The sequence below is a fragment of the Triturus cristatus genome, chromosome 2_1 (assembly GCF_964204655.1).
Source record: "Triturus cristatus chromosome 2_1, aTriCri1.1, whole genome shotgun sequence".
Lineage (NCBI taxonomy): Eukaryota > Metazoa > Chordata > Amphibia > Caudata > Salamandridae > Triturus > Triturus cristatus.
The window spans coordinates 78,915,127-78,987,215 of record NC_140581.1 but is presented as its reverse complement, the minus strand read 5'-3'; positions in this window follow the sequence as shown (position 1 = coordinate 78,987,215).

The window sequence follows — 72,089 nt, the reverse complement described above, 5'->3', positions numbered from 1 at the left end:
TGGAGTTGGAATAGTAATTTTTACCCCTACGCTATCCAACACTTTCCCTACTGTTGCACTCTCTGGAATTGGAATAGTAATTTTAACCCCTACGCTATCCAACACTTTCCGTACTGTTGCACTCTCTGGAGTTGGAATAGTAATTTTTACCCCTACGCTATCCAACACTTTCCCTACTGTTGCACTCTCTGGGGTTGGAATAGTAATTTTAATCCCTACGCTATCCAACACTTTCCCTTCTGTTGCACTCTCCGGAGTTGGAATAGTCATTTTAACCTCTATGCTATCCAACACTTTCCCACTGTTGCAATCTCTGGAGTTGGAATAGTAATTTTAACCCCTATGCTATCCAACACTTTCCCTACTTTTGCACTCTCTGGAGTTAGAATAGTAATTTTGACACCTACGCTATCCAACACTTTCCCTACTGTTGCACTCTCTGGAGTTGGAATAGTATTTTTTACCCGTACGCTATCCAACACTTTCCCTACTTTTGCACTCTCTGGAGAGGGAATAGTAAATTTTACCCCTACGCTATCCAATATTTACTGTTTTAGTTAATGTAATGTATAATTTATTTAATTTCTTTTTTACAATTTATTTATATTTTTATTTATATCATTGTTGTATGTTTATTTATGTATTTATAATTTATAAAATGTTTTTTAACAATGTATAAGTTATTATAATAATTAATTGTAAAGTTTATTAAGTAAGTATATATATAATATTTTATATGTATATGTTTATTAATATTTTTACATTATGGGGCCGATTCCGATCCTGTAAAAAGGCAGTACGAATAGTCGTACGGAGCGTTTTTTCCGTACGACTCGTACCAGGTAAACTCATCTTACAACCTAGGAAGCATGATTCGTACAGAAAGCCTTTTTCTGTATGAATCGTACAAAAGACCATACAGCTAAAAAAAAACAACAATTCTGATCCGGAACTGCTTGTACGCGACGTCCGCTCGTATGTAAGCAGCGTTTTCCAGCCCAGCAAGTACGATTCGTCCCGACGTCACTACGTACCACGCTTTGATTACGGGAGCGAAAAACTGGCGGGAAAGCAGAATCCTACGCCACGGAGCCCCGGTACGAGACATACAGCCATGAACCCCATCGTACGTGTCATCCCGGTCCTCTTGGCCTACGACCTGGTGCACCGCACCCGAGGCACACGCCGCAGAAGGTGAAAACAACACCCAGGGGCCAGGGTGGGGGTGAGGGGCAGGAAACATACCCCATACTCAAACCCAAACCTGTAATATGGAGGCCATACATTACCACCTGGGACTGGTCACTTGGGGGGCATGTCCAGCAACCCCTGCGTGCCGCAACAACGGAAGTGGACGTGTACGGTGCGTACCACACGTACCCCTACGGCACCATGACAACTCAGGTATGCACCGTACCCACGCATACATGTGTGGGTACGGTGCGTACCCCTACGGCACCATGACAAGTTAGGTACGGACCGTAACCACGCATGTATGCGTGGGTACGGTGCGTACCTCTACGGCACCATGACAACTCAGGTACGCACCGTACCCATGCATGTATGCGTGGGTATGGTGCGTACCCCTACGGCACCATGACAACTTAGGTACGGACCGTACCCACGCATGTATGCGTGGGTACGGTGCGTACCCCTACGGCTCCATGACAACTCAGGTACGCACCATACCCACGCACACATGTGTGGGTACGGTGCATACCCCTACGGCACCATGACAACTCAGGTACGCACCGTACCCATGCATGTATGCGTGGGTATGGTGCGTACCCCTACGGCACCATGACAACTTAGGTACGGACCGTACCCACGCATGTATGCGTGGGTACGGTGCGTACCCCTACGGCTCCATGACAACTCAGGTACGCACCATACCCACGCACACATGTGTGGGTACGGTGCATACCCCTACGGCACCATGACAACTCAGGTACGGACCGTACCCACGCATTCATGCGTGGGTACGGTGCGTACCCCTACAGCACCATGACAACTCAGGTACGGACCGTACCCACGCATGAATGCATGGGTAGGGTGCGTACCACACGTACCCCATTACGGCAGCAGTAAATTTAGGATACGAGGCGTACACATGCAAGGAATGTGGGCCTAGAGGACTGGCCCAGCATGTTACCTTCATACTGGTGTGTGTGTAGGTCCTGGCCAGCAGTGTACAGCTCCAAGGGGGTGCGTGGGTGGGTGCATATGACTCCCAGTAGTGGACAGAGATATGGGGGTGGGTACATATCACTACCAGCAGTGTCCAGACATATGAGGGGTGTGTGCATATCACTACCAGCAGTGTCCAGACATATGAGGGGTGGGTGCAGAGGACTCCCAGAAGTGGGCAGAGATATGGGGGGGTGTGCATATCACTACCAGCAGTGTCCAGACATATGAGGGGTGGGTGCATATCACTACCAGCAGTGTCCAGACATATGAGGGGTGGGTGCAGAGGACTCCCAGCAGTGGGCAGAGATATGGGGGTATGTGCCTATCACTACCAGCAGTGTCCAGACATATAAGGGGTGGGTGCATATCACTACCAGCAGTGTCCAGACATATGAGGGGTAGGTGCATATGACTCCCAGCAGTGTCCAGACATATGAGGGGTGGGTGAAGAGGACTCCCAGCAGTGGGCAGAGATATGGGGGGTGCATATCACTACCAGCAGTGTCCAGACATATGAGGGGTGGGTGCAGAGGACTCCCAGCAGTGGGCAGACATATGAGGGGTGGGTGCATATGACTCCCAGCAGTGTCCAGACATATGAGGGGTGGGTGCAGAGGACTCCCAGCAGTGGGCAGAGATATGGGGGTGTGTGCCTATCACTACCAGCAGTGTTCAGACATATGAGGGGTAGGTGCAGAGGACTCCCAGCAGTGTCCAGGCATATGAGGGGTGGGTGCATATCACTACCAGCAGTGTCCAGACATATGAGGGGTGAGTGCAGAGGACTCCCAGCAGTGGGCAGAGATATGGGGATGTGTGCATTTCACTACCAGTAGTGTCCAGACATATGAGGGGTGGGTGCAGAGGACTCCCAGCAGTGGACAGGCATATGAGGGGTTGGTTCAGAGGACTCCCAGCAGTTTCCAGACATATGAGGGTTGGGTGCAGAGGACTCCCAGCAGTGTCCAGGCATATGAGGGGTGTGTGCATATCACTACCAGCAGTGCCAAGACATATCCTCATATGTCTGGACACTGCTGGGAGTCCTCTGCACCTACCCCTCATTGGGTGCAGAGGACTCCCAGCAGTGGGCAGAGATATGGGGGTATGTGCATATCACTACCAGCAGTGTCCAGACATATGAGGGATGGGTGCAGAGGACTCCCAGTAGTGTCCAGACATATGAGGGTTGGGTGCAGAGGACTCCCAGCAGTGGGCAGAGATATGGGGGTGTGTGCATATCACTACCAGCAGTGTCCAGACATATGAGGGGTGGGTGCAGAGGACTCCCAGCAGTGGGCAGAGATATGGGGGTATGTGCCTATCACTACCAGCAGTGTCCAGACATATAAGGGGTGGGTGCATATCACTACCAGCAGTGTCCAGACATATGAGGGGTAGGTGCATATGACTCCCAGCAGTGTCCAGACATATGTGGGGTGGGTGAAGAGGACTCCCAGCAGTGGGCAGAGATATGGGGGTGTATATCACTACCAGCAGTGTCCAGACATATGAGGGGTGGGTGCAGAGGACTCCCAGCAGTGGGCAGACATATGAGGGGTGGGTGCATATGACTTCCAGCAGTGTCCAGACATATGAGGGGTGGGTGCAGAGGACTCCCAGCAGTGGGCAGAGATATGGGGGTGAGTGCCTATCACTACCAGCAGTGTTCAGACATATGAGGGGTAGGTGCAGAGGACTCCCAGCAGTGTCCAGGCATATGAGGGGTGGGTGCATATCACTACCAGCAGTGTCCAGACATATGAGGGGTGGGTGCAGAGGACTCCCAGCAGTGGGCAGAGATATGGGGATGTGTGCATATCACTACCAGTAGTGTCCAGACATATGAGGGGTGGGTGCAGAGGACTCCCAGCAGTGGACAGGCATATGAGGGGTTGGTTCAGAGGACTCCCAGCAGTGTCCAGACATATGAGGGTTGGGTGCAGAGGACTCCCAGCAGTGTCCAGGCATATGAGGGGTGTGTGCATATCACTACCAGCAGTGCCAAGACATATCCTCATATGTCTGGACACTGCTGGGAGTCCTCTGCACCTACCCCTCATTGGGTGCAGAGGACTCCCAGCAGTGGGCAGAGATATGGGGGTATGTGCATATCACTACCAGCAGTGTCCAGACATATGAGGGATGGGTGCAGAGGACTCCCAGTAGTGTCCAGACATATGAGGGTTGGGTGCAGAGGACTCCCAGCAGTGGGCAGAGATATGGGTGTGTGTGCATATCACTACCAGCAGTGTCCAGACATATGAGGGGTGGGTGCAGAGGACTCCCAGCAGTGTTCAGACATATGAGGGGCGGGTGCAGAGGACTCCCAGCAGTGTCCAGGCATATGAGTGGTGTGTGCATATCACTACCAGCAGTGTCCAGACATATGAGGGGTGGGTGCAGAGGACACCCAGCAGTGGGCAGAGATATGGGGGTGTGTGCATATCACTACCAGCAGTGTCCAGACATATGAGGGGTGGGTGCAGAGGACTCCCAGCAGTGTCCCACTCCCAGGAGGATGGATGACTTTCACACACTGCATGACACACCACATGTGGGTGTGAGGACATATAACTCATGCATACCCACCCATGGCAGATGCAGCACAATACACACCCTGATGTCACGCCAACAGACTGTATAGTCATGTAACTGCATTCAAAACTAAGATAGCCAAAGGGAACACACACTGTCACGCACATCCCAGGAGTGATAGGAATGTTCAGGTGCTGGTCCAGCCACCAAGATGTTGTTTCTCATGGAAGGAATCGGGTTCAATGCCACTAGATACAATGCCCACAATTGTGAGTCAGGTGCCCAAATACCCTGCAGAACAAGTACCATTTGTGTGGTAGTCCGTGATTACACACATGCATAGTGCTGAAAAGGGCCAATTGTTCCCTGATGCCATTCCTACATACCCAAAACACAAGTGACTAGCAAGGATGGCACAGACGATTCAGCAGGAGACATCGGTGAGCAGGCATACCCATTGTTGAAGGGATCCATCACCAACAAAGGAAATGTTGACACAGGTCAGCACAACAATTGTGCAACTGTTTGCAGGGACGATGTCAGGTGCCACAGAGGAAGGAACACTCCTTGGGACAATGTCTCCAAACCAAATGAACACACACTACCAATGATTATTTGCACAGACATTGTGATGGCACACAGATACCATGGTCGTAGGGGACCGCGCCCACCCCTACCTTGCCTGCACAAAGGAACCTCAAGGTTTGTCGACCGGGGGGGGCATCATCTGTGGGAGTACCAGGCACCGCAGGGACAGGAGGGGGTTGGGTAGGTGTGGTGGGTGCTGGGCTGGACGTCTCCACCACAGGGTGGACACTGCTGCCAGGGCGTCCAGAGTAACCCCTGCACCTGAATATACCCCAGGGCCAACGGAGGGTGTGGTGGCCGAGGTATGGGGTGCAGTGCTCTTGGGGGAGGGGGTGGACATGGGGGGACTCAACTCCCCTGCCCGGGGACTTCCTCACCCGCTTGTGGAGTGGTGTCACAGTGGGGGTGAGGGCCAGCTCACACATGTAGGCCTCTTTGGGTGACAGTTTGGCAGGGGAGCTAAGGGGAGTGGTTTTGGAGGAACTGGGTTGTGAGGACTGCGGACTCTGACTGTGGCTGTGTGTCTGTCATTTGCCCCCAGACCCTGTGGGTGTGCCTACATCCCCCTGAGTGTGCGTGCCAGGATGTGTGTGCTGTGCCATACTTGGGGGTGTGCTGGATGTGTCTGTTGGGGTGCGTGTCTGTGACTGTCTGGGTGTGCATTGGGCAGGCATGGGAGAGGGCAGTGTGGATGGGTTCGGGGTTGGGGGGGACGGAGCACTGCAGGACAGTAACTGTTGCCGTCAGTGAAGAGTCCATGGACCGCAAAATCCTGTGTAGATCAGTCATCGTTGCTGACATGCCCTCCATGAACGACACCACCTGTGTCAGCAGTCTAGTGTGGTCATGGAGGACATTCAGCACCGATGCCTGCCCAACCTACAACTGCCGCAGTATGTCCACAGTCTCTTCACTGAGGGCAGCAGGGGTGACAGGGGCAGGGGGTGCGGTGCCTGGCATGAAGGAGACATGGTGGTACGCTGCATGGACAGGAGGGACGGGTGCAATTGGGAGGGCGGAGATGGGAATGGAGGAGGCGGGGACAGATGTGGGGATGCTGCCAGTTGTTGTTGCAGCCTCCGCCTCCTCAGGGATGTCAGCCTCTGACCCGTCGGCGTCGTAGATGCTCTCGCCTCCAGACAGGTTCTCCGACTGACTCCCCTCACCCTCTGTGCCACTGGCTCCTGCTGACACTACAGCACTGGTGGCACTGTCGCTGGGTCCCTCCTCCAGGTCCATGCTGTTGTCTCCCTCGGTTTCGGTTGATGATGCTGTGGGCAAGGAGAAGAAACCGAAATGCATCAGTCACCTGTATACATCTGACACATGAGCACAAAACAATTGGTCACAGTGCATATCTGGCAATGCATCATGAGTAACAGCTAGATCTCTCTGCACATATGTAAGCCCTGTACTGCCCAGTTGGTAGACCCACAATGCCACTTGGACACCAGGAAAAAAAGAACACACCAGGCCACAACTTGGATGAGAAATACACTGAGAAGCTAGTGGCTGTGAACCGGTGAGCACAGCAATACAATGAAGTCATGCCACCTCTTGTTTACCCTGAAAGTAACAGTAGTGGTGCACCCAAGGTAAACTAACACACCTCAATATTCAAGGTGTCACCACATTCAGAGACCTGTAAGTACTTTGGAACACAAAACCAGAAAATGTTGCTACCTTGGGACTCACAATACTTTACACAATCGACATGTTTTGAATGTTCCAATTCGCCATCTCGTGAAAAGAACACTCATGTGCCTGGATGAAATATGTCGCACAAGGCAGTGCACACAAAAGTACATTTACCCTGTCATTGAAGAAGCTGGCACCTTTTCTAAGAAGCCACTGTTGGAAATAAATGGAGTTGCAGAAAGTACATATACATGTGCATACGGAGGTCTTGATGCCTTGAGACTCTTTAGTTCGTATCACCAACAACAAAGGAGTCTCACAAAATCAAGACCACTGTGGGAAAATGTATATGGAGGATCTGCAACACCAATTAATTCAAACAGTGGCTCCTTTGAAAAGGTGCCAGTGTGTTCAATGAAAGTGGAAATGCCGTTTGGTGTGCACTTCCTTTGGAGATATCTTTCAGGCAGGCACATCAGTGTTCTTAACACAAATCATCAAATTACTACATTTAAAACATGAAGAACTGTTGACAAGTGCTGTGAGTGCCAAGGTACAATTTCTTAGAGTAACAACTTGAATAATGTCATTTGTCACATGGCTATCCTTCACCTGATTACACAGTTGGCTACACATATGACCTACTGCCTGTCATCTGGAGTGGCACACATGTCCACACCCAGTACAATGCATAAGCTAATGGGCCTGCAATTGGTTTGAAAAAAAGCCTCGCTGTACTGTGGGGACACCCTCATGGCAAGCCAGAATGTACCCACAGATGTCAGCACACAAAGTCACAACTGCATAGCATCTGAACCACACACAGGTGCAAAACATGTATGAGCAGGATACATGTTTGTCAAAAACTGACACAGGCTGCAAAGCACGGACATTAAGCATTGGCCACCATCACGTGGGGCACTGCACGGTGATTTTCTGTACAGTGAATTCTCACACACAAGTCAGACCTGGCAATGAAAAATCTGGGCTGTACATGTATACCCCTCCCGCACACCCCCCCATACCTGAGTCAATGTGACTGATACCGATAAAGAAGTGACACCTCTTATTCAGGGTTACAATAACTGTGCTTGAAAACTTGCTTCATTTACACAACATCACCTCTTGGGGCTGGCAACACATATTTGTGACAAACAACCATCAACAGATTGTTGTGAATAGCCACACAGGCACTGCCCAGTGTGAGTATGCACAATCAAAATGGTGTATCCCTGTCCAGTGGACACATGTAGCACACATTTGAAATATACAAACTAGGCCAGGGAACAATGCCACAGAGGAAGACCTCTGCTGAACCCACAGTGAATGTGCACAGTGTTGGATGACACACATGATTAGGAGGCCAGGGTGTCTCAGGGGACTGTAGTGGGCACACTGCTCCGTGGTCCTGGAATGAGCTGACTGCACCATGTTCAACCGTCATGGCACTATGCATATCTCCCACTCATGCACATCATGTCTGAGGCCACAACACTGGTCATGCATGCTGCAAGGGTGTTCATTTGAAAGCTCACACTCCTATGTTGAGAATCATCATTAGTGACAACAAATATGGACCACCAACATAGTGAACAGGTCATGGCAAAGGCAAGGTACCAACACAAGTCACAGACCACCCTCCCACATGATGCAGAAAGCAATGTGCACTGAGATTTACTGGCACCCTAGATGAACATGTGCAAATGTAATTACACACAGACCAGGGGACACATTTCAAGGAGGGGAAGGGATGAAAAAGAGCCCCAGTTGACCTTGGGGAACAGAAGATGCACTGCACATATAAACTCTGGGAGTGTATTCATGCAAAATAGCACTTCCTAAAGCTGGCGACACATAACATGACAAAAAGCCATGTACCTACCCCCTCCTTGCTGCAGTCTCTCCTGTAACTGCCTATCGAGGTCAGGGAAGACCACCGCCAGGACACGTTTCATGTGGGGTGTCAGGCGTCGGCGGCCGCCGTGGGGGCGAGGAGGGACGAGCCCCAGCTGGACCTGGGCGATCCGCCGGGTCCAGCACCGGATGTCCTGCCACCTCTTGCGGACCTGTGGCAGCTGCCGACTATGCTCCCCCGCAGCTCTCACGGCCCTGACGACGTTGGTCCAGATCTCCCCCTTCTCGTATGCAGTTACCTGTCATGATGACAGAGTGACACAACATCAATACACCTGCTCCATGTCCCAGAGACACACATTTGAACATCATTGAAATGTTGAACAGGGCATAGGATGCTGACATGAATAGCCTCATTCACAACAAGAAATTGGCCTGTGTGCAAGCGCCAATGCAGTACATGGCATTGAAAGTCAACAGGTGGCATGAGGGGTGCAACACACTCACTGATCATGCCACACACTGTGCAGAACATGCAACAGCAGGCTGATGGCCAGCACGTGCCAAGCAGTCACATGTCCCACTCCACTGACGCACCCTCAGCAGACTAGACAGACACACCCAGGCACAGATCACTCGCCTGTCATTGACAACAGCGGATACAACCCTCACTCTGCACATGTGCCATTTGCCAGTGCAGAGTCACAGGTGTCGTGCTAGCTCTGCAAGTCAGACACAAAGCACGGCTCACTTGTCACATCAGAAGGGTAGATCTGTTGCCTCCACCATGCAGCTGTGGTGCAACACTTCACATAGACACTCACCCACATGACAAGGAGCATTCACACACATCAATGTCCATGAGGTCGTGCACATCATTTGGACACTCTCACCACAGGTCCACTCAACTCATACACATCTATGGGTACAGTCACCTGTCACACCGGGGGGACAACTGAATCACCTCAGGACAACAGGAAAAAAAGCCACCAAGGATTTGCCAGGCTGAATGTGTCATGCACTATGCAGTGAAAGTCACTGTAAGCACTATGCAAGTGAGGAGTGCACACAGGAACTACAGAATGCTCTGCATGAGAACCATAAGCATGACCCCACCCCCCGGGACACACTCTAAACAACATTGCATGTGTGTCCCACCTGGACACAATATTGACAGTCACACAACAGGTGCATAGGCAAAGCTAGTGGACTCAGCACTCACCTGCTCCCCTGGTCTCCCATACAGGCTGGCGTACTTTGGGAGGAGGGCGTCCAGCAAGGCTTCATTCTCCTCCTGGGTGAATGGCTGGGCCCTCTCCACAGTACGTGACATGGTCCAGAGGAAGCAGAGACAGCAGCAATGTTGTCGACTGGAAAGTTGTGCAGGCAAGTGCCCTCTCATGGGTTGTGGCTACCTTATATCTGTCTTGCTGAGGGGCATTCATTTTGAGGAGTACATAGTGAATGGTCTGAATCATTCACATCGTACGTTTACTCCAATCCCTTTAAACATGCACCAGTGACAGCATTTGCATCGTTCAAATTTTGAGCATCATGTCAAGTCAACAACCACTTTGCAACATTGTATTTTGTGGCCAACTGACTTTTCCAGGACACCTGATGGACAAATTTGAACTGAAAACTCTGTCTCCATGACAACCAGCATGCATTTAGGGCCTAATACTTGTCCCTTATGTGTCCCCTATTTAATTTTGAAATCCACACACAGGTATGGTGCGTTTCACATGTACCCCTACGGCACCAGTTGTACAGTGCGTTTGACACGTACGTGTATGCACTAGTAGTACACGTACGTGTACTACTAGTGCGTACACGTAAGGGGATCGCACTAGTAGTAAACGTACGTGTACTACTATTGCGATCCCCTTACGGGTACGCACTAGTAGTACACGTATGTGTACTACTAGTACGTACAAGTAAGGGGATTGCACTAGTACTACACGTACCTGTACATGTACTACTAGTGCGATCCCCTTACGGTTACGCACTAGTAGTACACGTACGGGTACGTGTACTACTAGTGCGATCCCCTTACGAGTACGCACAAGTAGTACACGTATGGGTACTACTAGTGCGTACCCGTAAGGGGATCGCACTAGTAGTACACGTACATGTACGTGTACTACTAGTGCGTACATGTACGTGTACTACCTTAGTACACATACGTGTACGCACTAGTAGTACACGTACGGGTACGTGTACTACTAGTGCTATCCCCTTATGGGTACGCACTAGTAGATCACGTACGTGTACTGACATGTACGCTCTACTAGTACAAGTACGTGATCTACTAGTACGTATCCGTAAGGGGATCGCACTAGTAGTACACGTACCCGTACGTGTACTACTAGTGCGTACATGTATGTGTACTAAGGTAGTACACGTACGTGTACGCACTAGTACTATACGTACACGTACATGTACTACTAGTGCGATCCCCTTACGGGTACGCACTAGTAGTACCCGTACCTGTACTACTAGTGCGTACACGTAAGGGGATCGCACTAGTAGTACACGTACCCGTATGTGTACTACTAGTGCGCACACGTACGTGTACTACCTTAGTACACGTACATGTACGCACTAGTAGTACACATACGGGTACGTGTACTACTAGTGCGATCCCATTATGGGTTCGCACTAGTAGTACACATACGTGTACTACTAGTGCGTACACATACATGTACTACTAATGCATACACGTATGTGTACTACCTTAGCACACGGCCGCGTACTACTAGTGCGTACACGTACGTGTACTACCTTAGTACACGTACGTGTACGCACTAGTAGTACACGTATGGGTACTTGTACTACTAGTGCGTTCACGTACGTGTACTACCTTAGCACACGGACGTGTACTACTAGTGCGTACACGTACGTTTACTACCTTAGTACACATACGTGTACGCACTAGTAGTACATGTATGGGTACGTGTACTACTAGTGCAATCCCCTTACGGGTACGCACTAGTAGTACTCGTACGTGTACTACTAGTACATACACGTACGTGTATTACCTTAGTACATGCACGGGTACGCACTAGTAGTACACATACGGGTACTACTAGTGTGTACACGTACGGGTACGCATTTCACACGCTTACAATGGTAATACAGGCGTACACATGCCAGGAATGGAGGGCTACGAGTCGAGTCGCACATGGATGTCCATCAAGTACTTGTCAATGCATACTTTCATGTGCAGGCCCTAGGTGTGTTAGCCTGTGATATTCCACAGGTCATCTCATCTAGTTGCACAATGGATGTGTTATGACCTCTGGACACATGTCATGTGTGATGGGGCACTATGTGGCACACATCACCTTGACACTTGCCACATGTGTGTCTGTAGTCCGACTGTGTCATGCACATCAGCAGTGGGTGGCACAGTCATCAACACCCGCACCTGTCTCCTGATGCCAGGGAAAGGGACACTCTATCAACTGACCTGTCACAATCAGCGTGCCCCTTTGGGACTATGTCAGGTGTGTGTCATGTGTTCCCATGAGCTTGATGTCAGTGTCCCATCAACTGCATCTGCTGTTGGTGCATCCAACAGGGGTCTGTGTGGAGATGGGCATGGAACACATCGACGCACACCATGCCACATGTGGATTCCCACGGCTGTAGGGTCTGTGTGCATCGGACATCATATTTTTCCAGTCATACATGTGTTTGTTGCATCAATGGCTATGTCTTTGTGTTGTAACGTGTACCCCTTCATCGCACTGTGTTTGATATGTACATTTGACATTCCATGTGACCTGTGCGTGTGCCTTGCAGTCAGCTGTCTGGATGAGATGACATCCTTCCAATGCAGCTATGTGGTTGTGTGTCACTCCGGTGATATCTGTGGCTCTTCACTCAGACTGGCCCCCAAATCATTTCAGGGCATGTCATGTAGACTTGACAATCAACAGGTGTATCAGGCTTTTTGTAAGAGTGCCAGCAAGCTGGCATATGTGTCCTGGATGTATTGCACACACCCGACTCCATAGTTACCTGATGTGTATTAGCAGTGTAGCATGTGCTATGTTCATTGACATTGATGTTGGCCGACTCTCAATCTTCATTCTTCCAAACTATGTCTTGCAGGGCACCACCTATCCCAAGACTAATGCCAGACTTGGGTGCCATGAGGGAACGTGCCTGCATCCGCCGTTACAGATTCACTCGGCAGTTGATTGAGGACTTGACAGACAAGCTGGCACCACACCTCCAACCGCAACACAGGTATCCTACTGCGATGACCCCCAAGATGAAGGTGATGGCAGCCTTACATTTTTTTGCCACAGGTACGTTTCAATTGACCATAGCTGATGTGGGTGGGATGTCACAGACTATGTTCAGCCGTGTCCTGCGTGATGTTTTAGCAGCCATATTGGAGCACCTTGATGAATTCATCAAATGTCCTACTCCAGAGAAGTTGACAGATGTCAAGGGTGATTTCTATGCCCTGGGTGGGATGCCCATGTAATTGGGTCCATTGATGGTACACATGTGGCTTTGGTACCACCACAGGCACAGGAACAAGCCTATCACAACCGCAAACATTACCACTCAGTAAATGCCCTTGTGGTGTGTCTTGCTAACATGCTGATTTCCCATGTCTGTGCACGTTTTCCAGGATCAGCACACGATGCCTACATCATGAGGCTTAGCAGGGTGCCACAAATGATTCTGCGGCTGCACAACGAATGAGCATGTCTTGTTGGTGGGTATACTCTTTTTGCCCTATTTGTTGTGGTATCTTTGTCTCTTACGGCATCTCCTGACCCACTTATTTACATGATGTTTCCATGTAGGGGACTCTGGCTATCCCAACATGCCATGGCTGATAACACCTCTCCGCAACCCAAGAAGAGCTGCAGATCACCGGTACAACAATGCACACGGGCAGTCCAGGCGAGTGATTGAGAGGACGTTTGGCCTCCTGAAGAGCCGATTCTGGTGCCTGGACAAGACAGGCGGGTCCCTCCCTTATGCTCCGGAGAAGGTCTGCCAAATCCTCCTCGTGTGCTGCATGCTGCACAACATGGCAGTTGAGAAGGCAGTGCCACTCATCCTGGATCCGGATGAGCAGGAACATCCACCTCTGGAGGATCAAGGGCTTGCTAAAGAGGCTAGAGATGAGGAGGAGGAGGGGGATGATATCCGGAGTCAGCTCATACGCAACTTCTTCTCATAATGGTGAGTCACTGGGTATGAGTGTGCAAGCTTGTAGCATTGAGTGGCATGTGTTGCAATGTGTGTGTCCAGCTGACTGAATGCAAAGTGACTTGGATGTGTGTTCTGATGTGTCACTCGAGTGATGATGTCATGCAACACAGTTTTGCGTAGAGACTTTCTTTGCAATTTACATGTGTCCATTATTGTTCATGTTTTGTAAATGTCCATGTGTGCGGTGAGAATTGTTTTAGGTGACTTCTCGTGTGTGTCTGTCATTCCCAGGTATTTTGCGCCTGTTGTCTGCTCGTGTCATCGTTGTCCTCCTGCTATTCCTCGTGAGGATTGCAACGTGTGCTGAATCAGCGTTCCATGCACAGACATGTGGAAATGTCAGTTTAGGTAAGGATTGCAGCAAGGCTTTTTGGTGGTGGTACGGGTTGGGAATGTGTGGTGACTGCTTCTGTGCATGTTGTGGTACCATGCATACATGTCTTCTCACCATGGAGCATATAACATGTAGCATCACTCCCATGACATGATAGTCACCCTTCTTGACAGTCATCTGTAGTGGAGTGTGGCGTCTGATGAAGGTATCAATGTGTGTAAACCTTGCCTCTGAAACATTGCAGATGCTACGGGTGGACATAGTGGGGGACATCACAACAACAGGCTCCATGGGGAATTGCAGCCTCTCCGTGTACAGCAGGATGGGTTTGGCTCATCCCCTTAACTTGTGTGCCAGTTCATTGGGATTTACATCATCCGTGTTGTGAAGGGGGTGTCCAGCGTATGTCCCACATGTTCTCTTAACTGAGCTGTGAGTCTGTTAATATGGATGCATATCTCTTTGTGTGTGTATGTGGAATAAAGGTGTTCAGCACAATCCAAAGTGCCTCATCTCTGTCACTGCAGCTCTCTTGCCAGTTTGCATGCGTCATCTATGGCATAATTGTCAAAGAATGAGCATCTGTGTGTATGTGTACTTTGGCAACATGCATGCAGTGCTTTATGGCTAATGATCTATATTGTGCATGAAGTACCTGGTTGTGTATGTATTTGTGCAGGTTGCTCCCCACAACGGGACGTGAACGCCTGCTTATGGTATGTCTCTGTTAGACCTGGCACCTTGGCGTGAGTCTCCCTTCCACTTTTTGTCACTGTTCCTCATGTGTTTTTATGGTGTTGGCCGCTCAGAGCACTGTGCCACTGCCAACCAGTGCCACAGTGCAAGTGCTCCCTACGTAAAATGTATATGTTGGTTGGATTACATGATTGGCTTATTTGGTTTACTGTCAGACCCCTGTATAGTTCACCAGGAGTGCCCAGGGCTTGTAAATACAAATGCTGCTGGTGGGCTTGCAGCACTGGTTGTGCCACCCACAGAAGCAGCCATTTTAAAATGTACCTACGGTCTGCCATTGCAGAACCTGCGTGCAGTCTGGTACTGTCATGCTGACTGGGCAAGTGCACCCACTTCCTAGTCCCTAAACCTTCCCTTAACTTCATATTAGTCACCCCTATGGTAGGCCCAAGGGCAGGGTGCATTGTAAGCATAAGGTAGGACAAGCCCTGATGTGTGTGGCCTGTCCTAATAGTGAATTACATCCATTTTCGTTTTTCACTATTGTAAGGCTACCTGTTCTCCGTAGGCCAGAATGGGCTGTTAGAATTGTTACATCCTATGATCCTAACAGACCCAGAGAACATGGTAGAAAATCGAGTTTAGTATGCCTGAACTCAGAATAATAAAATTCATCTTTTAGTAAAGTTTATTTTAATATTCTGTGTTTGCAAATACCACTTTTAGAAAGTTGGTATTTGCTTGCCTAACCATTTCAGCCCGCCTCTGCTATGATGTGTATCTGCCTGTCTGGTTTGTGTGAGTGACAGGGCTGGGGAAACCCAGAGGGGCAGGGCTAGGTAGCCTGGTGGTGAATAGAGAGATTGACATCCAGATGGGTGGGAGGAGTGCACCTGGATTCTGAATAGGGCTGTGCTCTGCCACCACAATGCTGGCTCCACCTCCTGTGGAGCGGCTGATGTCTCTGCCCTGCACCCTGAATTAAAAGGTAGAGTCATGTCAACAAAGTGCTCAAGAACTGGTTTGGACTGGGCAAAGGCCCCTCTACCCCAGAGGAACAAAGGAATTAGGGGTATAAGTATTGGGACCCTGCTCCCAAGAAATTAGATCCTGCTTGACAAGAAGAACCTCTGCCTGAGGAGAAGGAACTGGGAAAGCTGTAAGGAGGAGTACTGTCCCTGACCTGGGGGATTGGCCTGCAGTGGTTGCCTTGCTGCTGAAAGGAGAGGAGAAAAGACTGCAAAGACTTTAATTCAACTTGTGCTTAAAAGATCTCCAAGGGCTTGTGCTGAGCGTGCCCCCTGAACGAAGTCCCAGGACCAGTGGACTTCACCCCCAGCTCCCCAGAGTCTTTTGGAAGTGCCTGCTGCTGTTGTTGGGCCTTCTGAGGGACTGCGTGTCGCAAGGAGCTGGAAGCGCGACTCGAGAAGGAGAAGCGTGCCGCCGTCGGAGCTGTTGCCGTCGCATCTCGCAAAGGGTGTCGCCGCTGCAGCATCGCATCGAGCGGAAGCGTCTCGCATCATTCCGGAAGTGTCTCGCAACGCCGAAGAAGCATGTCGCCATCGCAGCCATCGTAGCTGACGCATTGCACCGCATCAAGAGAAGAGTCTCGCATCGAGGAAGAAGCGTGTCGCCATCGCAGCCATCGTAGTTGTGGCATTGCACCGCATCAAGAAAAGCGCCTCGCATCCACGGAGAAGCGTGCCGCCGTCGGAGCTGCTGTCGTCGCATCGCGTAAAGGGGTGACGCCGCTGCAGCATCGCATCGAGCGGAAGCTTCTCGCAAACGTCAGAGAAGAGTGCCGCTGCCAAGGCCGCTGTCGTCGCATCGCGTAAAGGGGTGACGCCGCTGTAGCTGATGCATCAAGTCGAGTCTTCTCTCAACATCGGAGAAGCGTAACGCATCTGGAAGATCTTCACGTCTTTATTTCTTTGCACCAAAAACTTCATCGCATCAGCATCGTTGCAACACTTTTGTTGCCCTGCGTGTCGCATCTAAGGTACATTGACTTAAAGTGTCGCATTTAAGAACTTAAGAGAACTAAGCAAACTTCTACCATCTAAGTAACAGTATTGTGTATTTTTGTCGTTTAATGGTCTTGTGGTAACTCTATATAAAGAATCCTTATTTTTAATATAAATACCTGTGTGGTGTCCATTTGTAGTGGTGTCACTTGGTTACTGTATGTGTTCACAAATGCTTAACCTATAACGCTCTGAGATAAGCCTTGTCTGCTCGCGCCAAGCTAACTAGAGGGTGAGCAGGGGTTATTTTAGGAGTGTAACCCCTTACCCTGACTAGAGGAAAGGTTCCCTGCTTGTCACAAGTACCTACCTGTGCCAACCAGAGAACCCAGATTCTAACATTGGTGGGCAGCGGTGAGGATTCTGGACTTGCATTTGTGACTCATGTACAGTAATTGGTGAACACTACTTAGTGAGTGCAGACCTTAAACGCAACCAATACTTGTTGGTAGATTTCTTTTGGGACTGTCTATTTTTGAGCACTGCCAAGCTTAACCATGGTGGAGAAAGCAGCAGCCATAGTCTCTGTTAATACTGAATTTGAATGGAAAGAAGAGAAATTGGATAGCTACACTGCCAAGCAGCTGAAATTCTTCTGCAAGAAATTTAATGTTTCTACATCTGGATAAAAACAAGGCAGAGTTCTACAAGGCGCTGAGGGCCTGGGTAGAAGCAAGGAATGCCACTGATGATGATAATGCAGATGAGCAGCTGGATGGGCCAGTAGGTTCAAGAGGAAGGAGAACCCCTTCCCCTGCAGGTAGCAGTGTTTCTAGCAAAAGGTAATCTCCAGAGGAGTTGGCAGACAGGAAGGAAGACAGAGCTCATGAAATAGAGATGGCCAAACTAAATGGACAACTGGCAATGGAACAAAAAAGTCTGGAAATGGAAGAGAAAAAATCCAAATGGAGCATGACATGAAAATGAGGGAGCTGGAGTTGAAAGCCCAGGGCTTGGGAAGCACTCCCTCTGGAGGCAGCACACCCCCAGTGCAGGTAGAGTCCAGAGTGTACATACCCAAAGATGTAGTGAAAGAATTTTTTTTAAATGATGACATAGGGCAGTGGTTCAAAGCCTACGAAGTAGCCATGTCCTCCCACCGGGTCCCTGAGAAGGATTGGGGAGCGGGGTTTTGGGGGCAGTTCTTGAGTGAAGGGCGGGACACACTGCTAGATTTGCCCTCAGAAGTGTATAACTCTTACCCCCATATGAAGGAAGCTTTAATGGCTAGGTATGGGTTAACCCCTGAAATGTATAGACAGAGGTTCAGGGGTTGCACTAAGATTCCCAATAGTACGTATGTGGAGTATGTGACTTTTTTTTGTAGAGCACTGGATGGTTGGGTGAAGGGTAGCAAAGTTGATAATTTTCAAGGGCTTCTTGATTTAATGGCATGGGAGCACTTGTCCAGTAATTGTTTTCCTGAGCTACGCCAGCACCTGATTGATAGTAGCCTGACTAACCCTAGGAAGCTTGCTGAGGAGGCGGACCGCTGGGTCAGTACCAGGGTCCACAAGGGTCCCGTGGGAGACTCTGCCAAAGGTGGGCAGGGTCCCCAGCAGAAGAGCAGGGGGGACAAGGGTAAACAGAGGGAGTTCCAGAGGAGGCCCCAAAGTAATCCCCAAGGGAACCAAGGGAAAGGTTCTCAGCCTCCCCCACCCCAGAAACCGACTGGGGCCCCGACAGGTACCCCTGTTCAAAGAGGGTCCCAAACCTGTTACAGATGTGGTGAGCTGGGTCATTTTGCCAATGATCCCAAGTGTCGCCAGTTTGGTAAACCAGCACCCCCTGGTGCAACCCCCCGGCAGACGGCTAGTGTAGCCCTGGGTGGAGAGATGGGTGTCCAAGGTGGGTGGGGTTCAGTAGAAATGTCCCTGGTCTCATTAGGAGACCTGGTCTCATTAGGAGACCGTGAAGTGGTCCCCAATACCCAGCTGCCTGAGAACACTAAAAAATACAGGCAGTGGGTGACCATAAATAGCCATAGGGTGGACGCTCTCAGAGACACAGGAGCCAGTGTGACGGCTGTCAAGCGCCACCTGGTGTCTCAGGAGCAGGTTGTCCCAGGAGCATTCTATCCGGTTGTTGCCGCCGACAACACCGAGAGTCACTGCCCGGTGGCTCAGGTTCCCTTTAAGTGGGGGGGGGGGGTCTCTGGTACTCTTCAGGTAGCTGTGAGGCCCGCCATGCCTATAGGCTGTCTGTTAGGGAACGATCTGGAGAGCTCACCCAGGGCTGAGGTGGAGCGGAGTGCTCACCTGGAGATTCTGGGTATGCCAGATTGGGCGTGTGTCACCACACGGTCCATGACAGCGAGTAGAGGTGCTCAAGAGGACCTGGAGCCTGAGAGGGAGGCCCAGGAACCGGCCTTAGGGAGAAGAGGCAGGGGGCGTGGGAAACTGGCCCCCAAAGTTCCCACGGTCCAGGAGGAAGCAGACCTTGAGGGGGATGCCCTGGAACCTACAGGGGAACAGGTAGCTGAAATGGGGGACCTGCCTGAGCTGACCCATTGGCAGCAAGAAGGAGGACCCTCCAGGGAGGAATTCTGCAGGGAGCAGAAAGAGTGCCCTTCTCTCGTGGGTATGCGGCAGCTGGCTGCAAACCAGGCCAATGGTGATCAGTCTGGAACACATTTCATTTACTGGGAGAACGACCACCTGTATTCTGAGCCTAAGGTTGCTGAGCCTGGGTCAGCCCATGTGCTGGTGGCACCCCAGCGCTTCAGAGCCTTCCTACTGGGGCTGGCTCATGATGTGCCATTAGCAGGACATTTGGGGCAGGACAAGACCTTTGAAAGGCTTGTCACCCACTTCTTTTGGCCCCAAATGCGCAGTAGTTCAGACACTCACTGCAGGACCTGCCAGACTTGCCAGGCAAGTGGGAAGAGTGGAAGGAAGCAGAAGGCTCCACTCCAGCCATTCCCTGTGGTCGGTACCCCATTCCAGCGAGTGGGGATTGACATTGTAGGGCCACTGGACCCCAGGACAGCGATGGGCAATAGGTTCATCCTGGTCCTGGTGGACCATGCCACCCGGTACCCGGAAGCCATCCCTCTGAGGACAGTGACGGCCCCCGTGGTGGGACATGCGCTGATGGGAATTTTCTCCTGAGTGGGGTTCCCTCTAGAGGTGGTGTCTGACCGAGATACCAATTTAATATCTAAATATATGAAATCTCTTTGGCAAGAGTGTGGTGTAACCTACAAGTTCACCACACCTTACCACCCCCAAGGAAACAGGTTGGTTGAGAGATTCAACCGAACCCTAAAAGGCATGATAATGGGTCTTGAGGAACCCATGAGGCGTAAGTGGGACGTCCTCTTACCATGCCTTCTCTTTGCTTACAGAGAGGTACCACAGAAGTCTCTAGGGTTCAGTCCCTTTGAGCTCCTGTACGGACACCCAGTGAGAGGACCTCTTAGTCTGGTCAAGGAAGGCTGGGAGCAATCTCCCAGGAAACCTCCCCAGAATGTATATAGCTACATGCTGGCCTTCAGGAACCAGACTAGGCGTTTCAGGGAACTTGCTGAGGCAAACCTGGAAGCCAGCCAGGAGGAGATGAAGCCGTGGTACGACCAGAATGCCACTCTGGTAGAGCTTCAGCCTGGACAGAAGGTATGGGTTTTGGCCCCAGTGGAGCCCTGTGCGCTCCAGGATAAGTGGACCGGTCCCTTTGAGGTTGTGGAGCGCAAGAACCCTGTCACCTATTTGGTGAACTTGCGGTCTCCAAGGAACCCCTTGAGGGTCCTTTATGTCAACCACCTCAAGCCCCACTTGGAGAGGTCCCAAGTGGGCATGCTCTTAGCGACAGATGCTGGGATGGAGGAGGAGACCGAGCCTCTTCCTGATCTCCTGTCAGCCAAGGGGCAAGATGGGTCAGTGGATGGTGTCATCCTCTCTTCCACCCTGAACCCTGAGCAACAGAACAATTGTCGCCAGTTACTGGGACAATTCTCTGACCTGTTTTCCCTGATTCCCGGTGTCAATGATTGGTGTGTCCATGATGTGGACACTGGGGATAGTACACCTGTGCGGCACAAGGCCTACAGGGTGACTGACAGGGTAAGGGCCTGCATCAAGGAGGAGGTCTCCAAGATGTTTGCCCTTGGGGTAATTGAGTCCTCAAGCAGTCCTTGGGCCAGCCCAGTGGTCTTGGTCCCAAAGGCGGCAGCGCCGGGAGCCACACCCGAACTCCGGTTCTGTGGGGACTACAGAGGGCTTAATTCAGTCACCAGGACTGACGCACACCCCATCCCCAGAGCTGATGAGCTCATAGATCGGCTAGGGGCTGCCAACTACCTCAGCACGTTTGATTTAACGTCTGGGTATTGGCAGATCGCCTTGACCGATGGGGACAAAGAGAGGTCAGCATTTTCCACCCCTGATGGGCATTACCAGTTCCGAGTTATGCCCTTTGGGATGAAAAATGCCCCTGCCACCTTCCAGAGGTTGGTCAACCAGGTGTTGGTTGGGCTGGATTTGTTCAGTGCAGCCTACCTGGATGACATCGCAGTGTTCAGCTCCACGTGGGAGGAACACCTGCGCCACCTCTGTGAAGTGTTGATGGCGCTGCGGAGGGCAGGCCTCACGATCAAGGCGAGTAAGTGCCAGATCGGGCAGGGTTCAGTGGTGTACTTGGGGCACCAAGTCGGGAGTGGCCAGGTGGCACCCCTTCAACCCAAGATAGAAACCATCCTGAATTGGGAGTCGCCCAAAACCCAGACAGAGGTGAGAGCCTTACTAGGTCTCACCAGGTACTACAGGAGGATTGTCAAGGGGTATGGCAACATTGTTGCCCCCTTGACAGCGCTGAGTTCAAGGAAGCAGCCCAGGAAAGTGATTTGGACTGACGCCTGTCAAAAATCTTTTGAGGCCCTGAAAGCTGCTATGTGCACGGCGCCCGTGCTTTTGGCTCCCAACTTCTCCAAAGATTTTATCGTACAGACAGACGCTTCAGAGCATGGTGTGGGGGCTGTTCTTTCACAGATTAATGAAGAGGGCCTAGATCAACCTGTAGCCTTTATTAGCAGGAGGTTACTACCACGGGAACAGAGATAGAGTGTTATTGAGCGTGAGGCATTTGCTGTGGTCTGTGCGCTGAAGAAGCTAAGACCCTACCTGTTTGGGTCGCACTTCCGGGTTCAGACAGACCACAGGCCCCTCAGATGGTTGATGCATATGAGGGGTGAGAATCCAAAGCTGTTGAGGTGGTCCATTTCCCTACAGGGTATGGATTTCACGGTGGAACATCGCCCTGGTACAGATCACGCCAATGCTGACGGTCTGTCCAGATTTTTCCACCTCCTGTGGAGCGGCTGATGTCTCTGCCCTGCACTATGAATAGAAAGGCAGAGTCATGTCAACAAAGTGCTCAAGAACTGGTTTGGACTGGGCAAAGGCCCCTCTACCCCAGAGGAACAAAGGAATTAGGGGTATAAGTATTGGGACCCTGCTCCCAAGAAATTAGATCCTGCTTGACAAGAAGAACCTCTGCCTGAGGAGAAGGAAGTGGGAAAGCTGTAAGGAGGAGTACTGTCCCTGACCTGGGGGATTGGCCTGCAGTGGTTGCCTTGCTGCTGAAAGGAGAGGAGAAAAGACTACAAAGACTTTAATTCAACTTGTGCTTAAAAGATCTCCAAGGGCTTGTGCTGAGCTTGCCCCCTGAACGAAGTCCCAGGACCAGTGGGCTTCACCCCCAGCTAGCCAGAGTCTTTTGGAAGTGCCTGCTGCTGTTGTTGGGCCTTCTGAGGGACTGCGTGTCGCAAGGAGCTGGAAGCGCGACTCGAGAAGGAGAAGCGTGCCGCCGTCGGAGCTGTTGCCGTCGCATCTCGCAAAGAGTGTCGCCGCTACAGCATCGCATCGAGCGGAAGCGTCTCGCATCATTCTGGAAGTGTCTCGCAACGCCGAAGAAGCGTGTCGCCATCGCAGCCATCGTAGCTGACGCATTGCACCGCATCAAGAGAAGAGTCTCGCATCGAGGAAGAAGCGTGTCACCATCGCAGCCATCGTAGTAGTCGCATTGCACCGCATCAAGAAAAGCGCCTCGCATCCACGGAGAAGCGTGCCACCGTCGGAGCTGCTGTCGTCGCATTGCGTAAAGGGGTGACGCTGCTGCAGCATCGCATCGAGCGGAAGCGTCTCGCAAACGTCAGAGAAGAGTGCCGCTGCCAAGGCCGCTGTTGTCGCATCACGTAAAGAGGTGACGCCGCTGTAGCTGACTCATCGAGTCGAGTCTTCTCGCAACATCGGAGAAGCGTAACGCATCTGGAAGATCTTCACGTCTTTATTTCTTTGCACCAAAACTTCATCGCATTAGCATCGTTGCAACACTTTCGTTGCCCTGCGTGTCGCATCTAAGGTACATTGACTTAAAGTGTCGCATTTAAGAACTTAAGAGAACTAAGCAAACTTCTACCATCTAAGTAACAGTATTGTGTATTTTTGTCGTTTAATGGTCTTGTGGTAACTCTATATGAAGAATCCTTATTTTTAATATAAATACCTGTGTGGTGTCCATTTGTAGTGTTGTCACTTGGTTACTGTATGTGTTCACAAATACTTAACCTATAACGCTCTGAGATAAGCCTTGTCTGCTCGCGCCAAGCTACCTAGAGGGTGAGCAGGGGTTATTTTAGGAGTGTAACCCCTTACCCTGACTAGAGGAAAGGTTCCCTGCTTGTCACAAGTACCTACCTGTGCCAACCAGAGAACCCGGATTCTAACAGTCTCCCTTGCGCATCTCTGCATTTTTTTGCCTGATACAGTGGCTGTAATTTATGGTGATTGTTCATACATTTTCTCGGAGTGACCCATGAGTAACCTGACACTCCTTCCTTTACATACACCTGTTGCACTGTGCCTTTCAGACCTCCTTGTCTTTGTGTGCTAATTTTTGCCTAATTTCTAACCCCTTCTGCCTGCTGCTGCCTCACCTGCGGCACCGCCACTCTGAGTGCCCTGATTCTGCAAACACCCACGCCTCTAAAATGCTCAGCCCTTCCCCCTCCACCCATTCGAAATGCAGCTAGCAGCTTTTCTGTGCCACTGTAGCCCCAGCGCCGTGCCAAAGGCAGGCCCGTCTGCGCCTGCAACATGCACAGTGCACGACCCTCTAGTCTTTGCATGACCCACGTCACACAACAGGCTCATGCTGCAGCCACTCTCCAAGCAATGTCCTCATGACAATCATCCGCCTGCTATCAGGCAACCCCTAAGCCCACACACGACACCTTCGTATGCTGAGTGTGCTACTCCAAATGCCTACACAGCGCTGCCCAGCCTACCAGACCCTGTCAGAACAAGCAGGTAATGTGCCTCCTACTCCACACCCGCTCCATCCACCAGCACACCATTGGACTCTGTTACCTCCTCAACACAACAGCCCCACACATCACCTTCATGACAGTAACCTGGACAAAAGCATCCTCAGCACATGACGTCTTCATTGCCATATCAGACGGATACAAGATCACCCGCAGGGACGGCAACATCAATCCCGGGGGCTGAATTGCTATTTATTCACAAGTACACCCTCAGAGTCACAAATCCGGGTTCGCAGCAACTCCCTGTCAACCCTCAGAGTAACACTCATCTACAGATCTGCAGGCCTACATCCACAATTCCGATAAGCCATCAACACGTACATCTGCACGCACACCCTCACCTCCACGCACTACATGGGGCGGGGGCCAGTAACTTCTTGCTGGAGGAGAACCACACCACCATCCATCATTGGTCCATCAACATTTGAATCCACGTCTCCGACAAGCAACACAGTGCCCCACACCCAGCTACCAATCCCCCAAAGATGCTTGATGTAAGTCACCACAGAAAAGCCATGTGGGACACTCAAAACAACACCACCGCCACACCCTGTAACCTCACGCACTGGATCAGCAACTGATCCAACAATCTTGCCACATTGACGGACTTTCCTGTGAAGCACAACAACAGTTAAAGCACCTGGGACAAGGCAGACCTACTGGACTCCTACAGACCTAACCGGACTCTTGTGCAAACCTTGCAACACAAAGAGCCATCATTTTCCCTACAGCCCTGGAAAACACCACACACAGCCATCACTATATCATCAGCAAGGACAAGTGGAGATACTTCAGATAGTGCCGAGACACCCAAACACACGACATCAAGGAGCTCATCAGCATTGTGAGTGAACTGACAGCATATCTCCATCCAAGACACCCCACCCTTGCAAGGGAGATCCATCCCTTGCAACTTTGTACCACTGCAAGCTCATGGCCATACACGACAGCCTTGGCACCCAGAGGCAGACAGCACTATTATCCGCAGGACAAACCCCCCTCAGGTTCTGGACTCCCGTCAGCAGCAAGTACACAACCTGGCTCATGTGCAACATACACTCTGGCTCTCCATCAGGCCCCTTCCCACACAACATCTAAACCACATCATTCCACATCCTTGAAGCCCACGTCCAGCGCATCATGAAGGTCTCCTTTGAGTTTTCCACATTCCATGGGTGCAGGAGGCATGCAGAGCCCCAGGCCCTTCTTAAACAACGGACGGCAGTACCACAGGATCTCCTGATACATCACCCTGCTTCCCTACCCTGCAAATGTCATCAGGAAGACACTCAACAAGCAACTGGCAAATTTCCTCCATGCAACCAGCTCCAGGCAACCGGCACCAGACCATCTTCCACAGTAATCACACCACTGCAACCGTCATCAGTGCCACCACCAACGACAACTTTGCCCTGCTCAACAATGGTGAGGCCACCACCCTTGACCTCTCAACTGCATTCTACACCATGTGCTACCACACTGTCAGCTCACACATCCCCAACACTGGTATCCAGAGGAGGGCCCAGGATTAAATCAGAAAGTAGCTCACCAGCAAGGCCCAGGGAGTCTGCCTCCACCCTGCAACATGTAGTACACTGGGGTCATCTGGCCCATGCCACAGGGCTCTTCTCTCAGCGTGACGATCTTCAATGTCTCCATGACCCCCCTCTCCACCATCACATGCGCACACAACCTCATCATCTTGTATGCCATTGACACCCAGCTGCTCCTCAAACTCACCAAAGAGCCAGCCATTACCAGATCCAAACTTCAAGAAGGCATGAGATCCGTTGATGAATGGCTGAACATCAGCCACCTGAGGCTGGACTTGGACAGGACAGAGGTCATCATCTGAGGATTGTCCCCTTACAGCTGGGTCAACTCCTTGTGTCCCACTGGTCTGTGCACCGCACCAGCACCCAGTGACCACGCACGCAAGCTGGTGTTCAGCATGGACCCATCGCTCACAATTACCATGCAACTCACCACCATCTGTACCTCATGCTGCAACACCCTCCACATGCTGCAAATGACCCATAGATAGATCCCCTCCAAGGCAAGACAGACCGTCCCCCTGGTCCACGACACCAGCCGGCTCAACTACAGCACTGGCCTCTACGGAGAACAACAGCAAAACTGCAGGAGAACTTGTCCACATCCAGGGTGCATCCGCACACCTCATCTGCAACATCCCTCGCCCTAGCCACATCACCGTCCACCTGAGATAGGTACAATGGCTCACTGTGTGCTGCAGGATCACCTTCAGACTCCTCAACCACACTCAGGAGGCAGTCCACAACCCCAGACCCAAACCGACCTTGGACGTGTGTCATCCAACACCCCGTTGGCCCAACTCCATGCAGCCCACCTTGCCCTGGCCACCATTCATCACATCCACATAAAAACTGCATGCAGGAGATAGTTCTACCACCTCGCCAAACAGACCTGGGACTCCCTCCCCGGGCACATCAACATGACCCATGACCTCTACACCTTCATGTAACTCTTCAAAATTGGTCTGTCTGAGCAGTATTGCAAGCCCCCCCTCATCAGCTTGAGGCCATCACGGGTGAGTATTGGGCTCCATGTCTGTATTTTGTGATACATTGTGACCCATGTGTGTCCTCGACCGGACTCAGATCCAAGTGTATGGATGGCTGGAGTTAGTTCCACACTCAGGCATACTTCGACATATCCCCACACGTATGTTGTGGACTCATGCTAAATGACTGCAACATAAAATTTCAATTATTATTTTTTTATTTCTAGCTCTGGGGCGTGATTTGTGCACAGAAAAAGGTGCAATGCAGGGACCATAGAATCCAAAGTTCACAGGGGGAGATGGAATCCTTGCCATTTGAAGTCATCAGAGTCCAGGCCACAGTGTTTGGCATCATTGGTCAGACTGTGACCAGCAAGTCCATGTGGCAGATGATGTCAGTCAATGAGGTGATGCTGTCGCACATGAAGGCCAGGTGCCAGTCCAGGTGACCTGGGAGATGTGGATGGGCCGCTGCCTTTCACGGTCTTTTCCGTGGACGACCCACCTTCCTCGGGGGACCCTCAGATGCAGGCCTTGACGATGCTTGGGACACTCCATCGGATGAATCCTCCTCCCTCCCTGTGGCTGGTGCTGGTCTGCGCCTGGTGGCACAGGGAGGGTTGCCCAAGTTGTCAGCGATCCGACGGAGTGAATGGCTTATGTCCCTTTGCACCGCCAGGAGCTCAGCCAGTCTTGCCTCCATCCGTCCTTGGTGTTGTTGTTGACTGGCGTGTTGCTCGGCCTGCTGGTTCTTGATCTCTGTGAGGGTCGCCACTACCTGGCTTATCTCCCTGGTGTCACGCCGGTATGCATCCATGATGTTGTGTATGTGTGACATACCGGTCCCTTCAGCTGGCTGGTCAGGTTCTCGCCTCCGCCTGCCTCCACTCCCACCACCCCTGCCCACACGAGCCTAGCCTGCAGTGGCAGTGTTGTCTGCCTCCTCCTGGGTGCCCGCCGCACCTTGTCCCTCCTGGCTCAGTTGTTCACTGCGGGCAGGGCTCCTCGGTGTCTCCTGGGATGTGACAGGAATGGGGGTGGTGGTTGGCACAGATGTTCCTGAACCAGGTTCTGCAGGGGCTTGGACACTAGAGGGTCCAGGTCGGTCGGGGTCATCCGCGGAGTGTTGAGAGGCGTCGCTGCCGGTGGGATCAGGTTCCTCCCGAGCCTGTGACTGTGATTCTTCACCCCTATTGTTGGGGGGATATTCATCACGTTGCCCTGTGTGTGAGAGACAGACAATGTTAATGCTGTTTCATGCAACATGCATGTTTCATACACATTCAAGTTGTCACTGCTCCTCCAGGTAGTTGTATGTGCCTAGCATTCTCCTCAATGTTCACTTGTGATTGGGTATGTTGCGGGGGACAGATTAATATGTTCTCCTGAGTCTTTGACATGTCGATTTGTGGCTTGGGTGCTTCTTCGGCTATGTATTGGTCTTGTTGTGTTGCATGTCCATTGTGACAGTGGGTAAATCCATTGCCTGTCCTGGTGGTGTCTGCTTGTGTAAGGGGTGTGTGTGACAGGGCCTGCTGGTGGGTGTAGTGTGATTTGGCACTGGGGCTCCCAGGTGATGTAGCTGTCCCCCCATGGAGCATGCTGCCATGACAGTAAGTGTGAGTTCCTGTCCTAGCTATCTGATTTTGTTGTCTTGGTGTTTGTGTTTGCACTGGTCACAGGAGCGCCTTGTGCTGCCTACACCAGGGCCAAGTGTGAGCTATCTTGTCAGTACTTTCCCAATCCCTGTGCATTGTGCATGGTGCATGGGTATGTAGCTGGGCCATATGGGATGAGGGCAATTGTGTCTGATTTAGAATTCAAACATTCTTTTTGTGGCACCCACCCTCCCAGCATACCGGACATCCAGTCTTGGGTTGGTGCTTCGTGTAGCATGTGACATAGCATGGCCTTGCTTTCTCAATGGGGCATACACATGTTATTGGCATCAGCGTTGTTTTTGACTGTGGTTCTGGCCGGTGATGGCTTTGGGGTAGTTGCGTGCATTTGGTGTAGTTGGGATGTGGATGCCATTACCCCCATGTTACGTAAGTTGTTTGTGTACTCACCAGGCTCTGGAACTCCTTGAAGTCCATGTACTCCCACCGGCGGAAGCATGGCCATCACCTTCTCCTCCCAGGGATGGTAATGTACTGGTCTGCGGGGCGCACCACCTCCAGTGATGTTGCTCTGGGCGTGGTCTTCATTCATTTTTCTCTTGACCGCCCTCCGCAGATCATACCACCTGGCTTGGCATTCGGTCCTGGTCCTTCTGATGGGTGCAACAGCATTCACCCTATCGACGATCCTCTGCCACAGCCGTGATTTTTCAGCTATGCTGGTCTGTCTGACCAATGTTCCAAACAGCTGTGGCTCGACTCTGATGACTTCATTGACAAAGATCTCCAGCTCCTCCCTTTTGAGCTCTGGATTCTTGACTGTAGGCATGGTGTGGGGTGAGGGTGTGGATGGTTGTGGGTGTGTGGGTCTGATTGTGACACTGTGGGTCTGAATGTGGAGAGGGGGTATGTGTGAAGGAGGGTGTGTGAAGGTGTATATGTTAAGGTGGATGGGTGCAGTTGTTTGTGTGTGCTCTCTAGCTACAGTGAGTCTGTTGCAAAGGCTCATGGTTTGTATGTGTGGGCCCTTTTTATTGGACCATTTGTGGGTGGGGCTCCATTTGAATTTTTGGTGGGTGTGTTATATGGGGTGGTTGTGAGTTTGCCCCTCTGTTTGCCTGTTTGGATGTGTCCAGGTCAGTCCTTTCCATTTTTTGTGCAGTGTAGACGTGTTTTGTGGTGTTGTGCGAGTCGAATAGGCCCTCCTTGTGCTGTTTTACAGTGTCCGTGGTTCAGTACGGTACAGGGGTACGAGTCGTACAGCCACACACCCCCATGCGTTGTGGATGTACGGTGCATACGCGGACATTGTTATGTACGGTGCGTACACCCCATTGCTTATGTACGGTGCGGGTGCGTACACCACCATTGCTTATGTACGGTGCGTACCCCCAACATCGCGTATGTATGGTGCGCACCCTCTAGAGGTGGTGTCTGACCGAGATACCAATTTAATATCTAAATATATGAAATCTCTTTGGCAAGAGTGTGGTGTAACCTACAAGTTCACCACACCTTACCACCCCCAAGGAAACAGGTTGGTTGAGAGATTCAACCGAACCCTAAAAGGCATGATAATGGGTCTTGAGGAACCCATGAGGCGTAAGTGGGACGTCCTCTTACCATGCCTTCTCTTTGCTTACAGAGAGGTACCACAGAAGTCTCTAGGGTTCAGTCCCTTTGAGCTCCTGTACGGACACCCAGTGAGAGGACCTCTTAGTCTGGTCAAGGAAGGCTGGGAGCAATCTCCCAGGAAACCTCCCCAGAATGTATATAGCTACATGCTGGCCTTCAGGAACCAGACTAGGCGTTTCAGGGAACTTGCTGAGGCAAACCTGGAAGCCAGCCAGGAGGAGATGAAGCCGTGGTACGACCAGAATGCCACTCTGGTAGAGCTTCAGCCTGGACAGAAGGTATGGGTTTTGGCCCCAGTGGAGCCCTGTGCGCTCCAGGATAAGTGGACCGGTCCCTTTGAGGTTGTGGAGCGCAAGAACCCTGTCACCTATTTGGTGAACTTGCGGTCTCCAAGGAACCCCTTGAGGGTCCTTTATGTCAACCACCTCAAGCCCCACTTGGAGAGGTCCCAAGTGGGCATGCTCTTAGCGACAGATGCTGGGATGGAGGAGGAGACCGAGCCTCTTCCTGATCTCCTGTCAGCCAAGGGGCAAGATGGGTCAGTGGATGGTGTCATCCTCTCTTCCACCCTGAACCCTGAGCAACAGAACAATTGTCGCCAGTTACTGGGACAATTCTCTGACCTGTTTTCCCTGATTCCCGGTGTCAATGATTGGTGTGTCCATGATGTGGACACTGGGGATAGTACACCTGTGCGGCACAAGGCCTACAGGGTGACTGACAGGGTAAGGGCCTGCATCAAGGAGGAGGTCTCCAAGATGTTTGCCCTTGGGGTAATTGAGTCCTCAAGCAGTCCTTGGGCCAGCCCAGTGGTCTTGGTCCCAAAGGCGGCAGCGCCGGGAGCCACACCCGAACTCCGGTTCTGTGGGGACTACAGAGGGCTTAATTCAGTCACCAGGACTGACGCACACCCCATCCCCAGAGCTGATGAGCTCATAGATCGGCTAGGGGCTGCCAACTACCTCAGCACGTTTGATTTAACGTCTGGGTATTGGCAGATCGCCTTGACCGATGGGGACAAAGAGAGGTCAGCATTTTCCACCCCTGATGGGCATTACCAGTTCCGAGTTATGCCCTTTGGGATGAAAAATGCCCCTGCCACCTTCCAGAGGTTGGTCAACCAGGTGTTGGTTGGGCTGGATTTGTTCAGTGCAGCCTACCTGGATGACATCGCAGTGTTCAGCTCCACGTGGGAGGAACACCTGCGCCACCTCTGTGAAGTGTTGATGGCGCTGCGGAGGGCAGGCCTCACGATCAAGGCGAGTAAGTGCCAGATCGGGCAGGGTTCAGTGGTGTACTTGGGGCACCAAGTCGGGAGTGGCCAGGTGGCACCCCTTCAACCCAAGATAGAAACCATCCTGAATTGGGAGTCGCCCAAAACCCAGACAGAGGTGAGAGCCTTACTAGGTCTCACCAGGTACTACAGGAGGATTGTCAAGGGGTATGGCAACATTGTTGCCCCCTTGACAGCGCTGAGTTCAAGGAAGCAGCCCAGGAAAGTGATTTGGACTGACGCCTGTCAAAAATCTTTTGAGGCCCTGAAAGCTGCTATGTGCACGGCGCCCGTGCTTTTGGCTCCCAACTTCTCCAAAGATTTTATCGTACAGACAGACGCTTCAGAGCATGGTGTGGGGGCTGTTCTTTCACAGATTAATGAAGAGGGCCTAGATCAACCTGTAGCCTTTATTAGCAGGAGGTTACTACCACGGGAACAGAGATAGAGTGTTATTGAGCGTGAGGCATTTGCTGTGGTCTGTGCGCTGAAGAAGCTAAGACCCTACCTGTTTGGGTCGCACTTCCGGGTTCAGACAGACCACAGGCCCCTCAGATGGTTGATGCATATGAGGGGTGAGAATCCAAAGCTGTTGAGGTGGTCCATTTCCCTACAGGGTATGGATTTCACGGTGGAACATCGCCCTGGTACAGATCACGCCAATGCTGACGGTCTGTCCAGATTTTTCCACCTCCTGTGGAGCGGCTGATGTCTCTGCCCTGCACTATGAATAGAAAGGCAGAGTCATGTCAACAAAGTGCTCAAGAACTGGTTTGGACTGGGCAAAGGCCCCTCTACCCCAGAGGAACAAAGGAATTAGGGGTATAAGTATTGGGACCCTGCTCCCAAGAAATTAGATCCTGCTTGACAAGAAGAACCTCTGCCTGAGGAGAAGGAAGTGGGAAAGCTGTAAGGAGGAGTACTGTCCCTGACCTGGGGGATTGGCCTGCAGTGGTTGCCTTGCTGCTGAAAGGAGAGGAGAAAAGACTACAAAGACTTTAATTCAACTTGTGCTTAAAAGATCTCCAAGGGCTTGTGCTGAGCTTGCCCCCTGAACGAAGTCCCAGGACCAGTGGACTTCACCCCCAGCTAGCCAGAGTCTTTTGGAAGTGCCTGCTGCTGTTGTTGGGCCTTCTGAGGGACTGCGTGTCGCAAGGAGCTGGAAGCGCGACTCGAGAAGGAGAAGCGTGCCGCCGTCGGAGCTGTTGCCGTCGCATCTCGCAAAGAGTGTCGCCGCTACAGCATCGCATCGAGCGGAAGCGTCTCGCATCATTCTGGAAGTGTCTCGCAACGCCGAAGAAGCGTGTCGCCATCGCAGCCATCGTAGCTGACGCATTGCACCGCATCAAGAGAAGAGTCTCGCATCGAGGAAGAAGCGTGTCACCATCGCAGCCATCGTAGTAGTCGCATTGCACCGCATCAAGAAAAGCGCCTCGCATCCACGGAGAAGCGTGCCACCGTCGGAGCTGCTGTCGTCGCATTGCGTAAAGGGGTGACGCTGCTGCAGCATCGCATCGAGCGGAAGCGTCTCGCAAACGTCAGAGAAGAGTGCCGCTGCCAAGGCCGCTGTTGTCGCATCACGTAAAGAGGTGACGCCGCTGTAGCTGACTCATCGAGTCGAGTCTTCTCGCAACATCGGAGAAGCGTAACGCATCTGGAAGATCTTCACGTCTTTATTTCTTTGCACCAAAACTTCATCGCATTAGCATCGTTGCAACACTTTCGTTGCCCTGCGTGTCGCATCTAAGGTACATTGACTTAAAGTGTCGCATTTAAGAACTTAAGAGAACTAAGCAAACTTCTACCATCTAAGTAACAGTATTGTGTATTTTTGTCGTTTAATGGTCTTGTGGTAACTCTATATGAAGAATCCTTATTTTTAATATAAATACCTGTGTGGTGTCCATTTGTAGTGTTGTCACTTGGTTACTGTATGTGTTCACAAATACTTAACCTATAACGCTCTGAGATAAGCCTTGTCTGCTCGCGCCAAGCTACCTAGAGGGTGAGCAGGGGTTATTTTAGGAGTGTAACCCCTTACCCTGACTAGAGGAAAGGTTCCCTGCTTGTCACAAGTACCTACCTGTGCCAACCAGAGAACCCGGATTCTAACAGTCTCCCTTGCGCATCTCTGCATTTTTTTGCCTGATACAGTGGCTGTAATTTATGGTGATTGTTCATACATTTTCTCGGAGTGACCCATGAGTAACCTGACACTCCTTCCTTTACATACACCTGTTGCACTGTGCCTTTCAGACCTCCTTGTCTTTGTGTGCTAATTTTTGCCTAATTTCTAACCCCTTCTGCCTGCTGCTGCCTCACCTGCGGCACCGCCACTCTGAGTGCCCTGATTCTGAAAACACCCACGCCTCTAAAATGCTCAGCCCTTCCCCCTCCACCCATTCGAAATGCAGCTAGCAGCTTTTCTGTGCCACTGTAGCCCCAGCGCCGTGCCAAAGGCAGGCCCGTCTGCGCCTGCAACATGCACAGTGCACGACCCTCTAGTCTTTGCATGACCCACGTCACACAACAGGCTCATGCTGCAGCCACTCTCCAAGCAATGTCCTCATGACAATCATCCGCCTGCTATCAGGCAACCCCTAAGCCCACACACGACACCTTCGTATGCTGAGTGTGCTACTCCAAATGCCTACACAGCGCTGCCCAGCCTACCAGACCCTGTCAGAACAAGCAGGTAATGTGCCTCCTACTCCACACCCGCTCCATCCACCAGCACACCATTGGACTCTGTTACCTCCTCAACACAACAGCCCCACACATCACCTTCATGACAGTAACCTGGACAAAAGCATCCTCAGCACATGACGTCTTCATTGCCATATCAGACGGATACAAGATCACCCGCAGGGACGGCAACATCAATCCCGGGGGCTGAATTGCTATTTATTCACAAGTACACCCTCAGAGTCACAAATCCGGGTTCGCAGCAACTCCCTGTCAACCCTCAGAGTAACACTCATCTACAGATCTGCAGGCCTACATCCACAATTCCGATAAGCCATCAACACGTACATCTGCACGCACACCCTCACCTCCACGCACTACATGGGGCGGGGGCCAGTAACTTCTTGCTGGAGGAGAACCACACCACCATCCATCATTGGTCCATCAACATTTGAATCCACGTCTCCGACAAGCAACACAGTGCCCCACACCCAGCTACCAATCCCCCAAAGATGCTTGATGTAAGTCACCACAGAAAAGCCATGTGGGACACTCAAAACAACACCACCGCCACACCCTGTAACCTCACGCACTGGATCAGCAACTGATCCAACAATCTTGCCACATTGACGGACTTTCCTGTGAAGCACAACAACAGTTAAAGCACCTGGGACAAGGCAGACCTACTGGACTCCTACAGACCTAACCGGACTCTTGTGCAAACCTTGCAACACAAAGAGCCATCATTTTCCCTACAGCCCTGGAAAACACCACACACAGCCATCACTATATCATCAGCAAGGACAAGTGGAGATACTTCAGATAGTGCCGAGACACCCAAACACACGACATCAAGGAGCTCATCAGCATTGTGAGTGAACTGACAGCATATCTCCATCCAAGACACCCCACCCTTGCAAGGGAGATCCACCCCTTGCAACTTTGTACCACTGCAAGCTCATGGCCATACACGACAGCCTTGGCACCCAGAGGCAGACAGCACTATTATCCGCAGGACAAACCCCCCTCAGGTTCTGGACTCCCGTCAGCAGCAAGTACACAACCTGGCTCATGTGCAACATACACTCTGGCTCTCCATCAGGCCCCTTCCCACACAACATCTAAACCACATCATTCCACATCCTTGAAGCCCACGTCCAGCGCATCATGAAGGTCTCCTTTGAGTTTTCCACATTCCATGGGTGCAGGAGGCATGCAGAGCCCCAGGCCCTTCTTAAACAACGGACGGCAGTACCACAGGATCTCCTGATACATCACCCTGCTTCCCTACCCTGCAAATGTCATCAGGAAGACACTCAACAAGCAACTGGCAAATTTCCTCCATGCAACCAGCTCCAGGCAACCGGCACCAGACCATCTTCCACAGTAATCACACCACTGCAACCGTCATCAGTGCCACCACCAACGACAACTTTGCCCTGCTCAACAATGGTGAGGCCACCACCCTTGACCTCTCAACTGCATTCTACACCATGTGCTACCACACTGTCAGCTCACACATCCCCAACACTGGTATCCAGAGGAGGGCCCAGGATTAAATCAGAAAGTAGCTCACCAGCAAGGCCCAGGGAGTCTGCCTCCACCCTGCAACATGTAGTACACTGGGGTCATCTGGCCCATGCCACAGGGCTCTTCTCTCAGCGTGACGATCTTCAATGTCTCCATGACCCCCCTCTCCACCATCACATGCGCACACAACCTCATCATCTTGTATGCCATTGACACCCAGCTGCTCCTCAAACTCACCAAAGAGCCAGCCATTACCAGATCCAAACTTCAAGAAGGCATGAGATCCGTTGATGAATGGCTGAACATCAGCCACCTGAGGCTGGACTTGGACAGGACAGAGGTCATCATCTGAGGATTGTCCCCTTACAGCTGGGTCAACTCCTTGTGTCCCACTGGTCTGTGCACCGCACCAGCACCCAGTGACCACGCACGCAAGCTGGTGTTCAGCATGGACCCATCGCTCACAATTACCATGCAACTCACCACCATCTGTACCTCATGCTGCAACACCCTCCACATGCTGCAAATGACCCATAGATAGATCCCCTCCAAGGCAAGACAGACCATCCCCCTGGTCCACGACACCAGCCGGCTCAACTACAGCACTGGCCTCTACGGAGAACAACAGCAAAACTGCAGGAGAACTTGTCCACATCCAGGGTGCATCCGCACACCTCATCTGCAACATCCCTCGCCCTAGCCACATCACCGTCCACCTGAGATAGGTACAATGGCTCACTGTGTGCTGCAGGATCACCTTCAGACTCCTCAACCACACTCAGGAGGCAGTCCACAACCCCAGACCCAAACCGACCTTGGACGTGTGTCATCCAACACCCCGTTGGCCCAACTCCATGCAGCCCACCTTGCCCTGGCCACCATTCATCACATCCACATAAAAACTGCATGCAGGAGATAGTTCTACCACCTCGCCAAACAGACCTGGGACTCCCTCCCCGGGCACATCAACATGACCCATGACCTCTACACCTTCATGTAACTCTTCAAAATTGGTCTGTCTGAGCAGTATTGCAAGCCCCCCCTCATCAGCTTGAGGCCATCACGGGTGAGTATTGGGCTCCATGTCTGTATTTTGTGATACATTGTGACCCATGTGTGTCCTCGACCGGACTCAGATCCAAGTGTATGGATGGCTGGAGTTAGTTCCACACTCAGGCATACTTCGACATATCCCCACACGTATGTTGTGGACTCATGCTAAATGACTGCAACATAAAATTTCAATTATTATTTTTTTATTTCTAGCTCTGGGGCGTGATTTGTGCACAGAAAAAGGTGCAATGCAGGGACCATAGAATCCAAAGTTCACAGGGGGAGATGGAATCCTTGCCATTTGAAGTCATCAGAGTCCAGGCCACAGTGTTTGGCATCATTGGTCAGACTGTGACCAGCAAGTCCATGTGGCAGATGATGTCAGTCAATGAGGTGATGCTGTCGCACATGAAGGCCAGGTGCCAGTCCAGGTGACCTGGGAGATGTGGATGGGCCGCTGCCTTTCACGGTCTTTTCCGTGGACGACCCACCTTCCTCGGGGGACCCTCAGATGCAGGCCTTGACGATGCTTGGGACACTCCATCGGATGAATCCTCCTCCCTCCCTGTGGCTGGTGCTGGTCTGCGCCTGGTGGCACAGGGAGGGTTGCCCAAGTTGTCAGCGATCCGACGGAGTGAATGGCTTATGTCCCTTTGCACCGCCAGGAGCTCAGCCAGTCTTGCCTCCATCCGTCCTTGGTGTTGTTGTTGACTGGCGTGTTGCTCGGCCTGCTGGTTCTTGATCTCTGTGAGGGTCGCCACTACCTGGCTTATCTCCCTGGTGTCACGCCGGTATGCATCCATGATGTTGTGTATGTGTGACATACCGGTCCCTTCAGCTGGCTGGTCAGGTTCTCGCCTCCGCCTGCCTCCACTCCCACCACCCCTGCCCACACGAGCCTAGCCTGCAGTGGCAGTGTTGTCTGCCTCCTCCTGGGTGCCCGCCGCACCTTGTCCCTCCTGGCTCAGTTGTTCACTGCGGGCAGGGCTCCTCGGTGTCTCCTGGGATGTGACAGGAATGGGGGTGGTGGTTGGCACAGATGTTCCTGAACCAGGTTCTGCAGGGGCTTGGACACTAGAGGGTCCAGGTCGGTCGGGGTCATCCGCGGAGTGTTGAGAGGCGTCGCTGCCGGTGGGATCAGGTTCCTCCCGAGCCTGTGACTGTGATTCTTCACCCCTATTGTTGGGGGGATATTCATCACGTTGCCCTGTGTGTGAGAGACAGACAATGTTAATGCTGTTTCATGCAACATGCATGTTTCATACACATTCAAGTTGTCACTGCTCCTCCAGGTAGTTGTATGTGCCTAGCATTCTCCTCAATGTTCACTTGTGATTGGGTATGTTGCGGGGGACAGATTAATATGTTCTCCTGAGTCTTTGACATGTCGATTTGTGGCTTGGGTGCTTCTTCGGCTATGTATTGGTCTTGTTGTGTTGCATGTCCATTGTGACAGTGGGTAAATCCATTGCCTGTCCTGGTGGTGTCTGCTTGTGTAAGGGGTGTGTGTGACAGGGCCTGCTGGTGGGTGTAGTGTGATTTGGCACTGGGGCTCCCAGGTGATGTAGCTGTCCCCCCATGGAGCATGCTGCCATGACAGTAAGTGTGAGTTCCTGTCCTAGCTATCTGATTTTGTTGTCTTGGTGTTTGTGTTTGCACTGGTCACAGGAGCGCCTTGTGCTGCCTACACCAGGGCCAAGTGTGAGCTATCTTGTCAGTACTTTCCCAATCCCTGTGCATTGTGCATGGTGCATGGGTATGTAGCTGGGCCATATGGGATGAGGGCAATTGTGTCTGATTTAGAATTCAAACATTCTTTTTGTGGCACCCACCCTCCCAGCATACCGGACATCCAGTCTTGGGTTGGTGCTTCGTGTAGCATGTGACATAGCATGGCCTTGCTTTCTCAATGGGGCATACACATGTTATTGGCATCAGCGTTGTTTTTGACTGTGGTTCTGGCCGGTGATGGCTTTGGGGTAGTTGCGTGCATTTGGTGTAGTTGGGATGTGGATGCCATTACCCCCATGTTACGTAAGTTGTTTGTGTACTCACCAGGCTCTGGAACTCCTTGAAGTCCATGTACTCCCACCGGCGGAAGCATGGCCATCACCTTCTCCTCCCAGGGATGGTAATGTACTGGTCTGCGGGGCGCACCACCTCCAGTGATGTTGCTCTGGGCGTGGTCTTCATTCATTTTTCTCTTGACCGCCCTCCGCAGATCATACCACCTGGCTTGGCATTCGGTCCTGGTCCTTCTGATGGGTGCAACAGCATTCACCCTATCGACGATCCTCTGCCACAGCCGTGATTTTTCAGCTATGCTGGTCTGTCTGACCAATGTTCCAAACAGCTGTGGCTCGACTCTGATGACTTCATTGACAAAGATCTCCAGCTCCTCCCTTTTGAGCTCTGGATTCTTGACTGTAGGCATGGTGTGGGGTGAGGGTGTGGATGGTTGTGGGTGTGTGGGTCTGATTGTGACACTGTGGGTCTGAATGTGGAGAGGGGGTATGTGTGAAGGAGGGTGTGTGAAGGTGTATATGTTAAGGTGGATGGGTGCAGTTGTTTGTGTGTGCTCTCTAGCTACAGTGAGTCTGTTGCAAAGGCTCATGGTTTGTATGTGTGGGCCCTTTTTATTGGACCATTTGTGGGTGGGGCTCCATTTGAATTTTTGGTGGGTGTGTTATATGGGGTGGTTGTGAGTTTGCCCCTCTGTTTGCCTGTTTGGATGTGTCCAGGTCAGTCCTTTCCATTTTTTGTGCAGTGTAGACGTGTTTTGTGGTGTTGTGCGAGTCGAATAGGCCCTCCTTGTGCTGTTTTACAGTGTCCGTGGTTCAGTACGGTACAGGGGTACGAGTCGTACAGCCACACACCCCCATGCGTTGTGGATGTACGGTGCATACGCGGACATTGTTATGTACGGTGCGTACACCCCATTGCTTATGTACGGTGCGGGTGCGTACACCACCATTGCTTATGTACGGTGCGTACCCCCAACATCGCGTATGTATGGTGCGCACCCGCAACATCGTGTATGTACAGTGCATACCCCCAATATCGTGTATGTACGGTGCATACCCCCAACATCGCGTATGTACGGTGCGTACCTGCAACATCGCGTATGTACGGTGCATACCCCCAACATCGCGTATGTATGGTGCGTACCCCCAACATCGTGTATGTACGGTGCGTACCCCCAACATCGTGTATGTACGGTGCGTACCCGCAACACCACGTATGTACGGTGCGTACCCCCAGTGTGCATGTACTGTGCTTACCCTCAACATCGCGTATGTACGGCGGATGTTGTGGGTATGCACCATACATACACGATGTTGGGGGTACGCACGTACATACACGATGTTGGGGGTACACACAGTACATGCGCACTGGGGGTACGCACCGTACATACACAACGCACGGGGTGTATGCCTGTACGACTCGCACCCCGGGAACAACTTTTCCCGGGATACGAGTCGTACAAAGTTCGCTTCGTAGCGGGTAATGGCATTCCCCGTGTACGGGACATTTTCCGTACAAATCGTAAGTCAGAAAGCCGGTCCGGAACGTACTAGTACGGTCGGACTTCATTTTTACGATTTGTACGGAGAAGTGTCCGGGTCCGTCTCGTACAACTTTTCCCGATCTGATCGTACGGATAGGGCAGATCCGTATGTATTTTTCACATACGAATCGTACTTCATGGGTCAGACGGGACTCGTACGATTCGTATGGAAAAATTTACAGATATGAGTCGTACGGGGGTAAAAAATACAGGATCGGAATCGGCCCCTATATGTATTACTTATAATTGTAAACATATTTTTAACTGTTTATTTTAAATATCTGTATTATTTATATTATTTTACATTATTTTTAAACATTTTTAAAAAACGATATTTTTAACAACGATATTTTTGACAACCATATTTTTTCTCGATATTTTTGTACTTACCCTAATGTAGATAGGACTTCGATATTCTTGATCTCGACATTTCGCCTCCGATATTTTTGACGTCGATATTCTGTCAATGATTCCTATTTAGACTATATAGACGCTTAACTCAGGTTGTTTCGCACACCTTGCTGGCTGTCCCAGGAAGGGTCTCCCTGGCAGGGTTAGCTTAGTTGCCTGCAGTGCCAACCATAAGTCCTCTAATTGTTCATTCCATTATAGTCAAAATGTTCACAAATCATGAGGATAATCTTTTTTAGATTGCCAATAAATAGATCAAATTGAAGCTGTGTTTCCCCTTACAGGAGAACAAGCACAGAATATTGACTCTGTGCTGACCCAATGGGATGGTCTCCGTCATGGGTGACTGCGCCGCTTGGGCGACAGGCTTTGGTGCAGTCTATCCCATCACCCTTGGTACTCTGTCTATGTCAGTCTTGCCAGAGGCCCTGGATTTAGAGTTGAAATTAACGGGAAAAGGGTTACAACCTACTTAAAGTAGGTGGTAAAATGCAATTGTTTTGTGACTGCATTTCGGTCGCAAAACATTCACACATACCACTGCGATTTAATATTAGGAAGGGGTGCCCTAAACATGCTACTACCTAATATTGAAACCCAATTTGGAAACAAGTTACTAAATCACAAATAGGGCTATTAAAAAAAATTTGTGGTTGCAAACGGCCCGAATTTGGCCATTTGTGACCTCAAAAAGGCTTTGTATATCTGGTTACAAATCCTAAAAATCTATACCTCCCCTTCTGCAGTAGAAGGTGAAATGGAACTAGAACAGCATTTGAAGAATATGAGTTTCAACAAGCTTGGTTCCATCATGAAGGAAAGACTTAACAATCTGATAAGCAAAGAGATACTAAGGTAATCCATATTCGATACATGACAATTGACAAATGGTGTCCTTCTGTGAAACCTTCTGCATCTCAGTTCACTAACTATTAATGTACTTTTTGAAAATGCTAAGGATATGGAATCAGTGGAGAAGAGCATTTAAAGGTAATATCAAAACAGAAGAAAGGATATGCAGAAATGTTTCTCCTATTGCCTATTGTTATTCTGATATCAACATGACTGACTATTGTCATACCAGTACACAACGATTTCTCAAAAAATAGAAATTAGATCAAAGGCTATCAATATCAAGGTTACACAGATGGGCATTACTTACAAAGGAGAGAAATACAAGGTCGAAATGTTTGTCCTACTCCCAGCACTATTAATAGAACTCCAAGACTTCAATATTTCTAAATGTTTACTTTTGGACCTATCCACATAAAAAAAGGATGCACATCACCCTTGGACTAGATGAAACTAGAAGTGTTTGTAGATGAAAAATACAAACTGTCCGAAATGTATGTTCTTAGCATAATAACTTAACTTAAGCATGTAATGCAAGATGTACACCAGCAAATTATTCATTTTATTTCATAGGTAGAATGAATAGAAGTGGGAAATATGGATATGTTACCCATTTTGCACATTTAGTCTAGTCCTTAAAGGTAGAATTCTCAACTTGTTACATGAACAATCTTTGAATTTCATTGGTAACATTTTTATGATGTGGAAGAAATGCAATTTGAAGAATTAGTTTGAGGTTGTCTAATACTCAGCTTTGAGAGGTCTATAACGCATCAAACAAAACATGACAATCAGACAAAGCAATATGTGCAGATACCTACAAAAAAACGCTATGGAAAAGGACTGCTGACAGGTTTGAAAACCCTCATGTATTTATGTGTGGTATAGACCAATACCAAAAAGTGGCTTGCCCTACTTTCCTGCATCTTCATAGCAAAGCATATAAAGGCTGAATACAACAATTGGGAAAGGAGAGGCATTCAAACCTGATAATAAAAAGGGTGTTTCACCCACATATATATTTCTACAGTACCTTGACACTGTAACCTGACTAGTCAAAGTAGATTCAGAAATAAAGAAACTAGTCAAAGTAGGTGTAGACATAAATTTAACCTGATTAGTTGATGCAGAAATAAAGGGACTCTACATTTGTGATGAAGTGGTGCAAATTCAAAGAGGGTGACAAAAGACACAAAGCTTGTTGAGTAATAGACAATAATGGTACTAACTGCCCTTTTTAGGTCGAGCATAGCGGCAGCGCACATGCACTGCTCGCTCTGTGGGACTGCTGCAGTACAGTATGGGAGAGAAGCCCCGCCCACTCTTTGCCCATATTTTTAATTGGCTTTTGTTCTTTTGTAATGCTGCCTTCGGATTCGTTCATAGGCCTGTTAGTCCCTCCTGAGTACAGCCTTGTCTTAATTTGTAAGCTCCCATGGCTGCTAGCCCCTTTACTTCGGTTTTTACACGGGACCTGTTATTTAGTCTGTAAGCACTATTTACGTTATTGAGTTTCTCTTACTGCAGGCCAGACATGCGCTGCTTCAGCTGAAACCGCTTGTGTTTTTTTTAAGCAGCACAGTTGCCCATGTAACACGGGTGCATGCTTTCAATCACTTTAACCCGGCCTTATCTTGTACCCCTTTCAACCCGACAAGTAAAATGGATTTAGAAATGATGAGTGAATTAAGTAGTGTGAATTCCAGGTAGCACATAATCCTGTGTTAATGGGCTGAATCTGACAACAGCACATCTGTGTTACATGTCATCTGTACTAAAGCCACCTGATGGGTTGTTTTCAAAAGTCTGTTTTATTAACAACACTACCACCACCAATACCACCACCACTAATACCACCATCAATACCACCACCACCGCCAATACAACCACCAATACCACTACCACCACCACCAATACGACCACCACCAAAACCATCACCACCAATATCACCTCCACCATCACCAATACCACCACCATCAATACCACCACCACCAATACCACCAATACATCTACCAATACCACCAATACACCTACCAAGACCACCGCCAAAACCAATACCACCACCATCAATACCACTACCACCAATACAACCACCAACAATACCACCAACAATACCACCACCACCAATACCACCACCAATAACACCAATACCAGCACCACCACCAATATCACCTCCAATACCACCAACAATACCACCACCACCAATACCACCAATACACCTACAAATACCACCACCAATACCACCACCACCAATACCACAACCGCCAATACCAGTACTACCACCACCAATACCACCACCACCAATTCCACCACCATCACCACCAATACCATCACCACCAATAACACCACCAATACCAATACCACCACCACCAATACCGATACCACAACCGCCAATACCAGTACCATCACCACCAATACCACCACAACCAATACCAATACCGCCACCAATACCACCACCACCAATTCCACCATCATCACCACCAATACTACCAACACCAATATCACCAATACCAGCACCACCAATACCAGCACCACCAATACCACCACCACCACCAATACCAATACCACCACCACCACCAATACCAATACCACCACCTCAGCACCTCTCGCTCACTAGTAATAGCAGGGGCACTGTATGAGGCTGGAGCTGCAGCCGAGACCATCTCTCCCTCCCTCCATGCCTGCCATAAATCACAGCCTGCCCCGCACCAGGAGGTGAAGCCAAGGTACTTCTACAGCTGGAGTGTTTTTTATTAGGCCAAAGATAGCAATGACATTACGCAATACCACACTGCACACTCAAATCACGGAGAGGGTAGGAAATAGCCCCTCCCTCCCATTCTTCCTACTGAGTGTAATCACAGTGTAATCACAGAGTGAAAGGTGTTGGAGAGCCTTGTTCGTGCTTATAGCTCGGAACATATGTAACTCTCACTTCACACTTTGTGTCTGTGTAATTTACAACACTTACACATCTTCTTCACGGCACTATCTATCACTACTTTGAAGGCGTCGCAGGCCAGTCTCTTCCTCTAATATTTGCAATCTAACAAGCAGTCGACAAGGCCCTTTATTGCAATGCAATATGTCTCGCATTTGCGAGAGTTTAAGCTGTTAGTATTGTAAATGACAATGCCGTTTATTTATGTTTTAAAACCCAAAACATACATAAAAGGCATGGTAATTTACAATGCCAATAGCTCATATTTGCATGAATGCGAGACCTATTGCATTGCAAATGCTTTTTGTTTTTAGTGTTGCCACATCGTGACATAGCTTGAGCCTACCTTGGGCAACAATGGCACTGTAATAGTAAAAATACAACCCCCGCTCCCAGATGAGTGCTCTATCATTTCTGGAGCCTGTCCCCTACGCACGCAAAGTGCTGCAGGCTAAAGCTCATGACTGTCGATAAAGCATGAAACAAAGTGTGAGTGAGGGCCTACCGTTCTCTTAGGAAAAGTGGTCCTGCTAAGCAGATCTTTGTAGTAAGTGTATACAGATTGTTTTCTTACTTCATACCACACTGGGCATATTGACTTGATTTGTTCAATATTTTCCTCCTCATTTGTGCTTACACATTGCTGGCTGTCACCATTAGGTAATTTCTAAGATAATGTCATAAGGATGATAGCTGATCTAAACTGACAGTGACTTTCACAATAATATTAATTTAGCTTATTAACTTTCAGGGCTCATGTACCCTATTTTGTCAATTTCATGGCAGTTATCTATGCTATAGAAGAGATCAACAGCAATCCTGAACTCTTGCCAAACCTTACGCTTGGTTACCGGCTCTATACATCATGCTCCACTGTGAAGAAAGCTCTGATGGCCACTATGAACGCATTGTCACAGACTACAGAACTGGTTCCAAACTACAGATGTCAGAAGAAGGAAAACTTGCTGGGTGTCATCGGTGACCTCTATACTGTACCATCATACCAAATGGCTCAGCTTTTAAGTATTTATAAATATCCACAGGTAAGGAACTATGAAAGGTATATTTGCAGCATTGATATCAATTAAAATAATTCAGGCATTTCATACTTATACTAATGGATGTGTTTTTTTAAGAAAATGGGTAGGACAAGAGATTGAAGTAGATATGAAAATGAGAAGGAGAGAGGGGAATATTCAATTCACCTGGCTAACTTTTAATATGGTGGAAAGAGATTCCAGTTTAGATCCAACTGAAGATGAACTATATAAGAGAAATCAAGATAAGAGAAATAATCCATTTTAGCAAATGAAATTCCTGCAAAAGCAAAATTAGGTTAGGGATACATATCTCAGATTTAAAAGATGATTAGGGAGACAATGTCAGGCATTATAATTGCATTCCAACCTTGAGATGAATATTGAGTGGTTTTTGCATCAAGTAAACCATGGAAACAAATAATGTGCACTTCTTTATATTTTTAAACAATTAAATGTGATTAAAATACATTATTTTATATGGTGTACCCCTAAAATCATTCCGTTTTACACCCCTCTCCTGCCCTCCACAGAGTACTCCAAATATGGAAACTTTTCTGTGTGTTTCATTAAACACTGATGCAGGTTGCATTAATTGGAAACACAAATGGAAGATTCAAAGAGCAGAAGATCTAATGGTGTCTCAGAATGTCAACTGGGGCTGACACTAAAGTCCTTTGACAAGCCCTCTAGTATGTTGGAGTATGACACTACACACACACACACACGCACACACACACACATCTTGCAACTGAAAAGGACTCCTTCTGGCCTTTCTATCTTGCCTTAAACTTTTCCAGTCATTTTTAGTGGAGTGGATCACAACAACCTCATCATGGAGCGACCAGGATACAAGTGAATCTTTAAGCTACCTTAACACACTGATGTGGAAAAGTGTTGAATACTCTTCAAGCTTCAGTCCATGCTTATTCAAATGTGAATTTGAATTTTGTATGCTATTATTGAAAATTAGAGATTTTCACTGATCAATAGGTTTTACTGATCTTTCTAGCAAACTAAGGCCATATTTATGAAACGTACATGCAGTGCACCCTTCACCCTTCACCATGATGCGAAGGTGCCTGCATAGGCCTATCTACATTTTGTTATAGGCAGGATATTTTATGTGCATGAAAGGACACTTTCCTGAACAAAAGCAATCCCTAGAGCATTTCCTCGTTCTTTGTGTGTTGCAGAATGCAGAAAGAGGAAATAAAGATGAGAAAGAAAGATATTTCTCCTCATCACGCCTCATCGAGTCGTAGCATTTTGACACATTCCCAGGTCTACCATTAATGGTAAATCTGGATAAGCACCAAAATCCATGGGTGAATATCTGGGAACACCCACGCTCCACCCATGGAATGCCTCCCTTGGGCAGAGTAACGCAAGGCAGCGATTTGCACTTTGGTGTATTACTCTAGCTTTATCAAGCCATGTAGGGCCTCACAAAGCAGCCTTGCGTGGCTTAATAAATCTAACTTAGGAATTGTGTCATCCAAGCACTGCCTTGCCTGGTGCAAGGACAATGCAACGTTTTCAGAAATATGCCCCTATTATCTTAGTCACTCAAGTAATAAGAAGCCTCCAGATCAACGCAATGAGTGGTGGTTCGAGGGAATGGATCCTTGGAAACGCTGGAACGAACAGATAGTGGTAGCAAGGGCAGGAGGTCTTGCAGAATAGAATAATTGATGCAACAAGCTGAACGAGAGGCTGCAAAGGTGCTGGTGGAAGTGGTAACAGCCACGGGTTCCGATACGAGCAGAAACCATGTCACAGATAGTGGTACCCTCATTGAATAATATACTGTGTCGCAGTGGTATTTACCTGCTCTGCCCTGAAGATGGAGGAATGGACTTGGTTGGGCACCAGTATCAGACGGGCAGACAACGCCTCCTCTCCTCTCCATTTTCTTTTCAGTTCTGTCTGCATTGTATTTTACTACTTTGTCGTCTTGTTTCTATTCTTTTCTATCCTTATTCTCTTAATTGGACTATCTTATTTCCTGGTTGGTAACAGGTATGATGGTGTGAGTGGGTAGAGTTGAAAGCAGTAACAGAGGGCATGTGTGATAACGGTGGTTGGGGGGCACAGCTGACGGGCACAAGGTATATATTGGATGACTGAATGCGGATTGCGTCTTGGTAAGATGAGAGGTATGAAGTGTATGAGGGGTGTAAGTGTATTGCTGTTCTTGTTATGGGGTTTTCCTGACAGAACATATGATGTTTCCTCGCTGACAATGTTTAAGGGTAGGGGCTGGGGCTTTGGGATTGGGGACCATATGGGGATGCACGTTTTGTTAATACAGTGTCTACCCGGGGTTGGGTTGTTCAAATGTTCAATTCACAATCCTCTCTGGCAGCGATGGTGACAACGCACAGACCGTACACATAATGGACAGGGCAGACACGGGTTGGAGGATAAGGGAGAATACAAAATCATAACATGGAATATGAGGGGGTTACATTTGTTTGTGAAACGCTATGGAGTACAAACATATCTGCGGTGATAGGGCACTCATATTGCTATGCTACAGGAGACACACTTGTTGGACACTGAGACACAGAAACTCCATGAGAAGTGGAGAGGGCAGCTATTCACACCTACCTACTCTACCTATGCTAGGGGGGTGGCCAAATGGTTAGCCCCACAAATTGCGTAAATACGAGGCGGATGTGGAGGGCAGATATTTGATAGTGCATGTGAGATCGATGGCGTAGAAGTATGCCTGATGAATGTCTGTGCTCCAAATACAGATGATGGTGACTTCTTCAGTGTCATAGAGAGCCTACTCCTTCCATGCATTGGGATGCCATTGATATGGGAAGGTGACTTTAATTGCATACTCGACGGCTTATTGGACAGGCATCCGCTGAAACAACACACTAGCTACCATACATGTCATCTGCCCTGAGTGAGGTGATGAGCAGGCTCCATTGTGTAGATGCCTGGCGCAAAACCCATGCAGGCTAACAAGGTTATACTTGTTATACTCCGGCACGCGAGGTGTATTGTAGACTCAACCGTTTCCTGCTCTCTTGGGAGGCGTGTGGTGTGGTAATGAAGACTGAGTTGCTGGGCTGGTTTTTGTCAGACCACGCTCCGGTATTGCAGGAGTGGGGACCTGAGAGATATAGGCCGAGGGTCCTGCTGTGGAGTTTGCAGCTGGCCACACTACGTGACTTGGTATTTAGAGAGGAACTCAGGGAGGTCATTTCAGGTTACTTTTTCACAAACTGGTCAACTACTAGGACCAGGAGCATAGGGGCTCAATCACAGTGGTTACTTGAGGGGACTGTTTGATCAGGGTGGGGGGCACCAGAAGGTGACTGGAGCTGAAACTGACAGAGGCTGAGGATAGGTTGACCAAGCTTCAACATGAGGAGATGACCGCGGGCAGTCCTATGACTCACTCCTTCAGGCACAGCACTGAGTCAGGGAGATCTGGTAGAAATTGGACTGCCTAGTCCATCGGGAATATAGACAATTACTACACAGGGAGGGTGATAGATCTGGAAGGGTATTGGCGTGGTTGCTAAAGCAGGAACGCCCTCCCCCACTGATATTGACGCTGCATTGCACAGATGTAATTATGGCCACCACACAGGCTGGTGTCAACACAGTGCTATTAAAGAACCTAGCTGAACTATACCGTGCGGTCCCGGGACAGAGTTGCCATTGGGGGGTATCTTCCGGATGTCCCCCTCCCATGCCTCACAGAAGAACAGAGGGAGGAATTGGAGGCAGCACTCCAACTAGAGGAATTATAGGAAGCACTACGAGATATGGCTGGTATCCTATTCCAGTAGATGGCTTCCTCCAACACCTACTTGAAATCCTACAGGAGGCAAAAAAGGCTGGATACCTGCCACAGATGTGAGTCCCTTGCTCACTTTGCCACTGGATTCAAGCAAGCCTGGCTGAAGACAGCTGAAATGCCAGAAACCGGCTTGTTTCCGGTCCAGGGAAGGCATGGCTTGGCAGTTCGGGCTGGACTGTTCCCATGAGGCACAGGGTCAGACTGATTTGCATATTGCCATGTCTGAACTGGGGTGGCAGAGTGGGCTAAAGAACGGTGATGGATCAAACCCAGATCTGTTGACTGGGTGTGAGTGTTTGATTGGTTCTGATGCTCCGTCCATCACAACCCCCTTCTGTACCGCACAGTCCATGAGGGAGCGCAGATAATCATGCTCCCCAAGCCGGGTAGAAATATTGAAGATCTGGGCACATACAGACGTTTGTCCATGTTAGGAGTAGGTGCTACATATCGTGGCCTCACTGGTGCACGAGGATCAGTGTGGGTTTATACCCGGGAGGGGAACATATATGAACACACAGCGGCTGTCCCATGTCCTCCATTCAGTGGCTGATGGCAAACTCCGAGCGACGGTTGTCAACCTGGATATCAAAAAACCTTTTGATACTTTGTGCTGGGAAAATCTCTGGGAGGTACTGAGAAGAATTAGTTTTGGCAGGAAATATGTTGCGTGGGTCATACTGCTCTATTACCAACCTAGAGCTTGAGTGCGGAATGGGGTCAGGTATCAGAGACTAAAAGATCAAAAGGGGCACGCGACAGGGGTGCCCATTAACACCACTACTTTTCACACTGGTGATGGAACCCTTAGCCTTGAAACATGGCACCATGGTGAATAGCAGTAGATGGCCGTACACAAGTGGTCTTATTGTATGTGGACGACGCACTCCTCTACATTAGACAGCCAAAAAGGTGATTTTGGTGCACTTGGAAATATTGGCCTCCTTTGGCATGGCTTCTGACCCCTGTATTACTCGTCAGAAATCAATACTATTCCCGCTAACGGCCTTAGCACATGGGACCCCCCAAGATCTTCCCGAGGTAGGATTAGACTGGGAATGCGACCACTTCAGATACCTGGGCATTCTGGTAGCCCACCAGCCAGAGGCCTAGTTAGAGCTAAATATGGGTAAAGTTCTCACAGGACTAAAAGCATTTTTAAAAATATTGAACAAGCTTCCACTATCGGTTATGGGGAGAGTGGCCGTATCAAAAATGGTGATGCTGCTCCGCTGCTTGTGTGTCCTGCAGAATTCCACTTGTAGAATGCCAATGTCTACGTTTAACACACTGAACGGCCTCCTGATCTCACTGGTGGGGGCTGGGGAACAGAGAAGAGTCAAGCTAGAAACGCTCAGATTGGATATGGATGCAGGGGGCCTTGGTTTGCCTGACCTCAGATTATACTACATAACAGGTTTGTTACAGTACGCAGCACAGTGGTGCATAAAAGAAAGAACAGTGGAAAAAGAGTTACTGGGGGACTGGAATGATGGGTTGTGGCTGCAGAGGTTCCCTATGATGGGTTCAAGGCTCCCCAAAGACTGTCCCCATATGAATGAATGAAATTGGATGTGTATAGCGCTTAGCTACCCTGAGGCCTCCTAGCGCTTTATGGAGCGGAGAGACTGAAAGGCGTGTCCTGCTAGTGTGAAGTGATAAAGAGATGTGTTTTAAGCAGTTTCCAGAAAAGACCAACAGGGTAGGTTCCCCTCAGAGAGTAGGGGGGAGGGAATTCCATAGGTTGGAGGCATTCAGGGAGAAAGAGCGTCCACCCCATCTGGATCTTCGTACTTTCAGTGGAGTGGCAAGAAAAGCGGAACTGGAACGAAGACTCCTAGAGGATTGATAGGGGGTAACCAAGGACTGAATGATGGGGGGCCAGATTTCCACATAGCTTTATGGGCCAGGCACATAGCCTTGAAGTGAATCCTGGCCTGGATAGGCAGCCAGTAAAGATTCCTCAAGGCAGGTTTCGCTGTTTGTCTCCGGGGAATCTGGAGCAGCTGGCGAGCCGCGCAATTTTGGATTACTTGTAATCTCTGGATTGTGGACTGAGGGGCACCCAGATATAATGCATTTCTGTAATCCAGGCGGAACAGTATGAGGGCCTGTACCATAATCCTCCTTGTCTGGAAAGGGAGTAAGGGAAGAATTTTCCTAACCATTCTCATTAGGCCAAAACAAGTAGCAGAGAGCTTAGTGACTTGATGATTGAAGCAGAGGGAGCTGTCAAGCCACATGCCAAGGCTTTTAATCTGCTGCTTTTGGGGTGGGCATGGGGCCAAGACAGGTCGGCCATATAAATGCCGAGGAGGGTGATGGAGATTTACCCAGGAACATCAGTTCGGTCTTGTCCCCATTTAGCTTGAGGTGAGAATGATCCATCCATTCGGCTACCACCTCTAGGCAGGCACCTAGAGCGCAAGATGATCCCTCAGGGTGGTTTAGTCCATCTGCGTAGGTAATGATCTTTATGCCGAATGGAAGGACTATCTCTGCTAATCGGGCCATATAGGTGTTAAAAAGCGTTGGGCTCAGGGAAGAACCCTGTGGGACCCCACAGCTGAGAGGCCATCGATTCGATGTGGCAGTTCCCTCAAAGACTTGGAAGAACCGATCTTTTAGAAAGGACTGGAACCAGGTGAGTGCCATATTTGTCACTTACAGATTTTTTAGCCGCTCAAGCAGGATGTTATGGTCAACAGTGTCGAAGGCGGCACTGAGATCTAGAAGAATGATAGCTGCAGAGCCGCCTTGGTCCAAAAGTCTCCTTTCCTCCTCTGTTACCGCCAGAAGGGCCGTCTCAGTCCCTAGCTGAGGGCAGAATCCTGTTTGAGAGACGTGAAGAAGGTTGTTGGATTCCAAGTGCTGAACTAGTGTGGAATTTATATGTCTCTCAATTAGCTTGCTCAGCCAAGGGAGGAGAGAGATGGGACGGTAGTTGGCCATGTTAGAGTGATCTAAATTGTTTTTTTTAAAAGGGCTCTAACCTGTGCGAATTTCCATGCCAGGGGCACTGTGACAATGGAGTAGTTCAAAACGTCTAAGATGACTGGGCATATGGCATTAGAGACGAATGTGAGGTACTGTGGAGGAGCGGGGTCCGTTGGAGAGCCAGAGGTTACCCTAGACAAAAGGATGTCCAGGGATTCTGCATCTAATAAAGGGAATTCTCCTAGGGAGCACTGTGTTTCAGGATGTAAACTTCCTGTGCTGAGATCGGTAGACTCAGGCAGATAGGGAGAAAAAGGCAGGCAAATCAACAGGATTTTTTGATGAAAGTATTCTGCTACATTGTTGCAACGATCTGGGGCTTCCTCCTCTTTGGGAGGTTTCTGCGGCATAGTGGAAAGGGATTTAGCGATACGAAAAATCTCTTTAGGAGAGTTGGCGGCTGCAGTGATCCTCTCCTCATAGAAGTTTATTTGGGCAGTTTTGATCTCTGCTTTATAACTCCTGATTGCTTCTCTATAATCAAGTTTCCTTTCTTCTGCATAATTCTGTCTCCATCTCCTTTCGAAATGCCTACAGGTCTTTTTGAGCTCCCTTAATTTAGGAGAAAACCATGGAGCTGATTTTTGCTTGAATCTCTTATGAGAGGTTTTTTTTGGAATAATAGTGTCCAATGAGCTTTGGATCCATGAATTAAAATTATTATTAGCCATCTCAGGGTTATGGTCACTATGTGGTCTGGTGGCATTAAGGACAGCAGTCCATTGGCTAGCAGAAAGATTCGACCATTTCCTCTCTAGGGTCAAGGTAGTATTCTGAGGATGAATAGGGGCCAGAGTCTCCCAGACCAGGGGAATTAGCAAGTGATCAGTCCAAGGGAGTGGGATGAGAGTGCCAACCAAGAGATTCTGATCGTTACTAAACACTTGGTCAAGGAGATGGCCTTTATCATGTGTGGGGGCAAAGCCTTTCTGTTTGATTTGAAGTGCTGAGAGGCAAGTTGATAACTCATTAGCCAGATGGTTGGAGTGGTATTCCATATGGATGTTAATATCCCCCAGAATTGTGACGTTCGCTGGAGTTAGAGCTAAATCTGCCACAAGTATGGGGAGAGAATTGAGAAATTGACCTATAGGTCCTGGGGGTCTTTATAGCAGTAGACCGGAGAAGGTGCAGGTAGGTGAGACTTCTAGGGAGAAGTTCATGCTGTCGCTATCTAGTGGTCCGCCCGTAGAAGACCGGCAACTAAAATTGTCTTTAAATATTATGGCTAGTCCCCCACCTCTTCCGGTCTTCCGGTCCACCCTTTGTATTAAATAGTCAGGTGGTAGGGTTTGAGTAATGACTGGGTCGACTTCGTCGTGTAACCAAGTTTCCGTCAGGAATAGGACATCTGGTTTGAGGTCATCTACTAGAAGTGTGAGTTATGTTGAGTGCCTAGGGAGAGAGCGACAGTTCAGGAGAAAGAATTTTAGGGGGGGGGGGGCAGGTAAAGGTGCTTCCTCCCAGTAGGGTTGGAGCTTATAGTTACAGAAGGAGCAACTGGAGGGGCTGTTAGCAATATTCATTGAGTGTAGACAGTTGGTACCGGTGGCCCCTCTCAGAGCAGTCAGTGACTGAGCACTATAACTAAGAATATTATGAAAACTGCCAGGTCCCGGCCGTGCGTGGACGGGCACAGACGGGCTTGCCTTTGGCGCTCCTTCGGCGCACCGCCGGCGCGCCTGCTGAACGCGTCCGCTGCACGTAGGATCGAGCATCTGGTTAAGTAGCAGAGGAGCGTAAAGGCCAGAGCGCTGACTACAACCGGAAGTGTCCCACCCTGAGAGTGTCTCCCGATGAAGCCCTCCGCTCAACGGCACTTGCCGAGTCGGACCGGGCGATAGAGCACTCAGGGATGGGTAAATGAAAGTAGCAGAATGTGCAAATTACAATTTTAGCAGCAGAGTGTGCATAATCCGATTTTACAGTTTTATGTGGGCAAGAAACTAAAAACGAGCAGGATTAATCAGGCTAAAACGTTAGGCACAGCAGCTAAGCAGCTAGCGGCATTACCTCTAACTCAGGCTCTGTGCGCGCCCGCTGCGCGAAGATCGAGCATCCGGTTAAGTAGCAGAGGAGCGCGAAGGCTAGAGCGCTGACTGCAACCGGAAGTGTCCTGCCCTGAGAGTGTCTCCCGATGAAGCCCTCCGCTCAACGGCACTTGCCGAGTCGGACCGGGGCGATGGAGCACTCAGGGATGGGTAAATGAAAGTAGCAGAATGTGCAAATTACAATTTTAGCAGCAGAGTGTCCAAAATACGATTTTACAGTTTTATGTGGGCAAGAAACTAAAAACGAGCAGGATTAAACAGGCTAAAACGTTCGACACAGCAGCTAAGCAGCTAGCGGCATTACCTCTAACTCAGGCTCTGCGCGCGCCCGCTGCGCGAAGATCGAGCATCCGGTTAAGTAGCAGAGGAGCGCGAAGGCTAGAGCGCTGACTGCAACCGGAAGTGTCCTGCCCTGAGAGTGTCTCCCGATGAAGCCCTCCGCTCAACGGCACTTGCCGAGTCGGACCGGGGCGATGGAGCACTCAGGGATGGGTAAATGAAAGTAGCAGAATGTGCAAATTACAATTTTAGCAGCAGAGTGTCCAAAATACGATTTTACAGTTTTATGTGGGCAAGAAACTAAAAACGAGCGGGATTAAACAGGCTAAAACATTAGAAACAGCAGCTAAGCAGCTAGCGGCATTACCTCTAACTCAGGCTCTGCGCGAGTCCGCTGCGCGAAGATCGAGCATCCGGTTAAGTAGCAGAGGAGCGCGAAGGCTAGAGCGCTGACGGCAACCGGAAGCGTCCCATCCTGAGAGTGTCTCCCGATGAAGCCCTCCGCTCAACGGCACTTGCCGAGTCGGACCGGGGCGAAGGCCTTACTTCGTGTATATATAGAGTAATAAAGGAAGACCGTATGGTCGATTTATCGGGAGTCAGGGGGAAAAGGGATGAGGACTTACCTATCCCATTGATGGATGGGGAGTGGAAAAGAGCTCTGCCACAGGTGGCTGAAGCAACAAGTAATGCTAGGTTTAAGCTCATCCAATTCCATTATTTGCATCGCCCATATGTGATCCCACAGCGTCGGGAGCGGTTTACTCCAGGGCTAATCCCATCCTGTGCACGCTGCGGCACAGACCCTGCCGCATTCCTACATATGCCCTGGTTTTGCATACGTCTGCAAATGTACTGGATCCAGGTTGTACAGACTCTTTGCACTGCAACAGCAGTGTGAATAGATGTCTCCATAAAACAGTGCTTATTGGGCGTACTTCCAACACCGAAGGAAGTGACACAGATACAGCATAGGTTTGCAATGCTGGGCCTGGTTTTGGCAAAAAGACGGATTGCGATTCATCGGATCCTCTCTGCGCCCCACACGCTGGATAAATGATGTGCGTGAGAGGGGTGTGGAGGAAGAAGGTCGCCTCAGGGCTGTAAGAGTAGATGAGAACGCCAAGAGAGATTTGACAGAATGGGGACAAATGCTGACAGAGGTCTCCCACACTTCGCCTCTACTCAATGCGGAAAATGCGAATGGCCCTCTCACACAAATATGAAATTAGTTATGGCAGTCAGGCTGCACACCCATACAATGAGTGGTAATGCTACCGGGTGCTGCCAGATGGGGGTATTCATTTTTTCCTGTTTATGTTCTATGATCATTATATAAAACTTAAAGTGCGTTGACGTGTATAGTAATCCACTAGGCGAGAGGAGCTCGCAGTACATTTTCATATGAAAAATGAATATGAAAGAAGGATTGCCACAATGGAATATATCTATATCAAATGTGTATGATGTGATATGATGCAAGGTTACCAATAAAAACAAGTTTGAATATATATTGAAGAGTAACATTAATTTAATAAAAATAAAATCGATGTAATATATATTTCAACAAATATAACAAATAAACTTTTTTTTTTTATTAAAGACACATATATATCAATATATCCATCTAATAATTTAAATTTAAATAAGGTAATAATATGTAGTAGTAGTTAATGTTTATTTCAGTTTGACAAACCATCAAAGATACAAATTATAGATTTAAAACACACCAAACAAATAAATGAGATAGATTTACATAAACTACCATATGTAAAATAATTATCGATTCAAGGCACATCCGATGTCAGTTTGATTATCAAATAAAGTGCAAAGTTGGAGCCATATAATTAAAAAGTGCAGGTGTAACTACCTCAATATTCGATTTCTGTCATGATGAATAGGATACATATTCAAGTCATAAAGTATCAAAGTGCAAGTGTGATAAGCGAAATATAATGATAAAATGATGAATTAAAAACTGAGCAGGTTACACCAACATTTCAAGCCCCTTCCCTGACATCCTAGGCTTACAGCGAATAGATATCGACTTAAGCTCAAAGCTATCCTCTGGGATGTGTCGGTCTTTAAAATTCTTAAAGCTTCTAAATGTAACCTGCGACCCTTGAACAGCATCTGCAGGCCAAAAAAATTATATATGGAACCATTTTTACAGCATTTTCAAAACATAGAGTGTAGAAAACCTCTCTATCATCGTTACTGCTGCCCATCCACTTGGATGTTTTACATTTTATCTGCAGGCCCTCAACACGGACCTTCATGTAAATTGACTTACCAATGGGGTTGTATTTCAACTAGGTGTACCTCAAAGGCAGGGGATGGTTTATGCACAAAAACTGCAACGTCAGCCTTCCTATGTTTGGAGGGTGGTGCATACTGTTTTCAATGTACATCCAATAAGTATCCTTAACAATTGTTTTTGACAAGTCTGATAATAAATGGGGAGCGACCCAAAAACTACTTAGGCCTAACTTATAAAAACCAAGTACAAACAGATTGGACCCACGGAAGTCCGTTATTATAATCAAGTTTCAATAACTCTATCAATCCCTCTTTGTAAGTTTTGAGTTCCTGCGTGGTCCACAACCGGACCCAAAACAACATGGGTCTTATTGCAGCTTGATGTTCAATTTGCCTAACATTTATGTCTTGGAAAAGGTGTACATACTGGTAGTTGTAATAGCATTCTTATAAATGTACGTTCATCCCTAGCAAGTATGTTCTGGCTGTTAGCCCCACAGAGTTCCGCACCTTAAAGGATCGCAGATTGAGCTCTGTACTCAGACTTCCAAGGCTGGTGACACAGCTTTTGACTAGGGGTGGGCGGAATTTGCGAAATTCACTTTCGCAAATTATCGCGAAAATGTTAAAAATCTCCGCAAACACGCGGAAACATCGCGAAGATGCAGAAGTTTTTTTCCCGCCCGTTCGCGGTATTTTCTGCATGGTCGCGGGTCGCCAACTTACCCATGTGGTTGCTCGCGGGCGCGGCCATCTTGTTTTCAGTTGTCTCGCGGTGCATAATTACGAGAAGAAAGACGTGATCGTGCGAAAAATGACGTCACTGCAGGCACGAACTGTCGCGAGACAGCGCAAATGGCTACCAACAATCCAACATCTCATGGAGAACGCGACCGGATCGGGAAAACTTGTCGGCGAACGCGGGGATTCAGGTAAGGCGATCGCGCGCACGCGAGAATGTATTATTTTACAGAGCGAGCAAGAAACAAATAATCGCTAAGCTGCGGAATGCGGAAATTTTGACATTTTCGCGCTTTCCGCGGAACACAAGAAAATGTCAAAATATCGCAATTTCCGCAACTGGAACGGAATTTTAGCCCAGGCCTACTTTTGACCTACTATTCCGTTGTTTTTTTGCAATTGCCATGGAGTTTTGGAGCAAAGCAAACTTAGCTTTTGGCATATGTTCTTTCCAAGCCGATCTCGTATCTAATGTAATACCCAGACAATTAAAATTGCCCACGTATCCCAATTTTTATTTTTGGACACAAATATTTTTCTTGAAAGATTCATGTGGATGTATGGCCATATATGTAGTTTTGTTAGAGTTTATTACAAGACCTTTTGCCATACAGAAATCTTTAAAACGGTCTAAGAGGTTTTGCAGACCCTTGGGTGTTTATGATATTAAGATGGTATCATCAGCAAAAAGTAGTGCTGGTACTGGCACCCCTCCCAGCATCGGAGAATCATGATTACAGCCCTGAAGATGTTGCATGATGTTGTTTACATATAAGGAGAAGATGGTCTGTGCCAGTGTTGCAGCGTGGAATACTAAATCCCTCTCTTCGCCACAGACCACTGAGAACCACCTCATGCTCAATACCTTTAAAATGGAATTCCTCTTCATCGCACCCCGTAATCATACTCCCAAGATCGACCTTTGAATGAAACATCTTACAGCCTTCAAATGCCCGCTCCACAATATCGATTCAACTAAATCCCTTGGAGTTACACCAGAAAGGCACCTGAGCATGCAGTATCATATCAGCAATGCATCCCAGGGAGCTAAACATCTGATGAGAACACTAAAGAATCTTAAACCATTCCTTCCACATGAAGACTTTAATTGGCGGTACAACCTCTTGTTCTGCTTAGGCTTGACTACGGTAGCTCCACGTTGTGTGGTCTTCCCAAATATAATTTGGCCACACTATGGGATTCAATTAATGCCGCAGCTGGTTTGATTACTGGTTCAAAACAAAATGATCACATATTCCCAGCCCTGAAAATCCTTAACTGGCTGCCATATGAAGCAAGAATACAGCTACAGATTGCCTGCATGACTCACAAAGCCCTACATTTCAAGACCCCCATTTACAAGGCTCAAAAGCTAAAATTATCAGGGCAGATGCAGAAAGTCACAAAGTACAAATTGACTGCTTCTAAACCACAGATTTTCCACAAAAAGAAAACAAATCACAGAGCTTTCTGAGGCGTTGCCCCTAAGATCTGAATCTCTCTTCCACCGGAAGTCTGTCAAATCTCATTCACCGATTCTTTCAAAAAGGAAGTGAAAAAATCCTAATGAACAAGTTTCTGCCCTAAAAGGCCTTAGCTCTACTGTTTACTAACCTGCCCTCTATTTTGATGCTCTGATGGTCTACTACATAATTGCACACCTGGGAATCCCAGTTTTAGCATGCTATGCACATATAGGTAACAAATGTTTTTTTCCTTAATACTGTATCCTACCTACCCTGATTGTGACGCACTCTGATACCCGCTTGCATCGTGTTCACACTAAATGCTTGTATACAGAAGATTATGCTGTATATGTCTGTTTGCACATGGTAGTTATGTGGGGAAGAGCCTATTCTTGAGTAGTTTTCTAAAGATAAGGTGGTTCTCCGTGGATCTTGGGGGTAAGGAGTTCCATAGTTTGGCTGCTTGAACAGAGAAGGATGTGCCACACGTTGTTTTCTTGTACATTGAGTTTTTGAGGTGAGGAGTCACTCTAGAGCGGAGGTTCATTTGTTGAATGTGTTTGGTGATTTTACTCCTGATGAAGAGCAGTACCATTCCATGTATCCCTTTGTGGGTGATAAAAAGGAGCTTGAATGTGATCTTCTGGCAACCGGTAACCAATGCAGGGCTTTCAAGGCAGGGGAGATGTGGTCTTGCAGCTTTATATGTAAGAGTGTCTGGCAGCCGAGCTCTGAATCCGTTGTAGTCTTTTCATAGTCGTGAAAGGAGATCCGGGGTAGAGGCTATTGGTGTAATTGAGTTTGGACATAACAATATAGATAGCAGCCTGGACCTTGTGTGGAAATTCCAGATGGGGGAAGATTTTGCTGCAGTTTTTAAAGTAACAAAGCTAGATCTTGCTAGTTTGTCCACTTGGGTATTCATTGATAGCTTGTAGTCCATGGTCATTCACAGATTTCTTACTTCCTTTGATACTTTAGGTGGTGTTCCCAGATCATCAGGCCAGGCGGCGAGTGTATCATAATTTTTTCAATAACACACATGAGTCTTACCATTTTGGAAGCATTCAATTTGAGATGGCTCCACGGCAACTGAAAATTGGCAAGTTTCCAATGTCTTTGGGGCATTCTAGTTAAAGGAGTATTTGCGTTATGTTACATTATTTAAATCTGTATCAAGGCGCAACAGCTACCCAAAAGGGTTTCCCTGCACCCGGCAGAGACCGGTTTCGGGGTTTCACCCCTCTTCAGCCAGGATTTGCGTGTCATATGCATAGTTATAGCATGTGAAGGGAAATTGATTGATCAATGCCGATAATGACTTCATGTAGATGGGGAAAGCATGGGCAAGATAATGGAGCCTTGAGGGGCCCATACTTTGGTGAAGTACTGTTTGGACGAGAAATGGGGGGTATGGATGACATTAGTTCTGTTGTGAAGGTAGGATGTGATCCAGTCTACAGCAGTCCCCTCTATGCCGGCTTTATAGAATCTTTGTATCAGAATGTCATGGTCAATAATGTCAAAAGCAGCCAAGAGGTCCAAGAGAAGTAGAGCAGCAACCCAGTTGCGGTCAACTGTGTTCTTCATGACATCCAAGATGGCAACACGGGAAGATTATGTGTCTCTCCCTGGACAGAATCCCATTGTTTGTGATCAAGTGGGAGCCACCCGGATCTACAATTAGGAGTGTGAGTAGAGGGAGCTCCTCGGGTGGTAAAGGGTAGGAGGGCATACAGGATCGTAGTGTATTGTGTAATCTAGTGAGTATAAACCTGTCCATGTGAGACAGTTCAGTGCCGTGTGTGATGCTGGGGTGTGCCCCAACATAGCCATCTAGAAAAAGGTCCGCATAGGTGTGGTGGTTCAGTTTCTGCAGGGTGTGTTGCACCAGCCTCTCAGTTGTGAGTGAGAGCCAGAGGTTTTGGGACAGGGGACGTCCGGAGGACTACAGAGTGTCGAAACCCAGCACTCTGCCGAGTCTCCACCAGGCCCAGCATGTCGAAGAGAGGGTCTGGATGTCAGTTGGGTTCAGTCATATGTCTTGTGGCAGCAGCTCGTTAAGGGGAGTGGGGTCTGCATTATCATGCTCAGGTTTATTATTAGGAAGGTGGGCATCCGGGTGAAACCAATGATAAGCGAACTGTGCCTGCACCACTCGATAATACAAGTCGAAACAGCAAACCCACCCCGTTCTTAAGGGAGCGTTTTCCAGGCTATTCTCGGTCGGCGGTCCGCCCACACCAATCACAATAGGTTGCAAAGCTAGGCAAAGAATGAGTTTGGTAAAGGCATGAGAATGTTTACAAATAAATATACAAAGGGTGGAAGGACATTCATCTTGATGAGGGCTATTCGACCAGCGATGGAGAGCGGGAGGCGAATCCATCTGTCCACCTAAGCAGCAAGCTTGTCCATAGCGGGGCCATAATTGAGGCAAATAATATGGTCTTTATCTCTATGAAGCACACAGCGTATGGGACCCCAACCTGCAAGAGCACGGGGCATAGTCTGAGAGGGTAAGTAGTAACGTTTTCACATCCAGTAGCCAGAGGCAGGTAGCTACGGGGAGAAACCAGTAGTCCATGTGTGTCCACACCGAGTGTGGGGGCCAATGGATATAGCCTGGAGCATCAGGGCGGTGCATACGCCAAGCATCTTGAAGATCCAATGAGTCTACCAGGTCCTGGAAGATGTTAAGAGATTGTGGCTTTCCACCCGGGCCAGAGTTGGTCATGTCCCCTTTGTGGTCCAGCCATAAGTTCAGGTCCCCGCCCAAAAACAGGACATCAGAGTTAAATCTGTCCAAGAGGGAGTTGATCCTGGTAAAAAAGGACGAGCCACCTGCGTTCTGGACATATATATTTAAACACAAGGTTTCCCTATCCATAATTGCTCCCACCACAAGCAGGTACTGGCCCTGCTCGTCAGCGGGTGGTATGGTGAGTAAATGGCAGACTGTGGTATATGAGTATGCAGACCCCTGTGGAGTTTGTATTGCATCCAGTGAGGTATCTATGGGACTGCCAGGGGGAGGTGAACAGGGGGGAAGTCAGTGGGGGAGGTGTGTTTCCTGCAGAAAAACTATCCTAATATTGCGTCCGTGCAAATAGGCTAAGACAATCTTACATTTTTGCAGGTTTTCGAGTCCCCGAATGTTCCAGGTCAGTAGTCGCAACTCGACTGAAAGTCTAGAAGCCCCCATCGCTGATATAGGAAAGTAAAGCTGACTCAGCATTGTAGAACCGCCCGGTCGTAACCTGTAAAGGAAAGGCACAAACACGAGGAAAGACAGAGGGATGGGAAGACAAAATAAAAAAACAGTCATTACTAAGCCCTAAATAACCCACCCTCCACCCACACTGGGTGGGGGGAGCCTAGCGGATTCCTTCAAGCCATGACCCATAACCCAAAACCCCAACAAGGTAAGAGTCTGAATCATCTGTGGGATGTGGACAATGCCCATACTGTTCAAGTTGAACTAAGCGACTGAGTCTGTCGAAAGTAGGGAGAGAACATCATTGAGGAGGAAGGAGAAATATAAAAAAACAATGGTAACAGCTCATATAAATGACAAAGTCTACATTATAGGGATGGCCAATGCTGTATCGAATCAGGAGGTCGAGAGCTAATCTGGAGGGAAGAGTTCTGCCCTGGCCGCCAAGGGCCTGTCCGGTGATGAGTGGTCAGGGGTGGCATCATGTTTGCGGAGTCTGCTATCTTTCAGGTGTTTGCAAAAAGAAAGGGCATCTGCTGGTGTGTCGAAAAATGTGGGTTTGACTTCCACCATCACCCAGAGCCTAGCTGCTGTACAGCATGCTATATTTGAGGCCCAGCTTCCTGAGTTGTGCCTTTGCATCAGAGAATTTCCGTTTCGCCTCTTGTACTGCAAACGTAAAATCTGAGTAAATGGAGAGCATGGTGCCCTGGTATTGCAGCGGGGAGGTCTCACAGGCCTGGTGGGGGATGTAACCTCAAGGACTTGTGGGCCCTCTCAACTATAAAGGAAAAATGTGGGCGCTCAATATTGGTTGACTCCGCCAGGCCAAGGATTTGGATATTATTTCTCCAGGACTGTCCCTCGAAGTCATTCTTAATCACAACCACTTTTAGGAGATGCTCCCTTTTCTTCAGGGGACGGGTCAGCATTGTGGTGAGTTCTGCCTGGGGTGACACGTGCTCCTCCATAGGTTCTAGATGGATGCCATGCCCATCCAGTCGTTCTCCATGCAGTCCAGCCGGTCAGCCATCGTGTCAACTCTTGCGTCGATGGCACCGAATCTAGATCACAGCTCGGCCATGACAGCCGCTGTATCCTCAAGGGGATGGGGGGAAGTTGTCCATCCCCCAGTCACGAATCATTTCCCTAGCATGCCCCAGGTGGTCTGCTGGGCCAGGCATGTCGAAGGTGAGCCGTCTCTGCTTGGGGTCTCCTCTGCCCATGGTCCTGCGAGGGTGCAACAAGGATGTTAAAGTAACAACGAAGGGGGTTCCCAAAGTGTTCGTGCAAGGTAAGTGAAAATGTACCAACAGGTGCTCCCAGAGTGACCATTCAGGAGTGGCGAACCCACTTTCATGCCCCAGCTGCGTACAGCTAAAGGGGCACTTGGGCCCGGGTCGTAGTGAAGGACTCCCGTAAAGCGAGAGCAGGTGGGGAGGAGGCCAGCCTGCTGGAGCATGCCTGAAGGAGGAAACATGGGGAGAAGTGCCTTTGGTGCTCACTCACCGCAGCAATGCAGGAGATGTAACATGTCCTAAATGGGGGGTGTGCCACCGGGCAGGCCTTCCTGCAAAAAGCGGTCGATGTGTATGGGTGGCTGTCTGGCGATTTCTAGAGCGTTGTGCTTCGCGACCCAGGCTGGGCCCAATATGGAGATGCCCACCAGAAGAGGTAGGCCGGGCTGCCCGGGCACCAAGAGCTCTGCTGTGGATTAGACCTATGTGGCGGGTGGCGGTGTCAAGACGCCCCTTGTCACCTCTAAAGTTTTGCTAAAATAACTATGTGCGTCCAGGAGTGAGGATTAGGCACTCTGTTAAAGAGTTTATTCCCATCTTAAAACCCACCCCTGTCCCGTGCATCCTGCACACCATTGTGTATTGTATAAAAAGAGTATGTGAACAGCGGGACTGATTTAACATTTAAGTATCATGTAAAGACTTATAGTTGTGTTTTCATCAACAGGATTTGGTTTATAGATTTGTGTTGTGCTTGGGTCGGGTGCATGGGGATACACGGTTTCGGTTGTGAACTCGTGTGCATTGAACAAGTGCAGGACCATAGGGTTTGTACAGCAGGGGCAGCGCTCTTTCAGAAGAAAGCTGCGAGAACAATGACAAAAGCATAGAAAAGCCGCTAACGAAAGACGCACGTAATTGAACGCACGCAAGACGTCAGCGGCCATTTTGGGTGTGGCAAGGTTATATATTGCCACACCCATCTGCGGAAAAGTGCTTTGCCTTCGACCTTGGAAGCAAGCGAACTCGCATCGCCTGCCTGCTTTTCTTCAGAGGATCCAGTTCGTTCAGCGAGAGTTGATTTCCTGTCTTCGCCGCTTCGTTTGTTCAACAGTGTTCACGGAGCTGAAAGAATGTAAGGCTGCCCGGGGGGGGGTTGCGCAGCGGCCCGCCCCTTGGAGGGCGGCCGCCTTAGTGCCACAGGAAGGCACAGGGTTGGGAGGTCGAGTCCCTGGGATAGACCAAGGGAGACCCCAGCAGATAGCTGCTTCCGGCGGGGAGGAGTCAGGGGGTACATATTCTGTCTCCACCCCCTCCTCGCCCTCTTGTCCGCTCGTTCACCTTGCAGCTCGGTCCTCGCGTGCCCAGCAGCCTCGGAGCCCCTCGCTCGCGGTGAGTTTGCCTGTCTCCCCTCCCCGCCCCGGCCCTGTCCCTGGGCAGCACCAGGTGACGGGGCCCTGTGGTCGGAATACCACGGGCGGGGGGGTTGCGGGCACAAAGCCAGGCCCAAGCGCCGGCTAGAGAGGTTGCGGGTGCTGCGGGGTTGGGGCGCGCGTGTGTTAGTATCGGTCGGGCATCGGCAGGCCATCGTGTTAGGATTTAGCGTTGCGGCTAGAGCGGTGGACTTCCAAGCTGGGGAACCAGGTTCGAGCCTGGGCAACGGCGCTTAGCATCCTGCGAGTTCGGGAGATCGCTTAATTCCCCTGTGCCCAACAAAAATGAATGTTTTCATTGGTAATGGTGCGCATGAGCGCGCTGATACCGGATACAAATATCTCCCCGTGTAGGAATCGTAATGTGATACAAATGTCGCTGCGGCTGCAGCGCAATGTCTCTGCCGGGCACGGAGCTCTCTTACTGTATGTCCCCCATTTGCGAAAGTATTGGTAATGTTTACCTCCCCGTGTAGGAATTGTAATGTAAACGCGGTGCTATGGTAAGCGCCCATTACCTTCGGGTCGAGTTTCTGTCCCTTCCGAGCCCGTCTGCTATCTCCTGCTCTGGGACCCCTGGGCGCCCCCCCCTCCCCGCCATCACCTCCCAGCACTGGGCGGCAGCTTTGGGTCGTGGCTCGGTGGCTAAGTAGCAGGCGTCGAACTCGCCACCTGGGGAGGAGAGGGGGCCCGCGCTGCTGACCTTGGTGAAAGCAACCAGGGTTCGAGCCTCGAGGTCGCGTCCACATTCTGGGATCCTTTGGCATATCGCTCTGTCTCCCTGTACCTGATGGTGTGATGTAGTGTAGTTTATTATGCTTTTGAAGCACCTTATGCTGCGTTTCGCTCCGCGGCAATTACCAGGCCTCACTTAATTTCAAGATATCTCGTGTGATTATTTTTCTTCCTGGGAGAGAGATCAGCATGTGGTACAGTTGAGGTATTGACTCCGGTGAAGTTAGTGCAGAGGGTCTATGCGCCTGCTGCAAAGAACGTGTGCCAAGTAGATTTCTGAGTGCGTAGGATGTAAACAGGTCTGCAGGTTACTGTTTCAAAAGAGGCATCCTTTTGTTACTTGCAATTTATAACCTAACGTCCGAATATTCAACAAGGAGCTATAAACGTTCATCCTAGAACTCTAGAACGGCATTCACACTGCAAAGCATACATTGTTAGAACAATGATAAATGTTGCAAAAAAAAAAAAAAAGGGTTTAATTCGGCTAGAAACCGACTCTGAGCTTGTAGTTCTCCCGCACCAAGCAACCTTAAACCACACTGCCTACCAGTAGGGACGACATGAGACTCCTACTCTTTGCGTCCTTTGGGCTTAGGTAACATTTCCTATACACGGATTCACACGCGCATGATTGATTGTCTGCGTAAGTTGTGTGAGATGCAAAGTGCTCGGACACTCAACACTGGTAGGAGTGGCGCTATATAACTAATTCAATGCATCTGTGAGTGTGGTTATGGAGACTTGGTCACTGTATAGGGAGGCTAGTGAGAGTATCCGTGATGGGGGTGGCATTTGGGGGGCGCCAACAAACATTGTTGCACAGGGTACCACCAACTAAGGCCGGGCCCCAGGCTTTACCCCCGGCATCTCCAGTTGGTTTTATTCGGGAGGGGAGGGTGCATCTTCCAGGGGGGGGGGGGGTTATTCGAGTCCGGAGGCGCAGTAAATGGCCCTAGGTCGCCTGCTCTCATGCGCGCTGCGGCCTCTTCACCCCCCGGCTCATACGGCATCCCCAGGCATCGCCTAGGGGGCCTGTCAGCAGCCCCCACCCCACGGGATCAGTCAGCTCTGGTTTCTTCTCCCACTGTGCAGCGCCTGCACTTAACCCCCCTCAGGCTTCGGGATCGGACCCGAGGTTACCGAGGTACTTGCTACAATTGGGCAACGGTCTGCGGGTTCACGGCCTAGCCACGCTGACCCCTCTCCCGCTGGTGCATGGATCGGGCCTGGTCCATGGCCAGCGTGGCTCGTTGCGGGTGCCACTGTCTGTACCGAAAGTGCCGGATGACAAGGGAGGGGCCACGGGTGCTAAGCCAGAGAGTGTTAGGGCCCATCACCCGGCTGGAGTCGCGCTTTGTGTCGTCAATTTTAATATGCTGGGCCGGCACATGAGGCCGAACGGGGGGCGCACGGGTGACGCGAGGGGGCACAGGTAACCCCGCCTTCCTCCTTGAATTCAGTCTGGGCGGCCACCCCCACAGCAAATAGGCAACGCTGGGGCGACGGATTAATTTTGACCGGGTGCCCTCTTTGTCGCCCACCTCGCCTTTACCTTACCTCGCAGCATCGGTCCGTCGTCCGCGCCTCCTCGAGCTCCGCCGGCCCCCACGGCTCTGTGATCGTCGTCGCCTCCACGCTTCTTGTCTGGTGAGTCTTGCAGCACCCACTCCGCCCCGGCCCTGTCCCTGGGCAGTACCAGGTCGACGGGGCCCTGTGGCGAGGATCGCCACGGGCGGAGGGGATGCAAGATTGGGGGCTGGGGAGACGGGTTTGGGCTAAAGAGCGCGATGTTTGATTTCGCCCAGACGGTTGCGGGGTTTGGGGGATTGCGGGCCGCGCAGGGGGCAGTTCCGTGCCATTGAGTGGCGGGCTCGGCATCTGGTGTCGATTATTGAGCTCTACGGCCTGCCTACTCCTGGGCGTCGGGGCCCCTGGGGCGAGCTCCGGGTCGCATCCTTTCTGTACATCGGGGGAATGGGGGCACTGGGCAGTCATGGCGTATAGACGGGCATCGCTGTGGCAGAGATCTCGAGAGCAGCAGTGCAGGTGCACCATTGCCGGTGCCCAGTAGGATCCTGGGGCATGCAATGTGTGGCGCTCTCTGAGTGTCGAGCATCGAACCGCGAGCTCTCTTCCACAATCCTGGGAGTCGGGGCAGACCACGTAATCTTCCGGTGAGGAATGGTCGTGTAGATACGGCCCTGCTGCAATTCCTTCGGGTCGCGTGCCCGCTAGATAATGAACGGTGATAATGAATCAGGTTGCAATCACTGACGCGCAGGTCCTCAAACACAATCGGTCGGGTTTGTTGAGTCTCGGGGCCGCGTTGGCATTCTGGTTTTCGGGGTATTTCACTCAATCTCCCCCCTGTTTAAAGATGTAGCTTTGATGCGTTAGGCTGCTACTGGGCTAAGGGCCGTGGCTCAGGTTCTTAATCCGTGGGGCGGGGTCTTCGAATCACAGGCCCGCGTCGTGCCTTGTAGGAGAGCGATTGTGGTCGGATGGTTGGTTTTCGACTTTGGGCCAGGAAACCAGGGTTCGAGCCTAGAGGTCGACTCCACATCCTGGGTTTCTGGGTGAATCACTTAATCTCCCTGTGCGCGAATGCAACCGGTGCTCATTTAAAGCGCCGTCACATCTGTCGCGCGGTTAGCAAATCCTCATGACTTCGTGGCTGCTTAATTTTCTTATGCAACAAACAACCATTGACGAAGTCTATAGTTCTGATGGGTAGGTTTGAGGCCAGTGGTGTACTGGCCACCGGGTGTCACTGCCGCATTGTGTTCGTTGCGGAACTAGGTTCTGAGCGCTGGTCACAGGGGCGCGGCACTCCCGGCGATTCTGGGTAATCGCTCTATCTCCTTGTACCTATCTGATAGTGAATGTGTTCTTCTGTGGTGCAGCCGATGCTCTTTTATTAGGCATGCTCACGCACAAAAAAAAAAAAAAAAAAAAAAAACCTCACTATTTCCCTCACAGATCCTGCCGGTGTCCCACAGAGCTGCGGGCACCGCTCACTAGGGAATGGGAGTGTAAGCGGGGACGGTGGGAACAGTGGGGGACTCTGAGACGTGGGTGTTCGACTCAGTTACCGACTCGGTTTGAAACGCTAGTCATGAATTTTGTGTTCCCGATTCTCCTTATATTGAGCATGGGTGCGGGTGCAACATGCTCCTGCCCGGCTATGTTTCGCGGTTTTGGAATGATTTGAGGTGTGTGGTGTTCCCCGGTCGGATGCGTGCGTGTCTCTTCGCCGTTGGCGGATAACGCGAATATAGACTAGTGTTGATGTTATATTGGTAATCTTGCGGCCTATCTCAGATTATTGTGATGGGTGATGGGGCGGCGTACATAAATGGTCAGGTTGCCTTGCTGAGATGGTCATCTGCGTACTCTGGTCAGCACAGCGGGAGTGGATTGGCAGTGCGGTCCTCACAGGTGAGGCGGGAGGTTTAATCTGCTTGAGTCAGCACCCGTCCTGGGGGCCTGGTTTCAATGCTTTGTGTCTGATGTCTGGCTTTGGGCTCCCAGGTTTCTTCTGAAGGGCTTGGACTTCAGATGCTGAAAGGATGTCCGGTGTTATTTACTCCATTGGTATTCGATTGGTTGTTTCCGGGGGTCATCTGCGGGTGTAGAGCGTTAGGCGCTTGTTGTCTTTTCATCGGGTCGGTTTGATGTGGGATGGTGTTTTCATTGGGCACAGCCACGTGGTGGGTTTTTCTGTGTCGGACTGGGGTTGGCCTTCCGTTCGCTCCCTGTGTGTCTCACACGGTTGTAAGACAGGGGGTCAACTAGCCCTGTGCTGATTGAGTTGCTACTACTCCATTAGTAGTTAAACACATCAGGTACTCGTTTGAACTCAACTATAGGTACTCTAGGACGCATGTCCTCCATCACACACATCTTCAGACAGGACTGCCCCCCCCCTCCAATCCGTGGAGCAATAGGGGTCCAAATACTTGTGGGGTTGGCAGGCTCGGACAGAGGTTGGTGGCGAGCTCCCACATCATTCGGTAGGAGGATTTCGAAGAGTCTTTGGGCAGGTCATTGGCCGCTCCTCCCGCTGTATTTGCTGTCATCTTATTCTCACTGGAAACCCTTACTCCTTCACGCCTATTGTTAGCTGAGGATGCCTGTTGACGCTGTTAGACCTGCCATTAGTTATTACACACACCTGTGGGCCTTGGCTGGTCTGTTTCGCATCAGGGCCAGTTTGGGGTTACTGACGAATTGTTATCTCCAGGGCTGAAGCGGGCGCTTCTAGACCAGGGCAAGATTGCTTAGGCCAGGCAGCAGGACAAAGGTCTTTTCGGCACTGGCAGAATGGTGCAGGCTGCGAAGTAGGCCATTGCAGAACTAGATTGTCAACATTGAGCTAGGAAAGGATGAGCAGCATCAAGGTATTGGACCATGGGGAGAAAGTGTTGTGGGTTTCGTGCTCAACAGGAGCAAGGGAATTGCATTCGGTTCATCTAGCTACAGGTACGGTCGACAGCACCAGAAACTGAAAGCTGCTATGTTCGCCCAGGAGTGGGCTGCCAATGTCATCTAAATTTACATCCAGCCACTGAGTAGGCAAAGACATACTTTCGATGGTGCAAGGGCACTCAGCAGTAGAGTTAGTTTAGTGTCATCATACCCCGATATAACGTCCGTGATAAAACGTAGGTTGTGGCGACACTCGACCAGGCACTCTTGGGGCAGCTGGGGAGGGAGTGTGCCAGTGCCAAGAGGGTGCAGATCGCCTGCTTAGGGCAGCTGGTTTGGAGGGAACACTAATACGGATCGCCACAGAGCACATTTTGCATTCATAGAAGGCTGAATTGATACTTTGGTGGCATGGTGCCAGTTGCTTTAGTTAGGCGCATGTTTCGTGGCTGGTCAGGAACATCCTGAATGCAATGCTGGTGGTCAGCCTGGTGTCCCGCTTTTCAGAGGTGTCTTAAGCTCAGGCATGGCCAAGCGTGGGTTAGAGGACGGGGTCTGCCCTGGGGATTCGTGTTAACAGGCAGGTGAAGCAGCAGAACTTAGAGGGGCTTGGGGCGGACCCCTGGTTTCAAGGGCAGAGCCTGGTCAGCTCACTTAATAGCCTGTCCTTTAGTTCGACAATACAGGTACATTTATAGTGAGGGCTGCAATGCAGCAGGAGTACCACTGGATTCCCATTATTAACATGGTGAGGCATTCATGCTTTGGTTCCCTCCCTGGGTCACGCTGTCCTGTCTGCTCGCGGGTATGTTGTCAGAACTTTGTGAGGGCTAGGCCTCAAATAGGGTGCTGACTGTCGGAAAGTGATGGTCATACTCCGACTAGGGCTAGACTCCGGTAACTGAGGTAAGAGGAAGTAGAGCAGGTTTGTCAACTCTTTCCTCCACCCGCGGGCACTTCCTGGCAGGAGTGGCTTGTCATAGGTACTGTTCTTCCTTCATTGGACTAACGCCTATTTTTAGGTTTCGGGTCACATCAGTCAAAATCCACGGGGAATTTTGATAGAATGGGGGCACTTGCCTGAAGGGGCATGCCGGCTCCGGGCCTGCATGGGCTAAGACTGGTTTGGCTGGACCTGGGGAAGCCCGGTTATCAGCATGTTGTATGTTAAAAAGCAAATTTGGTTTTGGCTTCATTAGGAAAGGTCTTATTCACGCCAAATCCAGAGGGTGCCGGGAGGAAGATGGGGTACACCTCTCTAGTTGAAGCATGGATCTTTTCCTACTGAAATTAGGAGAAGCTTTGGCTGCAGCAGGTTGTAAGTAATAGGCTACCTTGTCAAGGAGCCCGCTCAGGAGAAGCCATTATGGTGTCAACAGCGCCATGCGCAAGTTCACTGAGCAAAGAGGCTTTGGCTTCATCAGGCATGGCCTTTTACACGCCAAATCAACAGGGTGCCTGGGGGGTGATGGGGTGCACCTCTCCACTCTAGGCAGGTATTTTACTTGACCTTGGTGTAGGCTTGGCAGCTGCGGGTTGCGAATAGACTGGACCAGGGGAAGCGTTGGCTGCATCAGGTGGGAAGGAAATAGGTCTACCTTGGTGGGGGGGCCCTGGTAGTGACGGTGGCCACTCCCAAGGCTGTGGAGGAGTTACAGGGCGATCCAGGGTCTGCACATACCAAGGGGTATAGCATGCAGCAGCACCGCGTGGTGCTAAGCCAGGATACCCAGGGATGTTTAGCGTGTCCACTGGAAGACCGACGGCGCCCCGCTATCCGACAGGCGGTTGTGGGTCTGAGCAACCGGGGGCTGCCATGTATGCTCCGCCCACCCATCACGGG